The following is a 72,089-nucleotide window of genomic DNA, read 5'->3' as shown; positions in this document are numbered from 1 at the left end:
GCCACCAGAGCCGCACTGCCCGCTTCAGTGGGATGCTGATTATGCCAAAATTCCAAATGCCGGAGACGAGCCAATAAGTCCAGTCGTCTAGCGACCCGACATTTGTTACGATACACTCCCTATGAAATGCAACACCCCCTCAGAGTCGCTTTAAAACTCTCCCATAGTACACCCGAGCTGACCTCACCTGTATTGTTCAAAGCGAAAAAATCTTTAACATCACCCTTCAACAAAGACAAGGTAGTGGGATAACAAAGCAAAAAATCATTCAGTTGCCACAGACAACACCCCTCCCTATCGCGACCAACATGCAATTCCAAAGAAAGGGGAGCATGGTCAGACCACACTCGTGGCTCAATAGTGGAGCCACCAATGCCTGGCAGAGTACGGCGAGGAGTCAACCACAAATCGATTCTAGTATATGAGTGGTGTAAAGAGGAATAATAAGTATAATCTCACACTCCCGGATGATGATAATGCCAGACATCAACCAGATCATACCGGCGTAAGAAACGAAGAAACGCTCGACTGTCACCCCTTGCATAACGAATTGCCGAATTAGAATTATCCTCCTGGGGATTGCAGGTTAGGTTGAAATCCCCCTAATTAGAACTGTGCCATCCACATGATCCAATAATAAGCACTCCAATAATGTACAGAAGGCCCCCTGACCTGTATTGGGTACATAAACATTCAGAAAGCTATACAAATGGCCTTCCAGCTCTCCCTTGACCAAGATATACCGCCCTTCTGCATCCCGAATTGCCTCTTTCAGAGTAAACTGTACATTCTTGTGGATAAGAATACCTATTCCCTGGGTCTTTTTGTGGATTCCATTGCAGGAAAGAAAAACATGAGGATAACACTTATGCAAGAGCAACTTCTCAAATTTAGATTGAAAGTACGTTTCCTGAATAAACCGCATTGCCACCTTCAAGGGACACAACTCCTTAAAGAGCAATCTCAACTTTTGTGGGGTATTCAATCCACGTACATTATAAGATAAATAAGTATACTTAATACCCCAAAAGGAAGTTGCCTATCCAGGCTATCCATCCCCTCCAAAGAACCCTGATATACCCACAACATGCACACAGGCAGCCACTCAAACCAGACAAACCCCATCCAATCACACAGTCTCCAAGCCCCAACAATACTCGGTTCCCCTACCCGATCTCCCCCAACACCCCCATCCAACCCTCCCCTGCCCCTCATGGTCCATCCACCGAAGCACATGGAATCCATGCTACCAGGAATTGTAAAGAAACAGCCCACAGATCCCCCATAAAGCAGAATAAAGAAAACCTTCTGTCCCCAAAGCTACACCCAAAGAAAATACAGGTACAGTGTAGCAAGAAAATGAACCATGTCACTCCAAATCCTATAGCAGGTTACTTAGGAGCTGCCTCTGTGGTCATAGGATGATGAGCCACTCAAGACCGGATCACCTTCTGCCAACCCAGGCCCCGCACAGAGGTCGAAGCAGGAGACCGCTAAGGCAAAGGAGGCAGCACTGAGGCCGGTAGCAACCCAGACTCCACCAAACGAGTTTACACATCCGTCACTGCTGTGGCAGAATAGGTCTTGCCGGCATGTGTAAATGCCAATGGGGTACAGCCAGTGATAAAGGATGCTGCAGCTCCATAGAAGTTGAGTGCAGTCATGATAGGAATACCAGTGATGCAGAGTTGCAGGAGCCACATCTGGGTAAATCTCAATATCCACCTTCTCCCATTTAGTCGACCCGACTCCACGCCGAACTGCACACAGCACATGTTCCTTGTCCACATATCTGTGGAAGCAGGTCACATCATGCGATCGGTTGACATCTCGGAGTCCCGCAATCCGGTGAGCGCGATCAAGCAAGGGTTTGCCCACCTCCACTGGGGACCCAAAGCTTTGATGCAAATAAAATCAATAACTTCCATACAGCGGGCATCAGAAACTGTAACAGGTACTCCCTGAAAGCGGAGGTTACATCACCTGGAGCGGTTCTCCAGATCCTCCATTTTTAAGGTGGAGGCTTCCGCTTGCTCCTCCAGTGCAGCTATCTGCCCCCTCAGCTGTGTTAAGTCCATGCTGTGGGTCTCCAGCAAGGTTTCCGCCTCACCCAGTCTCCCTACGATGTCACTGACATCACATTTCAGGTCTGCAATGGTGCCATTAATATCCACTCAGACCGCTGAAAGTTCCTTTTTCAGTTCCTGGAACCAGCTGCGTATCTCATGCCACAAGCCTGGTAGTGTCGCCTGAAGCGGCTGCTCCATCTGCGCAATCCCAGCGCTCTCTGCCACAATCTTTGCAACAGGCTTTAATGGTCCATTTGACAGCGGCAAGAAAAAAGCTTTTTTTAATATTTATCTGTTTATTCATTTAAAAAAGGAAAAAAGCTTTTATATCGGTTTGTTTTTTTGTGTGTCACCATCGCTCCACTTGCCATAGCCTCACCAGCACACTGCAGCACTCAAAAACACCAGGGTGAGCCCAAAGGGGCCTAAAACAGCTTCAGGGATGGTGGAGCTATTTCCCTAGGCTGCCATCAGCCATGATGATGTCACTTCCTCCCTCCCTTCTTTTTAAGTTTTCAGCTACTTCTCAATTCTGCATCTCCTCTCCATCCCTAGCTCTCCCATTTCTCATCTCACTCTTTTCCCAGCCTTCTATTTCCTTCTATTTACTCCCCATTACCACATCTCTCTTCCTCTCTCCCCTTGATCCAACATTTTGCTCCCTCTCTTTTCTGTTGTTCTACTTCTCTCCCCCTTGATGCTGAACAATGAGATGGAAGGTAAAAACAGATGCTGCATCTCTCTCTCCCTTCTACCTCATGCCTAACATTTCTCCTTCCAATCCAACTCCAGATCCAACTTCTCTCCCTTTCTCTTCCCAAATACCCCATCAATCTGCCTCCCTATCCCTCCAAGTCCACTATTTCTCCCTTTCTCTTCCAAACAGTTCTCCTTTCAAGTATCTCTTTACTTCTTCCTCCACACCACCCCAGGTCCAATCTCTTTCCCTTCATACCTGTCTCTCTCTCTTCACATCCCAGCATGTATTCCCTGCCGCACCGGTCCCTCTCTCCTCACAGTCCAGCATGCATTCCCTCCCATGCCAGTCCCTTTCTCCTCACAGCCCAGCATGTGTTCTCTCCTGCTCTGCAATGTTGCCGTCATGCTGAAAAATCTGCCAGCCTCTACAGTGATTCAGCAATGTTGTCTGCAGCTCCCCTTCCTGCTTTCCATGTGCTGTGGTCTGTCTCTAATGATGCACAACTTCCTGTTTCTGCCCAGGTGGACCACTGCAGATGGAAAGCAGGAAGGGGAGCCAAGGACAACATTGTTGAATTGCTGCCGAGGCTGATAGATTTTTCAGCTTGACGGTGAAATCGGACCGGCATGGGAGAGAAGACATGCTGGACTGTGAGTAGGGGAAGTTCAGGAGCACTGCCACGGGCCATATAAAACGGCTAGGTGTGCCAGATTTGGCCTGTGGGCCTTGAGTTTGACACATGTGCCTTAGGTAATACTAACAATAGATCTCCTTTCTTAATTGCTTGGATCTTAAACTTGGATCTGACCCACCCTGTTTTTCCCTTAATAATAAAAAGTGCTATCTTTATAGAAAAGCAACCCTACCCTCTCAGTGAGCAATGAATTAAACTGGAATGTTAGTTTTTTTTAATTGTAGGAGTACCATTCTATCAGAACTGAGCAAATATTGACCTCCTAAAGCATTCCTGAACAGTCTGAAATATCCAGTCATGACATGCTTATTCACACACAAAACTCACACATACCTACAAAAAAAACCAAACTCTTTTCCACACTCATATCCTCACCCCCACAGCTCCTTGCCAGAATAAACCCTCATATGAATGCCAGATCTGAATGTGAGAAAACCCATGGGGAGTCAGATCAGGCTTCCCATAAATCAGCAAATATAGACAAGCAAACTGAGATACAATAACATTAACCAGCAACTCCATTGTATGGATGTAGAACTGTAATGCAAAATGAAACAGTACTTATACTCCAAGTTATCAAAGAAGACCTTCAGTACAGCTGTAAACATCCAAATGGGGACACATTCCAAATCAGGTAGGATATCATGTGAACTTTCTTGTTCTTCCACAAATTTCAGAATAAAGTCTGGACACCCTCTCTATTTCTGATGATTCCCCTATTAGCCACCGCCTGAGAACTGATCCCCTTTCTCAAATTCCCTTGAGAAGATGCCCAAAGCAGGAGGCCTATGATACCAGCCACTTTGCCATGCCCCTCCACCAAGAGGAATCCATCTCCATTGGTTCATGCCATAACATTCTAACAGAAGTTGGAGATGCATTGTATTGCAGCAAACTTTGTTTCATGGTTGATGACCGATGACTAGAAGAACAAACACAAATTGTGCACAAGAAATCACAATAACAGCTCTTCCCAATCTACCTTAATTTCCTGACTTGGCCTCAGGTGACTCCATGTTTCCTAAACTTAAATTTATACTGTAAGAAAAGTGATTTTGAAGGACCTTGACATGACCTTGGGGTTTTCCTTAACCTAAAGGCTACTTTGTGTTTAATCTTACTTATCAGACTACTCTCTTTTTATTCTGCATGAGCTACAAGCTATGTGCTGTAACCGCATCCTGTGTAAGCTGGAAAACATGATCATATATGTACTTTGCCCTCCTGGACAAGTAATGATGAAACTGCAAGGCTTAGAAAAGTAGAGTTGCTCCCTATAGGAGATAAGGTTAATCCCTGAACCAATAGTAAATGCTGGCTTAGGACCAATGTATATCAATAATTTGTAGTAAAAGTAGCAAATGAAAAGTTTGTAGTTAGCATCCACCTGGCTTAGTCAGGAAATGGATAAATGTCACTGCACTTCCTGACTCTCGGCACTTCTGAAGCTGCTAGCTTAGTGCTCGGAAGTCTTTTCTGCATATGCTGAATAAAGTCTGTTTCTTTCTTCACATCTCTGAGTTTTTGTGGCTGACCAAAGTGACATTTAAATTGGTGCCCGAACAGGTACTTGAAGGTCTTTTGACCGCCGGTTACTCGATTGGTCACTTGTGTCTGGTCTGAGAACTGACCTGTCTGCCAAGCTGGCTATCTCCTCTTGAGATTGGTTAGCATTCGGGGCTTGGACTGGCTCAACTGATTACTCTAGTCCTGGTTTGAAGTACAGGACCTGGTATTTGTCTGTTATCTGTCTGGTTCTGGGTTGTCACCGAATTGGTAAGTTCAGAATTGATAATTTCTGCCTTGTTTCCTTCTTCCTGTCTTAGTAAACAATTTGATCAATTGTTGAAGTAGCAGGGAGGGATTCTAGGACCTGTAATTCTCTGATTGAAAAACTGAGTTGAAGTTATTGTGTGTTTGTCTGTGAGAGAGTGTTTGAGACGTCCATGTGGACGGTACGAGTTCAGACCTGTTAGTACTGCGTTTCCTTTGCCCGGAGATGGACAGGGCCAGGAATACAGGGAAGCATTTTTGTCCTCCATTGCACGATGGGGGAAGTCAGTCTACTTATGGGGATCCTTTGGATAGAATGTTAGTTAATTTTAAGAAGAGATTTGGCTCAGACTATGGGGCCACACTTAAGAAATCAACCCTCATTCATCTATGCCAGTTAGAATGGCCGACGTTCAGTGTGGGATGGCCCCCTTCAGGGTCTCTAGACGAAGCCATAACCCATCAGATTTTTATTGTAATAACCCACCCTAAGACTGGCCACCCTGACCAATTCCCTTCTATAGATAGTTGGTTAGACCTAGTCCGTACTAAGCCTTCTTGGCTTTTCTCCCCTGTACCCAAGAAAATACAGTCCCAAGTCCTTGCTCTTAGGAAGACTGTCACTGACCATTGTCATCCGGGTCAAGTTCTCGCTTCCGATCCCTCAACTGACATACTCAAAATACCTACCGCTCCACCTTCTTACTCGGAGATGCCTCTGCCAGTACCCAATCCTAATCCTGGTCCCCCATTCAACAATCTGCCGCCCTCACCCGGTACCTAATCTTAGCCCCTTATCCCCTGTCTGACCCACAGCCCCCTGTGCTCAATCCCAAGCCAGCACCTCAGCGCATGAGAACATTTATCTGCATCTGGACACCCTCTCTATTTCTGATGATTCCCCTATTAGCCACCGCCTGAGAACTAATCCCCTTTCTCGAATTCCCTTGAGAAGATGCCCAAAGCAGGAGGCCTCTGATACCAGCCACTTTGCCATGCCCCTCCATCACGTCCCTGTTTCCATCTCACCAGACGCCGCTAGGCATCCTAGACCACCCACCTAAACCACCTTGTCTACCATCCCTTCAGTACCACTGATTTATATAATTGGAAATCCCACTGCCCCCTTTATTCTGAATGCCCCCAGGCCATTATTGACCTCATTCGGACTCATCGCCCCACTTGGTCAGACTGTCAGGAATTGCTTCTGTGCCTCCTAAACAACGAAGAATGTAAATGTGTCCTCCAGGAAGCCCTTACGAGAGCCCAGTCGGATGCCGATGCAGCTGACCCCAGCTGGATTAACAATCACTTTCCTTCTCAGGACCCTAATTGGGATCCCAATGACGCCACTCATAATAATTTCCTTGGCCGGTACTGCCAGTATATCCTTAGAAACATAGAAGATGGCGGCAGAAAAGGGCGACGGCCCAACAAGTCTACACACTCTAATGACGCACCCCTTAAATTCTTCCCTGAAGTGATCCCACATGCTTATCCCATTTTCTCTTGAAGTCCAGTCTTGCAGGGTCCTGTCCTATCAGGTCGTGATTCCGTAGGTTTTGAGGGGGCCAGAGGAATAGGAGGGGGTACTTGGAGGAGCGGGGCTCAGAGTTTCGGGCTGGGGGCCGGCTATTTGGGAACGTATTCTGTAGGGCTACTGCAAGAAGGTCAGCTTTACATCGGAGGAGTTTATCAGCCTCCTGCCATTTGGCACTGTCCTGATTTATGAAAACACGCTGGGTTATTTCAAGAAGCTGGACGGTATTCATGCCAGTGAAACCGTCCTGTTTCTGAAGTTTTCTTTGTGAGCCAGGTTGCGTCTGGTTCACAAATGAGGTGTTAGCCATACGAAGATTTTCAGATTTCTCTGGATCAAAGGGGGTGAAGGTACGGTAGGCATTGCAGAGGTGCTCATAGAATGTGGCTGGAGATTTATCAGCCTTTTGGAAGACTTCAGATATTTTGGAAATATTAGTGGGCTTCCGAGAAGCCAAACGGAGACCCTCAAGGCGGAGGAACAATAAGCCTCAGTGGTTCTCTGCAGAGATCTTGGACCTCGTAAAAAAGAAGAAAAAAGCATTTATCTCCTGCAAACAATCAGGAGAACGAGAGACCAAAGAGGACTATATGGCTAAGTCTAGAGCTGTCAAAACAGCAGTCAGAGAGGCCAAACTCCGGATGGAAGAGAATCTAGCAGAGAACATTAAAAAAGGTGATAAATCATTCTTCAGGTATATCAGTAACAGAAAAAAGAATACGGATGGGATTGTGCGCCTTAAGAAACCAACACAAAGGTGGAATCCATGAACAAAATTTTGAATTTACGCCCAGCAGCGTGTACTACAAACTCTCAAGGCTCAAAGTGTACAAAGCCATGGGACCTGACAAACTACATCCCAGGGTGCTTAGAGAATTGAGTGATGTACTAGCGGATCCGTTATCCGAGCTCTTCAATCTTTCCCTGAGTACAGGAAGAATCCCATTGGACTGGAAAACAGCTAACGTCATTCCACTCCACAAAAGGGTTGGACGGAAGCTGAAAATTACAGACCGGTGAGTCTCACATCGATAGTGTGTAAAATTATGGAAACACTAATCAAACATAAATTAGATACGATCATGAATGACGAGAATCTAAGAGATTTACATGGATTTACAAAGGGAAGGTCCTGCCAATCAAATCTGATCAGCTTCTTCGACTGGGTAACGAAAAAACTGGATATGGGGGAGTCCCTGGACGTCATGTACTTGGACTTCATTAAGGCTTTTGATAGTGTCCCACACTGCAGGTTATTAAGAACATAAGAAGTTGCCCCCGCTGAGTCAGATCAGAGGTCCATCTTGCTCAGCGGTCCGCTCCCACGGCGGCCCATCAAGCCTAATGCCTGAACAGTGGTCTCTGATTAATTTTGTAACTTACCTCTAATCCCATCCCTATAATCTACCTCTACTCTTATCTGTACCCCTCAATCCCTTTGTCTTCCAAGTACCTATCCAAAGCTTCTTTGAACCCCTGTAGCATGCTCCTGTTTATCACATCCTCTGGTAGCGCGTTCCATGTATCCACCACCCTCTGTGTGAAAAATTGAGCAAATTGAGTTCGTTGATATTGGGAAAACATTAACTGCATGGGTAAAAGACTGGCTCGGTGGTAGACTTCAGAGGGTGGTGGTAAACGGCATTTTCTCCAAAATGTCAGAAGTGATCAGTGGTGTGCCGCAGGGTTCGGTCTTGGGTCCAATCCTATTTAATATCTTCGTAAGGGACCTGGCTCAAGGACTTTCGAGGGAAAATTGCATTATTCGCCGATGACGCCAAACTATGCAACATAGTAGGCAACAGCTCAGTGCCTGATGGCATGACGCATTTACTGGAACAGTGGTCCTCAACTTGGCAGCTAAGTTTTAATGCCAAAAAGTGTAAGGTCATGCACCTTGGCAACAGAAATCCATGCGGAACTTACACCCTAAATGGTGAGACCTTTGTAAGAACCACTGCAGAACAGGACTTGGGAGTAATCATTAGCGATGACATGAAATCTGCCAACCGTGGAGAAAGCTTCATCTAAGGCTAGACAAATGATGGGTTGTATCCGAAGAAGTTTCGTCAGCCGGAAGACCGAAGTTATAATGCCGTTGTACAGATCCTTGGTGAGACCTCATCTGGAATATTGTGTACAATTCTGGAGACCGCATTATCAAAAAGATGTGCAGAGAATGGAGTCGGTTCAGTGAATGGCCACCAGGATGGTCTCAGGACTCAAGGATATCCCGTATGAGGAAAAGCTGGGTAGGTTGCAGCTATACTCACTCGAGGAGCGGAGAGAGAGGGGAAATATGATTGAGACGTTCAAATATGTCACGGGCTGTATTGAAGTAGAAGATGATCTTTTTTCTTAAAGGACTTATGGCGACAAGAGGACATCCGTTGAAACTCAGGGGTGGGAGATTTCATGGTGACACCAGGAAGTACTTCTTCACCGAGAGGGTGGTTGATCATTGGAATAGTGTGCCTATTGCAAGGAGATTGGTCACTGGAAGAACGAATGTCCAAGCAGACCCTGTACCCACCAGACCAAACCTAAGGACCAACCTCAGTGTTCTCCCCAGAAATTTTTTCCAGCCGGGTGGCACAAAAAAGTAGCCGGGTGGGGCGGGACTGGGAAATTTGGTGGTGCAAATTACCCCTTCCTGCTCATGGTGAAGGAGTAGGGCAGGGTTGTCCAACCTTTTGGTTTCCCTGGGCCGCATTAGACAAAAAAAAATTTCTGGGGCCACACTAACACTAGCTGATGAGCAAAAAAAAAAGGCTGAGCAGGTACCAAATTTACAATCTCTAATATAGAAGATGTATGTATCTACTATAAAACCCTAAGCGCGCATGCGCACTTCTAACTTTGTGATCCCTACTTCCGTGATCCGTAGATCAAGCCTGCACAAGGAAGCGGAGAACATGCCTGCGACTCCCCCCTCCCGCCCTCACTCATTCTAAGACAGTAGAAAATCTATTCATTCGCGTCTGCCCTCTTCTTCAAAGCAGCCTGCTGAGGATTGCCGGCCGGCTGTAGCGTGCCTCACAAGCCGTTCTCCACCTCGGTAGTACGTTCTCTCTGACGCGATCCCGCCCCTCCTCTGACGTAAGGGATCGCGTCAGATGGAACATGCTACTGAGGTGGAGAGCAGCCTGCGAGGTTCGCTACAGCTGCCAGCGATCCGTGCCGGTGGGCCAGAAGAGACCAGGAAGCCGGGATGGAGAGAGGATAGGAATGGCGGTTTGGGAGCAGGTATTAGGGAGCAGAGAAGAGGTGCTGCTGGATAGGGGGAAGATAAAATGAAGGGAGAAGGGCTGCTGCTGGACAGTGGGGAGGTAAAAGGAAGGGAGAATGGCTATTGCTGGACAGGGGGAGCAGTGAAGGGGTGCTGATGGACAGATATTGATGGACAGGGGAAGCAGGGAAGAGGTGCTACTGGACGGGGGGAGGTAAAAGGAAGGGAGAAGGGCTGATATTGGACAGGGGGAGAAGGGAATAGGTGCTGCTGGACAGGGGGGAGGTAAAAGAAAGGTAGAAGGACTACTGCTGGACAGTGGGAGCAGGGAAGGGGTGGTGGTGGACAGCCGAGGAAAGAGAGAGATAGAAAGAAAGACAGAAAACGGCCAAGGAGAGAGAAAGAAAGACAAGACACACACATCTATTATAGCACCCATTAATGTAATGGGTTTAAAGACTAGTCTAATAATAAACCTTCATTAAAGGGACACTGTGGAGAGGAATGAAAAAAGCAGTAATGCTTACCGTGACTGAGTAATCCTCCATGTGCACCACTGACAGTGGATGCGCACTCCTGGTTTTCCCATTCACATCTATTACAGCTACGGTGAACCTCTTCAGAGGTGAACCTCATCAGAGCGGGGATGCTGCGTCAGCTGTCAGCAGCGCACGTGGAGGATCGTTTAGTCAGGGTAAATATTACTGCTTTTTTAGGCCTCACACTTTGAGCTTAGGCTCCCTCAAAATGAACATCTCCCCTGCTGTAGCTAGTAGGGATCCCCAAGCCTTACCAACTGACGGCCACCTCCTCCCCTCCAACTTCCCAAGTTCTGCAGCAATATTGCAGAGCTGCTGCCTTCCCTCCTCCCCCTCCCCCCCTCCACCTTGGCTTTCATGCATGCATGAAAACAGTGGCAGCTTGAGGATATTGCCATTGGCTGCAAAGCTTGGAGATTTTGGGTTGTAAGACTGGAAGAAGATGTCTTCAAGTGGCAGGGCTTAGGGATCCCCAACAGCTCTAGTATTTGTAAATTGCACTCAGGCAGGGAGAAACTTTGGTGCCTATCCACTAATTTGGGGCTCCAGTCCCTCCCCTAAATCAGCTGTATATAACTACACCACTGAATACAAAAATAATTCTGATGCACATATCCAAAAGCTAACTTATTCCAGTTAATAAATTCAGAATAAAACAATTTTTTTTAACTTGTTGTCTGGATATTTTGTTTTTCCATCATCTTTGTCCCAGTTTCTCTTTCTGTTTTTTGTCTCTTCAACTAATTCTCTTTCCAGTGTGTGCTGTTCATTTTTTTCTCCTCTCTTGTTCCATTTTCTCCTTATGCTTGTCTCCAGCATATTGATTTTTCCCTTTCAGCTTTCTTAACTTTTTCTTTTCTTTTTTTGCCTCTGTCCACTCAAATCTTGCCTTCTTTCTTACCCTTCTTCTTTTTAAATTTTCAGCTACCTCTCAATTCTCCATCTTTTCTCAGTCCCTAGCTCTCCCATTTCCCATCTCACTCCTTTCCCAGCCTCCTATTTCTTTCTATCTACTCCTCATTACCACATTTCTACCACTATACTCACTGCTCTCTCACTCATCTTGTCATCTCCGTTTTGACCTCATCCACATGGCTCACCACTTTTAGAATTCCCTCCCTCTCTCCACTGGTCAGGCTATAACTCCCTGTCCCTTTCTTTCCATCTCCTTTCTTATCCCAGATCTCATCCCTCCTGCCCTCCCATTGGTCCATCTCTCCTCCTTTATCCCCATGGTCCAACATTTTGATCCCTCTCTTTTCTGTTTTTCTTCTTCCCTCCCCTTGTGATGCTGAACAATGAAATGGAGGGGAAAAAAAAGAGAATGCTGCATCTCTCTGCCTTCCATCCACAGGCCTAAAATTTCTCCCTACCTCCCTTCCTTCTCCCCATTTCTCCCCATGCCTGCCTGCCTCCATCCCCCTGGTCCACCATTTCTCCCTCTCTTCCCAACAGGCCTAAAATTTCTCCCTACCTCCCTTCCATCTCCAGAATCCTTCTCTCCCTTTCTCTTCCCAACTACCCCCACCCCATTTCTCCCCATGCCTCCATCCCCCTGGTCCACCATTTATCCCTCTCTTCCCAACAGTTCTGTCTTTGTGACTCTGTACAGCGCTGCGTATGTCTGGAAGCGCTATAGACATAGTTAATCATAGTAGCAGTTTTTCAACATAATTACATTTAGATTAGATCCTTTTTTTAAACTGGAGCTGAAGTTCAGATTCGCAGCGCGGCTTTGTACATGGGTCGCTGCTCCTGCGCTCTTTTCGATCCCCTGACTCGCCCCTCTCGGACTCTCTTACGCTGCTACATGGCTCATGGTCTCCGACCCCTGCCGCTCCCTCTCTGTGTTTGTAGCTGCACTCTGCCGCAGTGGCTCCGGCGGCTCACTGGCCCAGTGCGGCTCACAGCCACCATGGCCACCAAGAGGTCGGGCTCCCGGCTGGAGACGGAGATCGAGCGCTGCGCTCCAAGTGCCAGTAGAAGCGGATCCCTGAGCTCGTCAAGCAGCTTTCGGCCAAGCTCATCGGTAACGGTATAGAGCGGGCCTGGGCCTAGTCAAGCCATGAAGCCTCGGACTTTCTTGCCAGGCAGACCCGGGGAGGGAGTGTTAATGGAAGCGCCCATTCACTTCTGAATATTTATGAGAGGGGGGAGGGGGGACTGGGCTTCAGCAATGGGAACTTTACAAGTAAATCTGCAGGGGAATTTGGGTAAGGGCAGAGACGTCAGCAGAACATAACATAAAGAATAGCCTTCCTGTAGGGTTATGGCCACTACATGTCCGGATTTCCCCTTTGGCGCACACGTCGCAAACTCACTCAGCCCGCACATGTTCTGCACCAGTTGCTCAAGCAAAAGTGGCTCACATACACCTATCTGTCCACTGGGGTCTCCGATGCGTGCGGTGGCCTGCGCGCTGAAAGCACAGGAACGCCAGTATAGCTGGCAAGTGACCCACGTGTAAGGAGTCAGCTGTGGGATCAAAGCTACAGTACACCGTCTGTGAGCCGCTATGCAGTAGAAAAAAAAGTCAGGCTGAGGCGGGAGTCAACTGTTGAACTTCCGGCGGCTCTTCAAGCTGTGCCTGGGGATTCCCCAAGCCGGTGAGAGGGTGTTAAAAAAAAATTTGAGCAGCAGGATTTGCGACTGAGATGACAGCTGGGTGGTCATCTAAATTAGCTGGGCGGAGTGCCCGGCTAAAAGGCTCTGGGGAGAACACTGAACCTACTATTGGTTTGGCATCCTTCCACTCTGACTCTGAAACTGAATACTGAGACAGGTCGGCTCGCAGTGAGTATCAGGGGCTTTCCGGATTATTCCCAACTACTCACTTGGTTCCCATGAGCCCTTGGTCAATGTCCGTATAGAGGACCACTCCATTTCCATGCTGGTCGATACTGGTGCCCAGCATTCCATTCTGACCCATCCGCTCAGCAGGCGTTCTTCCAAATCTATCTCCATTATTGGTGCAACTAGCTCCTCTGATTCTGTTCCTATCCTTGAACCCGTCTTGGTCTGCATTGGCGGCCAGTTTGTGTACATGCCCTCCTGCCCTGTCCCCTTGCTCGGTCAGGACCTGCTCCAGCGCTTGGGAGCTACTATTCATCTCTCTTCCGGTGGTCTGACCATGGACCTTCCTTCTGCAAACCTCACCTCCTCATCTGACCATTCATCTGTCCTCTCCCCAAGCCTTCTCTGTTCCTTATTATCAGAACCTAAAGCTGATAAATCCCCTCCTGAACCTAATTTTCTTGAGGACCTTGATCCGACTGTTTGGGCTGAGTTTGGGTCCCCTGGACTAGCACACAACATCCCACCCTTTGTCATTACCCTCAAGACTTCTGCTAACCTGGTCTCTATCAAGCAGTACCGTATACCTCAGTCTGCCCTCCAGGGAATACATACCCACCTGTCTCAGTTACTAGACTGTGGATTTTTGGTTCCTGAAACCTGGTGACCCACCTGATTACCGTCCTGTCTAGGATTTACGCGCTGTCAACCGTCTCGTAGAGGATATTCATCCTACTGTCCCCACTTGTGCTCTGTGCCATTCTTCCTCTCAGTCCTGCAACATATACACTGACTCCAAATATGCTTTCCTTACCCTGCATGCTCATGGGGCTATTTGGAAACACAGAGGTTTCATCACCGCTTCTGGTCACCTGATTCATCATGCTCCCCTCATCCTTGACCTCCTCGAGGCCATTCAATTGCCCTCTCATGTCGTGGTTATGCACTGTCGAGCTCACCGTCATGTCACTGATCTTGTCTCCTGCGACAATGCCCTTGCCGATCGCGCAGCCCGAGCTACCAGCCTCTGTCCTCTGCCTTCGGCCCCTCTGTATACCATCATTCCTTTCTTGGACTCCCTCACACCCCAATACACTTCTCAGGAACAGACTTGGGCCCACTCTATCCCAGGCCACTCTGTCTTGAAAGGGGGATGGATACAAATACGCGCTAATCCAAGCACCAATCCAGACCCACAGACTAATACTTCAAACGCAAACACAACGGGTAACCTCATATTTATTCCTCAACACCTGGCCCTCACGATTGTCCGGAGGTGCTATGATCTAGCGCACTCTGGAGAACCTGCAATGAAAATGACCCTAAAAAGACATTTCATTATCAATCACCTTGACCAGCTAGTCTGGAATACGGTCCGACAGTGTATTATCTGTTCCAAAACAAATCCCCCGACCAGATGACAATCACCTCCTGGACAGCAACCCATTGGGACACATCCGATGCAGGTCCTGTCTGTAGATTTCACTCACATGTCCACTTCCTGCTCTCTCAGTCATCTCCTAGTCTTCAAAGACACCCTATCCAGATGGATCAAAGCCTTCCCTACCCGCACTGAACGTGCCAGGGAAGTAAGCAAACATCTCCTCAATGACATAATTAAACGGTTTGGTCTCCCTGTTTCCATAGGCAGCGACAACGGCCCTGCCTTCATTGCCGAGATCGTCCAACAAACTGCCCAAGCCCTCCAAATTGAATGGAAATTACATGCTGCCTACCATCCCCAGAGCTCAGGCCAAGTTGCGCGAATGAACAGAACCCTTAAGACCCTCCTCATCAAACGAATTGAAGAAACTAATCTGCCCTGGCCTCTCCTATTGCCTTCTGTTCTTTTCCAGATCAGATGTACTCCATAAAAATCCACTAGGCTGTCCCCGTTTGAGCTCATGTTTGGCCAGCCATCGCCCATTGTGAATCCTGATCCTGGTTCCTTTGCTACTCTTGGATCGGACCTCCTCCAGAGCCAGGTCCAGTCTTTAGCTACAGCCCTTCAGGAGCTCCACAAATGGGTCCTGGAAAGGGTCCCATTACCGCTAGCCACTCAGGTCCAAGGGCATGTCCCTGGAGATACAGTATGGTTGAAAACTTGGAAGTCAGACCCTATAAAACCTAGGTGGATAGGTCCTTTCACTGTCCTAATTTCTTCCCCTACAGCTGTCAAGGTGTCCGGACACGAAACTTGGTTTCACTACTGCAGGATCAAGCGAGCAGCTGTTTGGCAAATTGCCCCAGGCAACATTGACCTCCAGCTGAAGATTTCTAAAACCTCAAAATTGTTCTGAATATTTACCATTGTGCTTAGCAGGTATTCTGCATATAACTCTTTACAAGTGTTTGAGTGTAACTGACAGCCTGTGTTTTATCACAACCCCCAGCTAGTGCCTTTAGCAGGTGCCTTGGGTATAACTGTTTGAGGTTTTCTAGTTGTGTCTGAAAGAAAAAAGAGCTTCATGTGTCAGCATTGCAGGCGCCTCTTGTCCTATATATCTGACTTCTGTTTTGCCCTCACAGTATTATGTTTTTTTTGTTCTGTATTTCTTTCCTTTTGTATTAAGGGAACAGTCACTGTCTTTTACCCCTTGTAAACTGTGTCTTTCCCAGGTCCGTAATGGGGATAAGGAAGAACTGGCCCTCCTATACTGTATCCAATTTAAGTGCCCTTTTGCCCAATGTTTGCTTAGATGATGGAGTTAGATACAGAAAGTGTAAAATGTCAGAAGGTATTATCTGTTTCCAACCTACCGGGGATGAAGTTGAAAAGTGGGCAGAAATCCACATTGATACTGCTGATGGCCCACTCATTAACCAAACTCTCATTGTAGACCCTACTCACCCGGTGTCTCTGTATTCTGTTACATGTGTGTTATTCAATGTAGCTCAAGGTCATGGTACTCTCCCTAATACAGTCCTATGTGGTTCCCTAGATTGGCAGTGTTATTATACTAAATGCGCTAAACATGTGTGCCTCATCCGCCAGTTGCCCTTTAAGAAATGTCCGGATGAGGAAAAGTTCAAGAACGGTGGAGCCTGTCCAACATGGGAATGTGTCTCGTGGGCCACCTACGAGAACCTGCATAAATACCCAGCCAATACTCCATCTGCCAAACTCCTATTGGAGAACTGGTCTAGGACCTGGCAACTGAGTTTCAATGCCAAAAAATGCAAAGTCATGCACTTTGGCAGCCAAAATCCTTGCAAGACTTACACCCTTAATGGCGAGATCCTGGCAAGGACTGTAGCAGAACGGGACTTAGGGGTAATCATCAGTGAAGACATGAAGTCTGCAGGCTTCATCTAAGGCTAGACAGATCATAGGGTGTATACGTAGGAGTTTTGTCAGCCATAAGCCTGAAGTCATTATGCCATTGTATAGATCCATGGTGAGACCCCATCTGGAATACTGTGTACAATTCTGGAGGCCTCATTACCGCAAGGATGTGCTGAGACTTGAGTCAGTCCAGCGAATGGCCACCTGGATGGTCTCGGGACTCAAGGATCTCCCGTACGAGGAACGGCGGGATAAATTGCGGCTATATTCATTCGAGGAACGCAGAGAGAGGGGAGACATGATCGAGACGTTCAAATATCTCACGGGCCGTATCGAGGTAGAAGAAGATATCTTCCTTCTCAAAGGTCCAACGACAACAAGAGGACATCCATGGAAAATCAGGGGCGGGAAATTGCACGGTGACACCAGGAAATACTTTTTCACCGAAAGAGTGGTTGATCGCTGGAATAATCTTCCACTTCAGGTGATCGAAGCAAGCAGCGTGCCTGATTTTAAGAAGAAATGGGATCGTCACGTGGGATCTCTTCACAGAGATAAGTAGGGGAGGGTCATTAGGGTGAGCAGACTAAATGGGCCGTGGCCCTTATCTGCCGTGTATTTCTATGTTTCTATGTTTAGGCCCTGACCCTGGCTCTCTATGTATTTATTGCAACCCTATGGTCTTTACTATTCATGACCCTCAGATCTGGAATAATGAGATCCGATCTGTGCCCTATCCCAGCACAATGGGTTACGCTCCAGGTTGAATAGGATTCTATATTGATGGTAAAGGGCTAGACCCTGGCACTGCTATATATGTCTACATTGTAACCCGTCCTCATGCTCCTTTTCATCATTCTGTTGTGTTTTCCCAGTTTTATGAAAATATGAAAGCAGATTTTGATTTCCTGTAACAACTAGGAATCTGTTTATCCAGTTGCTGAATCTATAGGCCAGACTCTTAATGTAAGCAGTTGTTTTGTCTGTGGTGGAACCGGTATGGGAGAACAGGGCCATGGGAGGCAAAACAGCTGGATATGCTAGACCTGCCTTCGCAGAACCTCACTTTAACATCAGCCCGACTTCCACGGTGGTCCTTGCGGACTTCTATCATTGCATCCCACTGCCTTCAGCAGATAGGGGGTCCCTTCAATGTTGAGGTCGGGCACCTCAAGTGTTTATCTCTCTGGTCCTTTAACACCTCCACCGTTGCCTGGGACACCTGGCCTGCCAACAGTACCCTCAAATTACCAGGACCTCCTCTTCAGCACCTGCTCAATGGAACTTTCTACGCCCAATGGCCAGCTCCTGATGGTCGATATTGGCTCTGTGGAATGTTTGCTTATACTTGGCTACCTGCTAACTCGACTGGTACATGTGTACTTGGCATGATCTGTCCCAGTTTCTTCCTGCTATCGCTGGCCGATGGCGAACATCAGGGAGGTCCTGTATTGGACACTAGGGGCCGCCAGAAGCGGTTAGCACTCTCCAACTCCATTCAGATTGGAAAATGGGGTGATGACTGGCCTGCTGAATGGATCATTGCTGCTTATGGACCTGCTACATGGGGCAAAGATGGCTCTTGAGAATATCGGACCCCAATCTACATGCTCAACCACATAATTCACTTGCAGGCTGTTCTTGAACTTATTACCAATGAGACTGCTCGTGCCCTGTCTACCATTGGCAAGGCCAGTGCTAAAATGCGCACTGCCATCTACCAGAATTGCCTGGCCGTAGATTATTTGCTGGCTGCTGAAGGTGGTGTCTATGGCAAGTTAAACCTCTCCAATTGCTGCTGCCTTGAACTCAATGACGATGGAAAAGTTATCGAGGAAGTTGTGGACTGCATCACTAAACTGGCTCATGTTCCTGTCCAGATCTGGCGTGGGCTCACTGCCAACTGGCTCTCTAGCACCTTCGGCTCCTGGTTACCTTCTGGCTCTGCCCTGAAAACCATCTTACTGATTGCCTCCGTGTCTTCTTTACTACTCTAATGCCTGCCCTGCCTGGTCCCTGTGATTATAAAGTTACTAAATAGTAGTCAACTCTGCTGTCAATCACTCTACTGTAGCCCTGGCACTTGCTCTCTCTCCTCAGTATCAACCAGTCCCTAACACAGACCCCGACCTTCCTCCTCCTCCTTCTTGAATTTTGTCAGGGTTGCCTGTTCCTTCGGTTGGCTAGCCTAAAAGGGGGAAATGAAGGACCTTGACATGACCTTGGGTTTTTCCTTAAACTAAAGGCTGCTTTGTGTTTAATCTTACTTATCAGACTTCTCTCTTTTTATTCTGCCTGACCTACAAGCTATGTGCTGTAACCGCATCCTGTGTAAGTTGAAAAACATGACCATATATGTACTTTGCCCTCCTGGACATGTAATGATGAAACTGCAAGGCTTAGAAAAGTAGAGTTGCTCCCTATAGGACTATAAGGTTATCCCCTGAACCAATAGTAAATGCTGGTTTAGGACCAATGTAGATCAAGAATTTGTAGTAAAAGTAGCAAATGAAAAGTTTGTAGATAGCATCCACCTGGCTTAGTCAGGAAATGGATAAATGTCACTGCACTTCCTGACTCTTGGCACTTCTGAAGCTGCTAGCTTAGTGCTCAAAAGTCTTTTCTGCATATGTAATGTTACCATTTATTTTTTTCATCAAAAGGGGATATCTATTAATTGTCAGTCCCAACCCCAATCCCACCCTAGCCCCACCCCAACCCCGCCCTAGCACCACCCCCAATCTCGCCCCCAATTTCTTCCATTAATTTTTCATGTAACATATCTTATTAATTCATAATGGTAACCGTAAAATTTTAAAAAACTACAAAGCACACTATACGCAGAGAAAAAGTTAATTATCATTTATATTTGGGGGTGTTTTCAAAGATATCAAGGCAAATGACTTTCAAATATGCAATGTCACCTCAGTAACTAAAGAAAAAGACAAATATAGTGGTACCTCGGTTACGAGTGTACTGGTTTGCGAGTGTTTTGCAAGACGAGCAAAACACTCAGCAAATTATTGTCTCGTAAACCGAGCACTGCCCTGATAAACGAGCACTCAGCAATGGTGGCCCAGGGGTAAGAACTTGCCTGCGGGTGCTGCACAGCAATTCCAAAGTGTTGCCTTCCTTCCTCGGGGTCCCCATGCGGCTGCCCTCCTGCTTCTGCGATGCCTCTGCCATCCGTCAGCGCTCTCCCGGCTCCCATCTAAACTGTCCATCCTGAATGAGCATGCGCGCGACTTCTCTCTCCTCTCCTAAGGCAGCCGCTCCCTCGACAACACGCTCACCACGTACAAGCATGCAGGACGTCCTTGTACATGGTGAGCGTGTTGTCGAGGGAGCGGCTGCCTTAGGAGAGGAGAAAGAAGTCGCGTGGCATGCTCATTCAGGATGGACAGTTTAGATGGGAGCCGGGAGAGCGCTGACGGACGGCAGAGGCATCGCAGAAGCAGGAGGGCAGCCGCATGGGGACCCCGAGGAAGGAAGGTAACACTTTGGAATCGCTGTGCAGCACCCGCAGGCAAGTTCTCACTCCTGGGCCACCATTTCAAACTTCAGTTGTGGAACGAATCTTCTGAGTTTGCATTATAGCCTATGGGGAACTTTGCTTTGAAAAAAGGGGATTTTGGATTACGAGCATGATCCTGGAACGGATTATGCTCGTAAACCAAGGTACCACTGTATAGTGCAAAATATAGACATCAGATATAAATTCTCAAAACTGACATGTTTTGATCACTAAATTAAAAATAAAATCATTTTTCCTACCTTTGTTGTCTTGTGATTTCATGAGTCTCTGGTTGCGTTTCCTTCTGTCTGTGTATCCTTTCTTTTGTTTCTTTCTCTCTGCACTTAGGCACAACAATTGTCCCTTTCTATTTCCTCCCTCCTTCTTTCCCATGTCCTTAGTGCCCCCAGAGCCTCCTTCCCATGTCCTTAGTGCCCCCAGTGTCTCCATTCTGTGTCCTTAATACCCCCAGTGCCTCCATCCAGTGTCTTTAGTGGCCCCAGTGCCTCCGTCCTGTATCCTTAGTGCCCCTTTCTATGTCTTTAGTGCCCCCAGTGCCTCCTTCCCATGTCTTTAGTGCCCCCAGTGCCTCCTTCCCATGTCTTTAGTGCCCCCAGTGCCTCCTTCCCAAGTCCATAGTGCCCCTTCCCATGTCTTTAGTGCCCCCAGTGCCTCCTTCCCATGTCTTTAGTGCCTCCTTCCTATGTCACTCTCACTGTCTTCCACACTTTGTCCCACCCCCACCCCCCAAGCCAGCCTGCCTGTCTACCTCTCTCCCTCCCTCTCTCCCTGGCCAAAGCCAGCCTGCTTGCCTGCCTACTTATCTCCTTCCCTCCCTGCCGCAAACCAGAACGTCCTCTCCAACGTCAGAATTGACGTCGGAAAGAAGACTTCCTGTCGGGTTTAGCAGCTGTAGCTGCAGGGCAGTAAGAACAGCAGACAGGGGGAAAGATGGAGAGGCTTTTTTTTTGTGGCAAGGAGGGACAGGAAGTGATCGCCTGTCCCGTTGTCCCCGAGCCAGGGCCGCCATCAGGGCAGTATTACCAGTCCTGCATTCAGGGGCCCAGAGCTGACAGGGGGCCCGGGCTCCCCCAGGGTCCTAGGGTTCCCTCTAAGGTGAGCGCATGAGCGATCGCTCACTATTTTCAGTGGCGTCGCTCATACGCTTTCCCCTGTCGCTCACTCGAGGGGAGAGGAAGCGGTGGCGGCGGCGGCCTGTATTTTAAAAAGTTTAAAGATGCAGCGGCGGCTCCTCTCAAGATCCCCGACTGCATTGGACTTCCGACGCAGATGGGGATTCGTGAGAGGAGCCGCTGCCACGTCTTCAATGTCCTACCAAGGAGGGGGCGGTCCGCCCCGGCTGTGCACCCGCCCTAAGGCTACAGTCGGAGAGGAAGTTCGGGCCAGCCAATCGCTGCCTGGCTGGGCGGAACTTCCTCTCAGACGGCAGAATTGACGTCGGGGGAATGCTGGTTGGCCCGGTGGGACGCAGAGAGAGCTTGGGGCAGCCGCGGCGGTGGCTTTGGGGCCTGTTTCCCCCGATGGTTGCGGCGGTGGCTTTGGGGCCTGTTTCCCCCGATGGTGGCAGCAGTGGCTTTGTGGAGGGTAGGGAGAAAGAAAGGAGGCAGGCAGGGAGACAGAAGGGAAACAGAAAAAAAGAAAGGGGGCATCAAGAGGAAAAAAAAGAAAAAAAGGGCAGGGAGAGAGGAAGAAAAAGTTAGGGAAGGGAATGAGGTCTGGAGGAGAGGAAGCATACAGGCTGAAAGAAGGGAAGAAAGATTGGATGCACAGTAGAGAATGACACGGGGAAAAATCTGTCCCCGTCACCGCCCCGTCCCCGGCCCACCATCCTCTGCACCGCCCCGTCACCACCATTCCATTCACCGCCCCGTCACCGTCACTGCCATCCCATTCACCGCCCCGTCACCGTCCCCGCAGCATCCATATAAGCCTTAGTACTCTAATATTTAGCGTATTCCATTCTTATAAATCAAAGTTCCTGCTGCTGAACTAGAGAAAGAGATGTTCAGCTGGCAGGGCTTTGTTTATAAATTTTTATTAACACAACTAATATACCACCATAATGTTTCCGACAGAGGACAAGTATGCAATAAATGCATTTTGCTGTTTCAATGCCAGTGCTCAGCAGAACAACAGACAGCAATATGGACATTCACCTTATGTAGTACTTTTTTAATATATAAAAATAGGCAAAATTAGTTGCTGTTTTATCATTATATTTTCTTGCCATTATAGTATTCTTCATTAATCATTTTTCTTTTTAAATTCAAAACAAATTCAACCTATCTTGTGTCCCAGCATGAATTCATGTTTCACTCAATTGGCTGTTTCAAGGGAATTAACCCTCCAACTTCCATTTGCAAAAATACCCAATGTTGTTCCTTCTATGAGCAATATTTAAATTATGAGGAACAACATTGGGTATTTTTGCTGAATTGTGTGACACCATTTGGGCTGAACATGAAGATTGAAAATGCCTGGTTAGCCCTGGACAGATGATTTGAACAGCCAGGAGCCTGTCCTGGCCATTTAAATCATTTTGAATATCTAGTCCAATGATAACAGAATTAGGGTGATTATAGAAACATAGAACTTTGTTGATCACTAAAAACAGTGGAGACTAAGGGTCTATCAAGCTCAGCATCCTGTCTTTGACACTGGCCAGTCTTGGTCTTTGGAACTGCCCATTGTGTCAGAAGCAATAGGGATTAAGTGACTTGCCCAGGGTCACAAGGAGTGTAGTGTAGCTCTAACCACTGGATTTAGAAGTTGGCTTCTTTTGGGATCTTTAACTCATCATCGCTAGGACTCGAATCTGAGTCCGTGGCACCTAACATAGAATGGAATTAGTATGGCAAAGTAATGAAGAATGGTCCAGCAGCCCCCACCCTCCCTCCACCTCACCTTATATTCGTTCCGAGTTTGCCGGCTTCCTTTTTCCCTAGCCGCACGCGTTCAAAAAGCCGTGTATTTAGCCAGCTCCCTCCTTCCACCTCACCTTAAATTTCGAGTTTTCCGGCTTCCTTTTTTCCGAGCCGCACGTGTTCAAAAATCCGTGCACGTGCGGCTGCGCGAGTCAATCAAACTTCTCCTCTCCTGCAACTTCCTGTTTCCGGTTGCGTCAGAGGAGAAGATTGATTGACTTGCGCAGCCGCGCGTGCACGGATTTTTGAACACGTGCGGCTCGGAAAAAAGGAAGCCGGAAAACTCGAAATTTAAGGTGAGGTGGAGGGAGGGAGCTGGCTAAATGCTACGGGCGGGCGGGCGGTGGCTGCGGGGACCGCGCGATCCTTGATACCTCACTGCGGAGACAAGACCATTCACCGCCCGCGGGCGGTGAATGGCCTTGTCCCCGTCGCCGCAGCGACTGCTAGTTTTCTTCCCCGTTTTCGGCGGGTGACCCGCGGCTAAAATGCGGTGGCCGCGGGTAAACCGCCACCGTGTCATTCTCTAATGCACAGTCAGAAGATGAAAGTGCAACCAGAGACTCATGAAATCACCAGACAAGGTAGGAAAAATGATTTTATTTTAAATTTAGTGATTAAAATGTGTCTGAATTTATATATGCTGTCTATATTTTGCACTATGGCCCCCTTTTACTAAACCGCAATAGTATTTTTTAGCGCAGGGAGCCTATGAGCATCGAGAGCAGCGCTGGGCATTTAGCTAAAAACTGCTATTGTGGTTTAATAAAGAGGATGGGGGGTATATTTGTCTATTTATGTATGGTTGTTACTGAGGTGACAATGCATAGAGTCATCTGCCTTGACCTCTTTGAAAAAACCCCAGAATAGGAATGATAATTAACATTTTCTCAGCGTATAGTGTGCTTTGTGTTTTTTTAATTTTATTGTTGGTAGATCATTTTGACTTGGTCATTTTAAAGTAACTCGCAAGCCCAAAAAGTTTGGGCACCTCTGAGCTAGAGTGTTGAAGCTGTGTATTTCTATTTTATCCCCCCTTTTACAAAACTGTGGAGCGTTTTTTAGCGCCAGCCGTGGTGGTAGCAGCTCTGATGCTCAGAATTCTATGAGTGTCAGGGCTGTTCCCACCGTGGCTAAAATCCACACTACAGTTTTGTAAAAGGGTGAGGGGTTAGTTTGTGATGACATATTCCATACTAGGCGAAGGTGTTTTCTGTGTTCTGGGTGTTCGAAAAACATGGTTTTCTGTTAGGATTGACGGTGTAGGATTGATCTGTGCTGGTCTGGCTTGTTTAGTTTTACAATGGGTGTATTGATGTACTGCTCACTGCAATATGTAAGATGCTGCCTTTTCCTAGGTACTCATGTGTGACGTGTGGTTTGTTACTAAAAATCATGTTTTTCTTACAGATGGGGGGGGGGGGGGGGGGGTGTGTGCCAAAAAATGATGGGCCCCGGGTGTTACATATGCTAGGTATGCCACTGTATGTAAAGATACCAGAAAGCTGGCGTAGCAAAAACTTTAAGTGAATTGTTATTCTTCTAAGCTTTGAGTATTTAACCCTCCCACAATCTCACTGGCACTCGTTTCAAGTTTACTGAGATTTTGATTTAAACGCAATATCAAATATTTTCAATGCATATAACAAAAATAAATTTGGGGAAATAAATAAAACCATTTGAACAATAGACATACAAACATATCCATAGATGTTTAAAATTGCATAAGGAGTACAAGGATAAACTACATTTGTTTAAAAATGCGTCCTCCGCGCCTGCTCATAAATTTGTGGAGTATGTAACTTGTCGCTCATGCATATTTTTTTTTGCACACACCTCATCAATTGAAGGAACATTGGTCCTAGGCCACCATAGCACAAATTCCTATATTATGCTTCTGCTGTGCACAACAATAAACACTGCTGTCATACTTTTTTTTGTCTCCTGCCGATTTCCTGATAGCACCCCCCGGACAAAAGTTGGGGGGAAGGGGTGCGTGGGGGGGCCCAATAGAATTGCTCAGTAAGGGGCCCAGAAATTTCTGATGACGGCCCTGCCCCGAGCACAGCTTCGGGACGCTGTCCCTGAAAACGGGACATTTCGGCGTCCCGAAGCTGTCTGTCGGGACAACGGGACAGGAGGTCTGAAAACGGGACCGTCTCGTTCAAAACGGGACTATGGTCACCTAATGCATATGCTGAATAAAGCCTGTTTCTTTCTTCACGTCTCTGAGTTTTTGTGGCTGATCAAAGAGGCCTTTCAATTTGGAGAGGTGTGCTGACCCCTGGTCATCTGCGAAGGGAGGAAAGAACTGCCTGCAGACTCTTCTCTGCTTATTGATTTCCTGCAGCATTTTCAGTCCTGCTTTCAGTGCTGAAAATCGGGCAGGCACTGCTGAGGACAGGTGTGACATCATCTGGGGTCCTCTCCAACTGGCTGAAAACGAGGAAGAACTGGTGGTAATTTTGAGAGGTGTGCTGACCCCTGGGCATTGGCTAAGGGAGACAAGAACTGCCTGCAGACTCATCTCTGCTTATTGATTTCCTGCAGCATTTTCAGTCCTGCTTTCAGTGCTGAAAATCGGGCAGGCACTGCTGAGGACAGGTGTGACATCATCTGGGGTCCTCTCCAACTGGCTGAAAACGAGGAAGAACTGGTGGTAATTTTGAGAGGTGTGCTGACCCCTAGGCATTGGCTAAGGGAGTAAAGAACTGCCTGCAGACTCTTCTCTGCTTATTGATTTCCTGCAGCATTTTCAGTCCTGCTTTCAGTGCTGAAAATCGGGCAGGCACTGCTGAGGACAGGTGCGACATCATCTGGGGTCCTCTCCAACTGGCTGAAAACGAGGAAGAACTGGTGGTAATTTTAAGAGATGTGCTGATCCCTGGGCATCTGCTAAGGGAGGAAAGAACTGCCTGCAGACTCTTCTCTGCTTATTGATTTCCTACTTCATTTTCAGTCCTGCTTTCAGTGCTGAAAATCGGGCAGGCACTGCTGAGGACAGGTGTGACATCATCTGGGGTCCTCTCCAACTGGCTGAAAACGAGGAAGAACTGGTGGTAATTTTAAGAGATGTGCTGATCCCTGGACATCTGCTAAGGGAGGAAAGAACTACCTGCTGACTCTTCTCTGCTTATTGATTTCCTACTTCATTTTCAGTCCTGCTTTCAGTGCTGTAAATCAGGCAAGCACTGCTGAAGACAGGTGTGACATCATCCCAGCTCCACTCCAACAGGCTGAAAATGATGAAGAGCTGTTTGGAGTCTGGTGGGCTTGGTAGTAACTATCTTTAAGTGTCCTTTTTTTCCCCTTAGCTATTTTGGACAAATTTCTGGAAATTTGTGGCTGTGCATTACCTGTTTGTGATTGTGCATATGGGGAAAAGTAAAGGTTCTACAACTATTAAACTGCCTAGAACTTCTGGATATGGCGGTATAAAAGAATAAAGTTATTATTATTATTATGATAGGTCCAATGGACCATCATGTGATTACTTCAGTATCAGACCCCTCTCAAGCAGAGAGATTAGACCAGGTCTCGGGAGTAGTGCTGCCCGATTCACGATTTAAATCGATTCATTGATTCAAATCAGGTGAATTGATTCGAATTGATTCAATTTTTTTTAAAAAAAATCGGCCTCCTGATTCAATGGCCAACCTTTCCCCCGTGCCTTCCTAAAGCAGGAGCTGCAGCATTGCCTCTTGCTGGCCGTCCACTGCTGCTCCTGCTTGAGGGGGACGGTCAGTCAGAAAGACCTCCCCCAGCTTCCCCGTTCTTACCTCCTTAACGCTAATAGGGCAGCTTGCAGCAATCCCTGCAGCTGGTCCTTAGCGGCACATTCTTTCTGCTACGTCCTGCCCCTGCTCTGACGTCAGGGGCAGGATCGCGGCAGAGAGAACGTGCCGCTGAGGATCATGGTTAGTTGCAGGGATCGCTATAACACCAGCGAGCCTGCAGGCTGCCCTATTAGCGTTAAGGAGGTAAGAGCGGGGAAGGTGCAGGCTTGCGGGGGGAGCAGGCGTTTGTTCGCGGCGGTGGGGGGGAAGCAGTCCTTTGCAGCGGGAGCAGGTCTTCACAGTGGGGAGGAGGTGAAAATGTGCCTTCGCAACAGGAGGAGCAGGCCTTCGTGGAGGGAGCAGGCCTTCGGTGGGAAGGAAGAGAGAAAGTGCCTTCCTGGGGGAGCAGGCTTTCAGGGCAGGGAGAAAGGCCTGTGCAGAGAGGAGGAGGAGGAGGAAGAGTTCTTTTGGCGATGGAGAGGCAGGCCTGTGCAGAGGAGGGAGGAGGTGGAAGAATTCCTTTGGCGATGGGGAGACAGGCCTGTGCAGAGGGAGGAGTAAGAGAGGGGAGGGGAGATGCCAGACCTGGGGTGAAGTGAAGGGTAGAGCGAGACCAAACCAAAAAGAGGGGGAGGAAAGCAGAGGAGAGGTGCTGGACTAATGGAGAGAGGGAGAGAGAAATGCAAGACCACAAGGGGAAGGGTACAAGAGGGACAGATGGCAGAGAAATAGATGGCAGAAGAAATAGTAGGAGAAAGCCTGTACCTGGGGAAGGGGATACAGGAGGTAAGGAAGACTGAAAGAAGAAGCTGGATATGGGGAGAGATAAGATGCTGGGCATGGAGGGAGCATAGGAACAGGGACAGAAGTGGGACAGTACTGGAGAGGAGAATAGGGACACAGAAGAGAGATGCTGGATGAAAGGGTAGATGAGAAAAGGAGAGATGGTGGGGGTCCATCGCTGCAGCTGCGGGGAGATGGAAATGAAAAAAAGGAAAGATGTCAGACCTCTGGGGGGGGGGAAAGAGAAACAGAAGAGGAGGACAAAGATGGAAGATGGATGGTTGGCACGGAGAAAGAAGGAGAGCCTGATCAGAAGACAACCAGACCAACATGGGACCAACAAGATTTGATAAATGACCAGACAACAAAAGGTAGGAAAAATAATTTTATTTTCTGTTTTGTGATTACAATATGTCAGATTTGAAATGTGTATCCTTCCAGAGCTAGTGTTGGACCACAAACGTGAGCTAGGATTTAATAGAGAGAGGAAAAGTATTTTTTGTTTGTTTATTTTGTTTACACCACAGGACCAGTGTGGGTAGAAGAGGTCAAAGGGGGTGAAGAGGCTATAAAATAAACCCACCAGGATGTTTGGAAAAAACCACCCAATTGGGCAGGAAAATCGAATTGAATCGAATCGAAAAATCAATTTAATAGGCTGAATCAAATCGAAATTTTTTTTCCTGAATCGGGCAGCACTACTCTTAACTCTCCCAAGCGAACTCCTCCTCTTCCTCTAATATCCTCTGAGATTACAGGATCGAGAGTTGGTCCTGCTGCTTCAATTGAAGCCACTGATCCTCCATCCAAAACAGATCTATAATTTTTGAAAATGCCTCAAATTTTTACTACCTCTATAGAGGGGCTGGTAGGCTCGGATGAAATTCCAGAAGAGGTTTCCTTGAAGGATATTTGGTTACTTAATGTGAGGATGGAGAAATTACTGAAAACAGTTGTATCTAAATCACAAGAATTTTCTAAAGAAGTTGTAGAAAAACTGGAAAATGTTGATTCCCATATTAAAATGTTAGACTCATCTATGACAACTATGGAAAAAAAGATTTCTAACTTACAGTCGTTCTCCATGTCTGCGATGAAAGATTTCCACACTGTTCATTTAAAACTTTAATCTATGGAGAATGCTGCTAGGTCGAGAAACCTAAGAATGATACATTTTCTGAAAACTCATTTAATCTCCCCAGAGATCCTTTTTCAAAAGTATCTTGGGGAAATTTTGGGTATGCAGAATTTTGATACAGTATCTTTCTTTACTCTTTATTATACCGTATACCAGTAAAACAAAAAGTATTAAGGCAGCTAGGAATTGGATCAGTTGGAGTCTATAGATATAGACCTAACTGATTTTCTTGAAGACTCTCAAGATATTATACAGTCTAGGGCAGGAGTGGCCACACTTTTTTGGCTTGCGAGCTACTTTTAAAATGACCAAGTTAAAATGATCTACCAACAATAAAAATACTAAACATATACCCCCTCTTATACTGTGGCAGTGTTCTCCCCAGAAATTTTTTCCAGCCGGGTGGCATGAAAAAGTAGCCGGGTGGGGCGGGATGGGGAAATTTGGTGGGGAAAATTAACCCCCTCTTTTACTAAGGTGCGCTAGCATTTTTAGCGCACACAAACCCCTGCGCTACATGGGAAAACTAGCGCCAACTCAATGCTGGCGTTAGCATCTAGCACGCATGGCAATTCCTCCGTGCGCTAAGCGCACACTAAAACCACTATCAGAACTTAGTAAAAGGAGCCCTAAATGTATACTATTTTTATTAGTTAATTATTATTATTATTTTCCAATGCTCAATATGACTTCCTTTTTTAAGATTTGACACTTGTGCCAGAATATTTTTACTAAATTTAAGAAGTATTTGCCCTCTTTCAAATGGTATAGAGGTCTAAAAAAGGGAAAGGCATTAATGAAGTCATTAGGTTCAATCAAGCCATTTATTTCTGCATGAATTTAAACAACTAAAAAAAAAGATAAATATAGCTCATCCAGTCATACAAGAAATGACTGTACAGCAGGGGTGCCCACACTTTTTGGGCATGCGAGCTACTTTTAAAATGACCAAGTCAAATGATCTACCAACAATAAAATTAAAAAAAAAACCCACAAAGCACACTGTACGCAGAGAAAATGTTAATTATCATTTATATTCCGCGGGTTTTCAAAGAGGTCAAGGCAGACGATTCTATGCAATGTCAACTCAGGAACAACTATACAAAAATAGACAAATATACCCCCTCCCTTTTTACTAAATTGTAATACTGGTTTTTAGAGCAGGGAGATGCACTGAATGCCCTGCGCTGCTCTCGATGCTCATAGGCTCCCTGCGCTAAAAACCGCTATTGCGGTTTAGTAAAAGGGGGCCATAGTGCAAAATATAGACAGCAGATATAAATTCTTAAAACAGACATATTTTGATCACTAAACTGAAAATAAAATCATTTTTCCTACCTTTTTGTCTGGTGATTTCATGAGTCTCTGTTTGCACTTCCTTCTTCTGACTATAAATCCAATATTTTTTTCTTTCTGCCCCTCCCCTTTTCTTTCTGTCTCTCTTTCTTTCTCTCACCCCCTGCCCCCCCCAAGCCATCACGCCAATTTCTCCACTTTCCCGATTCTTTCCCTACCCCCTAAGCCACCATGCCGATTTCTCCCTGCTTCCACGAGCCAGACCAGGAATGTACAAGCGCTGGACTCACAAGACTTCACCTTTGATGTCAATTCTTACGTCGGAGAGGAAGAGCCAGGCAGCGATTGGCTGGCCCAGAACTTCTTCTCTGACGTCAGAATTGATGTCAGAGGTGAAGTCTTATGAGTCTGGCGCTTGTACGTGCCTGGCCTGGCTCAGGGAGGCAGGAAGAAAAAGATTGCCAAGGCAACGCGATCGACTCACATTGCCTTTGTGATCTACTGGTCGATCACGCTCGACCATTTGGGCACCCCTGCTGTTATGGTATGGTATCCTGTCCTGACCTGAGGAAAGGCGTTTAGTCCCCAAAAAACTGCCTTATTTCCATTTCCTATTTATAAACTTTAATCAATAGATACAATACTACTTGATTCTACGTAAAGCAACAAAAAAAATTTTTTCTACCTTTTGTCGTTTCTGCTTTAATCATCTTGTCTTCACTCTTCTTTCTAGCCAGCATCTGTCCGCTCTGTCTTCCATGCAGCATCAGCCCCTTCCATCCACTGTCCGCCCTCTCCCCGTTCCATATGGCATCTTCCCTCTTTTTATGCTCCTTCAATAAACTGTCTATCCTGTGCCCCTTCTCTTCTCCTTTGTACATGATTGATTTCAGCTCTGCCACCTCTCCATTTTTCTCTCTCTGTCAACACCCTGTCCCCTATGCTCTGGGAACTCTCTCTTCTCCTTTCTTTCCTTCTCACCCCACAGTCAGGTATCTTCCCTTCCCTGATTCTCTGGCATCTCACTTCTTTCCTTTTCTTCCATCTCTCCCTCTCCCTCTGACATCTCCCTCTGACATCTTCTTCTTCCTTTCCCCCTTCCTTTTCCCTTGGTTTGGCATACTTTCCTCCTTCCCTCCAATCCCTGGCATCTCGTTTCATTCCCTCCCTCATCTTCTTTCTCCCTCCAGTTGGGTGCAGCAAGTCTCTCCCCCTCCACTCCCTTTCCTCCTTCTGTCACCCAAGGCCTGGCATCATGAACTTCTTCAGGCAGCAGCATTCACAATTCGCTGCTGTTGCCAGCTTCGGGCCTTCTTCTCTGTCGGGTCCTGCCTTCATAGAAACAGAAGTAGGCAGGACCCAGCAGAGAGGAAGGCCTGAAGCTGGCAACAGCGGTGAATTGTAAATGCTGTTGCTAGCCGAAGAAGTTCATGATGCCAGGCTGAGTACCCGTGGCAGACTGCTACTCTCCCCCCCACGACCTTCCTATCTCTTCCTCCCTCCCATCACGAGACTCTAAACAGCACTGCTCTACTCTAAGCAGGTTGCTTCAGGGCTTTCTCCTGCCATGATTCCCTCTGGCACGTCACTGATGAGGGAAGGAGGGAGAGATAGGAGGGTCAGATCGGGTTGGGGGGGTGCCCGGGATGATGATGAGGCTGCTGCTGCTGCTGCCAGCGAATCCAGCAAGGGTGAGGCCCCAAAGCACAGCACTGGCGGGACCCCCCTGACCTTTTCAGGCCCTAGGCCTGTGCCTACTGGGCCTATCCTTTAATCCGGCCCTGCTTCCCCTCCCCCCCATATGCCCTGACATCTCTCTCTTCCATTCCATGGTATAGTATCTCCTTTCCCTCCCTCCCATGGTCTTTGCATCTCTTTCCTCCTTTTCCTGATCTTCCTTCTCCCTCCTTCCCTCTCTCTCCCCAATTGGGTGCAGCAGCATTTCTCTTCCCCTCCCCCCATTAGATACAGCAGTATCATCAGCATTTCTCTTTCCTCCCCCCAATTTGGTACAGCAGAAGCAGCATTTCTCTTCACCCTCCCCCCTAATTGTGTGCAGCAGCATGACTCTTCCCCTCCCCCTATTGGGTACAGAAGCAGCATCATCAGCATTTTTCTTAACCCCCCCCCCAATTGGATACAGCAGAAGCACCAGCATTTCTCTTCCCCTCCCCCTCTAATTGGGTACAACAGCATTTCTCCTCCCATTCACCCCCCCCCCCCCCCGTCTCACACACCCGGCAGATTCGCTACAGACAAAGGCAAGTTGCAAGTTTCCCTTCGTCGCTGACCTATCTCCCAAAGGTCAGCGACAGAGGGAAGCTTACAACTTGCTGCTCTTGCTTACTTCGGGCCTTTCTCGTTGCCGGGTCCTGCCTTCGCGAAAACAGAAAGTAGGCAGGACCCGGCAGCGAGAAAGACCTGAAGTAAGCAAGAGCAAGTAAGCTTCCCTCCGTGGCAGGCCTATCTCCCGCATGCTCCGGTGCTCTAATGGTCCGTGCCGGCTTCTCTTCTCTACCCCCCCCCCCCCCACGTAACTTCCAGTTTCGGAGGGAAGCCGGGTTCGAGTCGCTTGCTGGGTTTTGTTTATTTTAAAGTCCGGCGGGAGTCTTTAGGCGGCTCTTCAGGCTGCGCGTTAAACAGTGGTGGCAGCAGGATTCGGCAGATGACAGCCGGGCGGTAATCTAAGTTTGCTGGGCGGAGCGCCCGGCTGAAAAGCGCTGGGGAGAACACTGCTGTGGTGCACTAGCCGATTTAGTGTGCGCTGTGACAAACCTGTGGCCAGCTTTGTCCCTGTAGGGGATAAAAGCAAAACACGGTCCCTGGTCAGAAGGGCTGACCAGGTTAAAAATAAAAATGTGGTTTTGGCTGACTACCCCTCAGACAGTGAGGTAGAGCAGGAGAGGCAGGAACATAGATACATCCAGCAGAGAGCTCTATCTCAGGACAGGTCCCCTAGAAAGCCTGAGAGGACTCTTGTTGAGAAGTGGAGTCCTAGGGCTGGAAGGTATGCTCATTACCAGCCTAGGAGAAACCTGAGTTATGTCCCTAGGGACTTCCTGCCTAACACAGCTGCTCTGAGGAGAGAGGGGTGGGGCTTTAACCAACATAAAAACAGAGTATGGGATCTCAGTAAGGAGGGCAGGGAAAGCCAGGACGGAGCTGGGGCTAACGAGCTCAGGCAGCGGCAGGAGAGACAGCAGAGCTTGGAGCCAGATGAGGAGAGAAGTCTCTCTCCTTCAGCCCGCAGCAGTGAGGACGTGGAGATGACAGAGGACTATCTCAACTCCACCCCAGAGGCTGCTGCACAGACAGAGGCTATGGACGTAGCTGAGCCATTGCTGGAAGCTAGCCATTTCCCCACTGACATGGAGGTTAGTTATTAAGGGGAAGGAAGCAAGGCTGTGATTGTGCTGTCTCCCGTAACCCAAGCTCAGCTGACAGAGATTAGGAGAAGAGCAGAGAAATCTCTCCGCTACTCTGTATGACTGCCCGGAGAGCTTTGTTTGCTCAAGGAACTTTTATCTGCAGGGGTGTGAAAGCTCCGTGGGAAAAACCCAAGTAAAGTTCACAGCTTATATAATGCCTTATTGTGTTCCGTCGGCCAGGAAGCTCAGCTGATTATAACGAACTGTGAAGCCTGCTCTGCAAGCCTGTCCGTGTCTGAGCTAGGTAAGCTGAAACGTTTAAGAAATTCAGTGCTAGGTTTTGAAACTGTGATTACTCTGGCTGTAGTCACCAGCTATGCAAAGTTTGAAAGTTTTGTTTTCCTGATAATTTTCATTTGCCTTTTTCCCTGGTGAAGAGGACTGTATGTAAACTGGAAAGTCCAGGGTATTGAACTGTATGTGGCATTGATAACAAGCCATTCTGACAACTGCAAGTTATTTTGTATTTTATAATTTTTGCCATGACATACGGGTGGCTGATGGTATTCAGACCCCCGGGTTCAATAAAGCTCAAGAACCTTCTTTTGAACAAGACTTACCTGTGTGGTCTTCTCTTTATAAGTTACTCTCAGTGTGGCCTGGCAGACTAGGCAGGCGCCTAGGGCTGTTCTACCCTGAAAAGCCTTCCTCCAACCTGAGGAGGTCACGCCGACAGGCCAGACCTCGCTCCATTCCCCAACCAACATCTCTCTCTGTCCTTCCAGCTTTTCTTTCTCTCTCCTCCACCCCTATTGGCAACATGTCTCCCTTCTCTGTTCTGATCTTGCAACTCTTTGTTCTTCCTCAGGGTCTCTCCCCTTCTGTTCCATAGTCCAACATCTGCCCCCTCTCTTCTGCCTCCCCTATGTTTCAGGTTTCTCCCTCTCTATCTTCCTTCTGCTATCATTTTGAGTCCTCCCACCTTTGGTCCAGGTCTTTGTGTCTCTCACTCTCTTTGTCTTCCCCGTCCCCAGGGCCTGGCATCTCTCTCTCCTCGGTTCAGAGTGTTTCAACCTCTCTAAGCCCTCTAGTAGTCCAGGATCTGCCTTATCTGCCTTGTCTTCCCATTCCCTTTTTGTTCAAGGCTGCTTTCCTGCCCCTCCTCAAGGTCCTTTTGTCTCTTCTCTCTCCCCTCCTCCCTGATCCAGCATCTCTAAGGCAATCTCCCTCCTGCCCGGGCCCTCGCAACGGGCCCAATTTTACCCCGATGTGTGGGACCTTATCTCCGCTGCTTCCCTTAGACTGGATCCCTCACCTCCGTTTTTCCCTCTGGGTCTACCACAGTTGAAAGTTCATTACGGCAGCCTGCAGAGCGAACGTAGCATGTTTTTGCCGCCACCGCACATTGTGTGGACAGCTTCATCGACTTGTCGATCAGAACTCCCAAGTCCCTTTCCTGGGAGGTCTCTCCAAGTACCGCCCGGATATCCTGTATTCATGCATGAGATTTTTGTTACCGACATGCATCACTTTACACTTATCCACGTTGCCTCTGTCGGCAAGAACTGTTCACGATCGTACCATCATGATGGCAAATCAAATTGAGGCAACACAAGTGGAGGACACCATTCTTTTCTCTCGTTTTGACTGAATCGACAGACATAAGCCATTTATCCCAGTTCAGTGTGATTGCAAGGTATGCTGTCGCTAACACACTACGTGAGGAAAGTCTTGCTGTTTGCCTATGAAAGAGACAACAAGAGGGGAAGATTTATTCAAGTCTTTCATTGAATTCGTTAAAGAAAAAGCTCTACCGATGGATAAACTTGTTTTGGTGTTGTAGCGTGGCCGGCCCTTATGCCTAGCAGTGACCGTCACACGCTTACAATATCGCCCTGGCATGCCTCTTTAAGAAGGAGGAAGCCCTGTTGGGAGTATCTAACTCTGTCTATCAAAAATCAGAATGGCATGGTTCACGTAAGTATCCAAAAGAAAGAAATCATGTTTATTGAAAATCCAGATGGGGCAAAGCAAAAAAAATGCAAGGAAACAAAAATCCAAAAGTTACTATAATGTGCCCCAAGATAATACGAATCTTACCAGCCTGGTCTGGTTCATGCTCCAGTGTTTTACTAATGTCCCAGGTAAGTTCTACTGCCAAGTAGTGAGAACTGCCCAAAGTATAAATGAGTCTCTTTAGCTCCAACATAAACTCTGAACTGTACCAGGTTGCAGTGCTTCTCTCTTCCTTTCAAGCATTAAGGAGCGGAAGGTCATGAGCTTTATCAGTTTAACTCCTTAGCACAGCAAAGCACAAACAAAAATATAACCCCAAACACACTACCTGGATGTCAGGCAAACTGACACCCAAGCTTCAGGGTTTTCACAGCATTCCAAACAATGCCTTGCAGTGTTCTCCCCAGAAATTTTTTCCATCCAGGTGGCATGAAAAAGTAGCCGGGTGGGGCGGGATGGAGAAATTTGGTGGTGGGGAAAATTAACCCCCTCTTTTACTAAGGTGCACTAACATTTTTAGCACGCGCAAACTCCCACACTACATGGGAAAACTAACGCCAGCTCAATGCTGGCATTAGCATCTAGCGCGTGTGGTAATTCTGCGCGCGCTAAGCACACGCTAAAACCATTTTCGCAGCTTAGGAAAAGGAGCCATAAATGTGTACTATTTTTATTAGTTAATTATTATTATTTTCCAATGCTCAATATAGCTCATCCAGTCATACAAGAATGGCTCTACAGCAGAAGTGCCCACACTTTTTGGGCTTGCGAGCTACTTTTAAAATGACCAAGTCAAAATGATCTACCAATAATAAAATTCTAAAAAAACACAAAGCACACTGTACGCAGAGAAAATGTTAATTATCATTTATATTCCGCGGGTTTTCAAAGAGGTCAAGGCAATGTCACCTCAGGAACAACTATACAAAATACACAAATATACTTCCCTCCGAGGCTCTATCGTTTGCGTACCAACTTCACTTCTCTTCTTTTCGAAACCGGAAGTTGCGTTCCTTGGGGGGTAGGGAAGAGAAGGGAAGCTAGCACGCACGCGTTAGAGCCCCGGAGGGAAGCTTACAACTTACTGCTTTTACTTGCTTCGGGCCTTCCTCGCTGCCGGGTTCTGCCTTTGTGGTAACAGAAAGTAGGCAGGACCCGGCAATGAGGAAGGCCTGAAGCAAGTAAAAGCATGCTGGCAAAAAAAAAAAAAGGCAGGCGTCAAAACAATTTTTGGTGGAGAGTCAGCCCGGGAAGGAGCATCGGCGGCAGCAGAAGGATTCACCGGGCGGTCATCTAAATTAGCCGGGTGGTGCGCCCGGCTAAAAGGCCCTGGGGAGAACACTGTCTTGTCCATGGGGCTTAATTGTCCTTAAGCATATTTCCCACAGCAAGCCAATCAGCACATCAAAAATTCCATTAAAAAAATCCAACTCTGAAAGGCAAACACCGAGCCAGCTCAGCTCACTTCCATGGCCTCTGGACACCAAGCTCTGGAAGAGAACTACAATCCATGTCCTCCAATACCTGGGTCTCCTGTGTTTGCTGCTCTGCCTCTGTGTCAAACATTTCCACATCTGTGGATTCTTGGGCTGGTGGAGGTTCCTTCCACCTGGGAACTTCCCTGGCCTCCTTCCCTCTCTGGGACAGCCAGCTTTCCAATTGTTCCAAGGCTCCTGTGTCCCGCCCAGTCCTACCCAAGGGCCAAGCTTTCTTCAGCTGAGGCTACCTCCTGCCATGTTTAGCCAGCTCTTTACAAAATGGAGGATTTAAAGGGGCCCTGTCTGTTTTCACCAGGCTATGGTCTAAGTCCTGTTCAAACACAGCCTGCACTTCCTGTCTTACAGGCACAAAGTGATTAGCCCTAACTAGTTTCACAGGGTGCCTTTTGAGGTTCTTCACTGGCACAAGGCCGGTACTGGTCTTGGGTTTGTGACAAACCCTCCCCCTTAAACTATGACCACCCGGGCATGGTCTACCTTTCTCTGGGTTCTCCTGTAAACAGACAACCTATCCAAGTTAGTGCTGAGATGTCCTGGCCCGTGCACTACCTTAAATCTAAATGTTTGGAGGGCAAGATAAGAACATAAGCAGTTGCCTCCACTGCGTCAGACCAGAGGTCCATCGTGCCCAGCAGTCTGCACCCGCGGCGGCCCATCAGGTCCATGACCTGTCAAGTGGTCCCTGCCTCATCCTATAACCTATCACTACTTCTGTCCGTACCCCTCAATCCCCTTGTCCTTCAGGAATTTATCCAAACCTTCTTTGAATCCCTGTAGTGTCTTCTGCCCTATCACAACCTCCGGGAGTGCGTTCCACGTGTCCACCACTCTCTGGGTGAAGAAGAACTTTCTGGCATTGGTTCTAAACCTGTCCCCTTTCAGTTTCTCCGAGTGCCCCCTTGTACTTGTTGTTCCCCACAGTCTGAAGAATCTCTCCCTGTCTACCTTATCTATGCCCTTCAGGATCTTGAAAGTTTCTATCATGTCTCCTCTAAGTCTCCGCTTTTCCAGGGAGAACAGCCCCAGCTTTTTAAGCCTGTCGGCATATGTAAAGTTTTCCACACCTCTTATCATTTTCGTCGCTCTTCTCTGGACCCCCTCGTGTATTGCCATGTCCTTCTTGAGGTACGGCGACCAATACTGGACACAGTACTCCAGATGTGGGTGTACCATTGCACGATACAGTGGCATGATGACTTCCTTTGTCCTTGCCGTGATACCCTTCTTGATGATACCCAGCATTCTGTTTGCTTTCTTTGAGGCTGTCACACATTGTGCCGATGCTTTCATTGTTGTATCCACCAGCACACCTAGGTCTCTTTCAAGGGTACTTATCCCTAGCAATGATCCCCCCATTGTATAGCTAAACATCGGGGGTTTTCTGCTGCACAAGCACACAGGAGAGGAGAGGAGCGTGGGAGCCCTTGCTCCGCCCCTCCCCCGGATCGCCAGAGTCTTCGGGAGACTTAAAAAGAACTCCCCACCGATTTTGCAGCCTTTCTGCTGCACAAGCACACAGGAGAGGAGAGGAGCGTGGGAGCCCTTGCTCCGCCCCTCCCCCGGATCGCCAGAGTCTTCGGGAGACTTAAAAAGAACTCCCCACCGATTTTGCAGCCTTTCTGCTGCACAAGCACACAGGAGAGGAGAGGAGCGTGGGAGCCCTTGCTCCGCCCCTCCCCCGGATCGCCAGAGTCTTCGGGAGACTTAAAAAGAACTCCCCACCGATTTTGCAGCCTTTCTGCTGCACAAGCACACAGGAGAGGAGAGGAGCGTGGGAGCCCTTGCTCCGCCCCTCCCCCGGATCGCCAGAGTCTTCGGGAGACTTAAAAAGAACTCCCCACCGATTTTGCAGCCTTTCTGCTGCACAAGCACACAGGAGAGGAGAGGAGCGTGGGAGCCCTTGCTCCGCCCCTCCCCCGGATCGCCAGAGTCTTCGGGAGACTTAAAAAGAACTCCCCACCGATTTTGCAGCCTTTCTGCTGCACAAGCACACAGGAGAGGAGAGGAGGGTGGGAGCCCTTGCTCCGCCCCTCCCCCGGATCGCCAGAGTCTTCGGGAGACTTAAAAAGAACTCCCCACCGATTTTGCAGCCTTTCTGCTGCACAAGCACACAGGAGAGGAGAGGAGCGTGGGAGCCCTTGCTCCGCCCCTCCCCCGGATCGCCAGAGTCTTCGGGAGACTTAAAAAGAATCTCCCCAACGGCGTGCGGCCGTTCGGCGTGCCGACAAAGGCGCACGACAAAGGCGCATGCGCCTTTGTGAGCGCCTTCGTGAAGCGCCAAAAAAAAGAAAGTAACCCGTCCCAACCCGGAGAGCCTATTGAACTCCACCACAGTAACCAGCCACCACTGTAACCAGCCTCAACAGGACTCCACCAGCCCCCAAAAGACTCCTAGCGATAAGTATAATTAATTAACTATAATCACTATAACTTATTTTTGACTTGCACGACCACGCATACCCACGCAAGACTAGGCTAATTGCATGACTACACAAATCTGCAGGAACTTTGCATGTCTATTGTGTACTTTCTTACTTGCTAGAAACACTGTGAAGCTAATTGTCTTAGCAAGTGCATGCATGACATTGCTTATTCAGGTTAAATGCATGATCACACGTACCTGCATGCACATATGAGCCTGCATGACTAGGCCTGTAAACAGAGAAATTTATAATTAGCCCGAATACTGTAAGGTTATCATTGCACTGCCAGGCAAGGCGCACCCGTAAGATCACAGGAACACGCACGAAAAGGTGCACCCGCATGTCATTGCATGAATATCGTGAAGTCTTATTACTGTGAAGTTTTCATACCTGTTACAAACTCATATCTGTTACTGCACCTGAACCAAAATGAGGGCACCTATTACCACACAGATAATTCTATGCATCATCTACCTATCCTACTACAGTTGCCGGGGCAACGACGAAAGACCCCCTGAACCAATCACAGTCCACATCTCCTGGCACAGACCACCCAAACAGATAAAACCAACCCCCTCCCCCCAAACACTACTTAACTGCTCCGAACTTGGCCCTTTTCAAATCCCCGCAATCAACACCATACACAAAGCGTCCAAACAACACAGAAACAAGACCAAAATTAACAAAAACTTAAAACAATTGAAACACATAGAAACCCCCACCTACAAACAATACAGGAACTTTAAGGGATATTATCTGAACGCTCGGTCAGTGAGAAACAAGGCACAGATCATACACGACTGGATCGAACATAACAACCCGGATATTATATTCCTAACGGAAACGTGGATGACCTCAGACACAGATGTCATAATGAAGGAAATGATACCCCAGGGCTATAAAATCATCCCAATAACTAGAAGCTGGAAAAGAGGAGGGGGACTAGCAATAATACTTAAATGCCACTTTAACTTCACCACAATGGACTCAAAAATCACAGAAGAAATGGAAATCATCACCTGTAAGATCACATACCCCGAACTGGAAGAATATCTAATAGCTACACTATTCTACATCCCCCCCAAAAAATGGTCAAATGCAAAGGAAGAATTTTTCGAATTCCTCTCGTCCAATACCATAAAAGGCCAATATAATATACTCCTGGGAGACATAAATGTTCACCTAGAGCAAAGGGAAAAACCGGAAGTGACAGAAATCAACTTATTCCTAAATACTCTGGGTTTTGAAATTCCAGACAAAGAGAAAACACATGAAAAGGGACACCAACTGGACATCGTCACTTTCTCACACAAAGACCCCGACATACAAAAAATACAATATCATATAGGAAGCTGGACTAAATGCATATGGTCAGATCATTATATCTATAATTTTGAATTACGCTGGCAAAAGAAACACTCAACTGAAAAACATAAAACCAAAACCAGTTCGAATAAAACAATCACCCGCAGAAGCATCATCAACCCCACAGAATTCTGGACCCATTACGAACTTTACCCCAAATTAGAGGAAGAGCAAGAATTCCCCACTAGCTGGGATAAATTCACAAAAGACACACTCGACCAAATAGCTCCCCTTCAATCATACAAAAAGAACACAAGGGCATCAAAAGAATGGTACGACTCCGAATTATTAGCACTCAAACAAGATCTCAGAAAATTGGAAAGAATATGGCAAAAAACCGACAAAGCGGAAGACAAAATTAAATGGAAACAAAAAATGAAAAATTATAAAAACCTGATCAAAGAAAAACGTTATAACTGTTATGCACAGAAAATAGGATCAGCCAGCACAAACAGTAAAGAACTATTCAAACTAGTAAATAAAATAACAGACACCACACAGATACTACAGAACCATCACGAGCGAATCCCAGCGGTCACCACCCTAGCAAATTACTTTAGGCAAAAAATCACTGACTTAAGAGCCTCAATACCCCCTCCCCCACCCAATCTCGAACTCAACCTTACATCGCAGCATAGTGAATCCATTGGCGATATGAGCTGGAAGCATTTCGAGCCCCCAGATTGGAACAACTTCCTTGCACTCTTCAACAAATACTCCAAATCAAATTGTCTACTCGATGAATGTCCGTCTCAGATCATGCAAGAGGCAATACCAGAATTCAAAAGGGATCTATTTAACTGGGCAACATACTCTCTCAAAAACGGAACTTATCTGGAAAATATGGGACACATCCTCATTACACCCATACCCAAAGACCAGAAGATCTCGCTCACTATGGCGTCCAACTATAGACCCATAGCGAGCACCCCCTTCTTCACCAAAATGCTGGAAGGGTTGGTCAACTTGGAATTAGTAAATCATCTAGATAAATTCTCTCTCCTAAATGACCACCAATCAGGCTTTAGAAAAGGATTCAGTACTGAAACAGTCCTAGGCTCTCTCATTAACCACCTATATAACCTTTTCACTCAAGGTTCCAGCGCTCTGATCCTACAGCTAGACTTCAGCAGCGCCTTCGATCTCGTGGACCACGAGACAATGCTCAGGTGCTTAGATGAAATGGGAATATCAGGAAGAGTATGGACCTGGTTCAAAGGATTTTTAACCAAACGGTCTTACCAAGTAGTCCATGAAGGAACCTACTCTAAACCCTGGCAAAGCCCTTCGGGAGTCCCACAGGGCTCCCCCCTATCTCCCACCCTGTTCAATATATACATCTCCTCCCTAGGCAACCTATTGCAAAAGCTTAACCTAACCTACTACATATACGCAGACGACATCTCCATATTAATACCTATAACAAACGCGACCTCAGCAAATTTAAAACAAATCTCCTCCATCATGACCGCTATAGAAAAATGGACTCTAAACTTCAAACTGAAACTAAACTCAGAAAAAACAAAGTTTTTCCTTGCCAGCCCAAACGAAAAAATATCCGCAACTACAATACATATAAATGGCCATGATTACCCAATACAAAAAACCATAAAAATACTGGGAGTCACCCTGGACACCCACTTGACTCTAACAGATCACATAAACTCAGTGACCAAAAAATGCTTCTTCATCCTTTGGAAACTGAAAACCATAAAAAAATACTTCGACCCGCTATCTTTCAGATTACTGGTTCAGTCATTGATTCTATCCACCCTGGACTATTGCAACATCGTCTATTTGGGGATACTTAAAAAAAATGTGAGAAAATTGAGAATAGTACAAAATACGGCCATCCGCTTAATATTCGGTCTAAAGAAAAGCGATCACGTTAGTCCATACTACAAACTCCTTCACTGGTTACCAATTGAAGCACGAATTCAGTTCAAATTCTCCTGCCTCTGTTATAAACTAATCTGGGGATTGGCCCCCAGCTACCTCCTACCTCACTTTGAATTCCACTCCTCTAACAGGCCTACCAGAAACCATAACCTCTTCACATACCCAAACATTACAGGCTGTAGATATCAAACCTTCTTTGACAGAACATTCAAATTCCAAGCAGCCAGACTGTACACTTGGCTAGGTTACTTCACCGATGGCGCCAGAGAATCATATAGTGCCTTTAGAAAAGAACTAAAAACCACCCTGTTTAAAAAATTCTTAACCTAACCAGACTCCCCTCTCATCCAAACAATCCCGTCCCCCCTCATCAGCCAAAACTCCATCTTTAATTTACCTACCAGCATGCTCACTGGTGCCCGTCCTCCGCTAACGTACCAAGTAATTAAAATAGTTCCTCACCAATACTCCTAAGCCATCACTTTCATCTTTAAAGTCTTTCTCCTTGTAACTTATTGACCGCGCATTCTACTTTCTCCTCTCCTACTTATGTTCTCAATTATTGCTGATTGTATAAAGTTACTCATTAAAAAAACCATGTAATAAATTATTGCTGATTGTATAAAGTTTCACATTATAAAACCATGTAATATTCCGACCCTGAAATTTTCCTTGTATCATCATACGATGTTCATTTCAATACTTTGTAATTCGCTGTCTGTACAGTTTTTCTTCATTGTGAACCGCCTAGAAGTCGAAAGATTGTGGCGGTATATAAGAATAAAGTTATTATTATTATTATTATTAACATGCATGACCTTGCATTTCTCTATATTAAAATGCATCTGCCACTTTTTTTGCCCACTCTTCCAGTTTTGTTAGGACCCTTTGTAGTTCCTCACAGTCTTCCTTGGTTCTGACCATGCTGCAGAGTTTGTTGTCATCTGCAAATTTGATAACCTCACATTTCGTCCCAGCCTCCAGATCGTTTATAAATATATTGAACAGGAGCGGTCCCAACACCGACCCCTGCAGAACTCCTCTCATGACCCATTGCCAGTCTGAGTATTGGCCCTTCACTCCAACCCTCTGTTTTCTGCCCGCCAACCAGTGTTTAATCCATTGGTATACATCCCCCTCCACCCCGTGGTTCCACAGCTCTTTAAGTAGCCGTTCGTGGGGTACCTTGTCGAATGCTTTTTGGAAGTCGAGGTAAATGATGTCTATGGGGTTCCCCTTTGTCCATCTGGCTGTTTATTCCCTCAAAGAAGTGTAGTAAGTTCGTGAGGCATGACCTTCCCTTGCAGAAGCCATGCTGGCTCGCCCTCAGCTGCCCATTTTTTTCTATGTGCTCACAGATGCTGTCTTTAATCAGTGCTTCCATCATCTTACCTGGAACCGAAGTCAAGCTCACCGACCTTTAGTTTCCCGGGTCACCTCTCGATCCCATCTTAAAGATAGGCATGACATTTGCTATTTTCCAGTCCTCCAGGATCTCCCCAGTTTTCAATGATAGGTTACATATTTGTCGGAGTGTTTCCGCTATTTCCTTTCTCAGTTCTTTCAGTACCCCTGGATGGATTCCGTCCGGGCCTGGTGATTTGTCACTTTTCAATCTATCTGTCAGAGGACGTCCTCATGGCTTACCTCTATTTGCCTAAATATATTAGGAAATCCAATCGTATATAATCAAAATGTATATGAAACGTATTGTGAATGATATTTAGTAGCAGGGAATCATTCATACCACATTTATAAGAACTCTTGACATCACACCATCAATATGAAAAAGAATAAAACAACGGAGAAAAATAAACCTCAATTGTGAGAGGCCGGGACTACACAAGTGCCCGAACCTACTCACATCATCACTGATTTATGAAAAAACTCCGTGTACATTTAAATAAATAGTTTCCATTCATGCACGGTAATATTTTTCAAAAGATTTTTTTTCAAAGATTTTTTAGTGCGAACAGTGTAAGCAGAGTTCAATATATTAGAACATATCAACAGCATGAACAGGATCCCCAACTGACTAAAATATTAGCGAGGGCTACAGTTCAACTTTACAGATATAGGCAGTTGTTTAGGCGTGGAATCTGGAGCAATACTAAGAGAAAAAAACATTCACTCATCTGAAAGTGTGAAATGACTCGAAAGATTCTCAATTTCTTGTCCCGACAGAAAAGTCCTTCTGTTTCGCCTGAAAGGCTACTTCAGGGGATAAGTCCAGTGTCCAAAAATCAACCCGCTTCTTCCAACGCAACAGTTGTAAAGCTGGCTCCTTAGATTTGATGTTATTATTGATTAAAATCTTACAAACTAAGATTCAAGAAACTAAAATAAAACATGAAGAACTTTTAATAGAAGCACGTAAAAATGTGGATTTTGAAAATAAACTAGCTGATTCTAATTCCAAAATGGATAAACTTCGTAGAGAAGTGAGAACGAATAAACTTAAGAAGTTCCAAAGGGATGAGAAAGATTATCAAACTGGATATGTGTACAGATGGTTGAATACTAATTATAAACCTAAGACTGTTAGATTTACCACATCGGGTGAATCCTCTGAGAACTTAAATAGTGAAGGCACTTCTACATCTGAAGATCCAGATGGGGATCAAGGCCAAAACAGACTAACTATAGGTCAAACAAGAGGGGAAAGAAACACTCGAGGCAGGGGAACATATCGAGGACGGTCACGAGCTCGATCACAGAAGAAACGGAACTAATTGTGATTAATATATCCAATAGAACATTGACTTTAGAAGAGACAGCTCTATTATCTAAAGGTTTAACTTTTGTCCCCATGGTAGCCCATAACTCTTTTCAAGCTCAAATTGATTTAGAAAAATTTTTGCGTAGACTAAATCTCTGCTCTTTTTTTCATGAGCATCCTGGTTCTGAACCGGATACATCTTGTGTTCAATCGAAATCTAAATGGAACCCTCCGGGTCCTCCAAACCCTATAATACAGGCCTTTAAAAATTTGATGACTCGGGAACTTCAACATATAGAAGAAATTGCTAAGATTCGGAAAAAATCCTATAAATTATCTTCTACAGAATGGATTGCCTTATAGCATTTAAGTAAAGATCCTACAATTGTCATCAGACGTGCGGATAAAGGTGGTGCTGTAGTTGTTTGGGGCTTAGATCTTTATATTGCAGAAGCTAATGCTCAATTGTTGAATGAGGAAATATATTTGAAATTACAACATGATCCTCTCCAGAAATTTTTGCATTAATTGCGGAGATTAGTGCAGAAGCAGTGAAACAAGGTTTTCTAACAAAAAAAGAGTTCAGTTTTCTTACCCCTCAACATTTTAAGGTACCTATATTTTACCTTCTGCCGAAGGTTCATAAGAATGCTCAGCGTCCTCCGGGTCGCCCCATTGTATCGGCTCGTGATTCACTATTAGAAAGAACAAGCAAGTATATTGATAAAAAACTTCAAGGTTTTTTGAAAAACATCAAATCATATATACAGGATACTACCCAATTTTTAAAAATGTTAAACGATCTGAAATTAGAAACTTCTATGGATTGTATATTGGCTACATTTGATGTCTGTTCGTTATATACAAACATCCCCCAGGAAGAAGCTCTTCTAGTACTTGAGATTTTGTGGAATTCTCAACCTAATGGGGATAGCAATTATACGCGCTTTCTAAAAGAACTATGTGCCATTGCCTTGAAAAATAATTATTTTATTTATAATGGAGAATTTTATAAACAACTCTCGGGGATTGCGATGGGGGCTTCATTTGCACCCACAATAGCCAATCTTTACATGTCTTGGTTTGAGGAGTCGTTTATCTATACACTTCCTGAGTTTCAACACATATTTAAATGGTGGCGTTTTATTGACGATATCTTTGTGATATGGTCGGGCACTTTGCAACAACTTCTGGACTTTGAGATATTAATAAATCAGTGCCACCGTTCCATCAAATTTACTATGTCATACAGTATGGATAAGATCAGTTTTCTAGATGTTTTAGTTCAGAAGAAAGATCACCACTTTGAAACCTCCATCTACCGTAAAGATACTGATAGAAACACCCTGTTGAAATTTGACAGTATGCATCCTGTTCACTTACAAACGAGTATTCCGTTTGCTCAGTTTCTGAGATACCGACGGATATGTAACACTAAAGATAAATTTATTCAAGAAGCTAAAATCCTTGAACAAAGGTTATTATCTAGGGATTACCTGCATGCAGTGGTTAAAAAAGCAAAAAAACGAGCTTTACATAATCCGAGAGAAGTGTTATTGGAATATAGAAGACCTCAAGTAGAAGAATTGATTCCATGTGTAATAAAACAAACTCGAATGTCTCAGCAAATTGTTAAAAAAATATAATAAACATCTTCCATTACTCAAAACTCTTCCATGTTTTGAAAATAAGAAATTTATTTTTTCTCAGTCAAGGAATAGGAATTTAAGTGACTGGTTATGTCATACTTCTAAAGAACGTTTTGACCAAGAAATTTTGGATACTGTATTGGGACATAGCCCTTGTGGTCATTGTTCCAATTGTAACATAATGGTTACTGCTTCTAATTTCATTAACCCGAGTAACGGCAAGAATTATAGTTTACGTCATACTTCTACTTGCCAATCTACTAACATCATATACATACTTCAATGTCCATGTGACCTGATTTATGTAGGTCAAACCTCACGTACTTTAACTGTGAGATTAACGGAGCACAAAAGCTGTCTAAACACCCGGAAGTTGACAGCTCCTATAGTTACCCACTGTATCCAATATGAACACAGGTTTGAGAATCTGAAATGTTGGGTGATCGAGAAGATGGTTGTATCTCAGAGGAGAGGAGACATCAGGAGAGTGCTATGGCAGAAAGAGCAACAGTGGATTAACCGCTTGCAAACTTTAGAGCCTCATGGTCTAAATACTGTTTATGAGTGGCAACCTTTCTATTGAACTTTGAAACTTCTTATGAAATATAAGATCGCTAACTTCTTATGAAATATAAGATCGCTAATTTTGAACGTTGTAATGTTCCATGAAACATAGGACTAATAATTTATGTTGGTTGTATATCAGCTGAGGTTTAGCCTATCATGCATCACGTTTTTGTGATGATGTCATGTTGCCCGGTTCGTTCGTTTTTTTGTTCGAGCCGGGCGCGTCTCGCAGTCCCAGAACCATTTTGAGAGGAGCTAGCTTTACAACTGTTGCGTTGGAAGAAGCGGGTTGATTTTTGGACACTGGACTTAACCCCTGAAGTAGCCTTTCAGACGAAACAGAAGGACTTTTCTGTCGGGACAAGAAATTGAGAATCTTTTGAGTCATTTCACACTTTCAGATGAGTGAATGTTTTTTTCTCTTAGTATTGCTCCAGATTCCACACCTCAACAACTGCCTATATCTGTAAAGTTGAGCTGTAGCCCTCGCTAATATTTTAGTCAGTTGGGGATCCTGTTCATGATGTTGATATGTTCTAATATATTGAACTCTGCCTACACTGTTCGCACTAAAAAATCTTTGAAAAAATTTTTTTTGAAAAATATTACTGTGCATGAATGGAAACTACAGTGGTGCCTCACACAACGAACTTAATTCGTTCCAGGAGCAAGTTTGTTATGCGAAAAGTTCGTTATGTGAAACGCGTTTTCCCATAACAATACATGTTAAAAAAAATAATTCGTTCTGTAGCATAAAATATGCTAAGATGACATAAAAAAAGATAAATTTTTGGTTATTATTTTTATTTAGATACATCTAAAAACATAATTGTTTTTTAAAACAACACACATTTTTTAAATTTAAAGACAGACTAAGTAGAGTCTAATTTTTCAGTGAGAGGGCAGAGTCTCAGCGGCAAAAACTGGGACTTAACTGTTCATTTTTTTTTTTTTTTCTACCGTGTTTCCCCGATGATAAGGCAGGGCCATCAAATAAGACAGCCCCCCCTTTTTAGAAAAAAATGTAAAATAAGGCACCACCCCGCAAATAAGCCACCCACCGATACCTGCGCTTACCCGAATCGGGTGGTACGGTGGGTGACTCCGTGTGGTCCCTGGCACCCCCGACACGATCGGGGCAAGAGGGAGCTCAAGCCCTCTTGCCCCCCCGACTCCCCGACACGATCGGGGCAAGAGGGAGCTCAAGCCCTCTTGCCCCCCCCGACTCCCCGACACGATCGGGGCAAGAGGGAGCTCAAGCCCTCTTGCCCCCCCCCCGACTCCCCGACACGATCGGGGCAAGAGGGAGCTCAAGCCCTCTTGCCCCCCCGACTCCCCGACACGATCGGGGCAAGAGGGAGCTCAAGCCCTCTTGCCCCCCCCGACTCCCCGACACGATCGGGGCAAGAGGGAGCTCAAGCCCTCTTGCCCCGCCGATTCCCCAACTCCCCGACAATATCGGGCCAGGAGGGAGCCCAAGTCCTCCTGGCCACGGCGACCCCCTAACCCCACCCTGCACTACATTACGGGCAGGAGGGATCCCAGGCCCTCCTGCCCTCGACGCAAACCCCCCCTCCCCCCAACGACCGCCCCCCCCCCAAGAACCTCCGACCGCCCCCCCAGCCGACCCGCGACCCCCCTGGCCGACCCCCACGACACCCCCAACCCCCTTCCCCGTACCTTTCTGTAGTTGGCCGGACAGACGGGAGCCAAACCCGCCTGTCCGGCAGGCAGCCATCGACGGAATGAGGCCGGATTGGCCCATCCGTCCCAAAGCTCCGCCTACTGGTGGGGCCTAAGGCGCCTGGGCCAATCAGAATAGGCCCGGGAGCCTTAGGTCCCTCCTGGGGGCAGGGCCTGAGGCACATGGTCGGGTTGGGCCCATGTGCCTCAGGCCCCGCCCCCAGGAGGGACCTAAGGCACCCGGGCCTATTCTGATTGGCCCAGGCGCCTTAGGCCCCACCAGTAGGCGGAGCTTTGGGACGGATGGGCCAATCCGGCCTCATTCCGTCGTTGGCTGCCTGCCGGACAGGCGGGTTTGGCTCCCGTCTGTCCGGCCAACTACAGAAAGGTACGGGGAAGGGGGTTGGGGGTGTCGTGGGGGTCGGCCAGGGGGGTCGCGGGTCGGCTGGGGGGGCGGTCGGAGGTTCTTGGGGGGGGCGGTCGTTGGGGGGAGGGGGGGTTTGCGTCGAGGGCAGGAGGGCCTGGGATCCCTCCTGCCCGTAATGTAGTGCAGGGTGGGGTTAGGGGGTCGCCGTGGCCAGGAGGACTTGGGCTCCCTCCTGGCCCGATATTGTGTGGGGAGTTGGGGAATCGGCGGGGCAAGAGGGCTTGGGCTCCTTTTTGCCCCGATCGTGTCGGGGAGTCGGGGGGGCAAGAGGGAACCAGGCGGAGAGAGGGCAGTTAAGCGCAGTGCCTGCGCGGAAGGATGCAGCTCGGGCGACTTCGTTGTGTGAAACGAAGTTCGTTGTACGGATCAAGACATAAAGTTCGTTGTGCGCAGCGTTCGCTGTGCGAGGCGTCCGTTATGCGAGGCACCACTGTATTTATTTAAATGTACACGGAGTTTTTCATAAATCAGTGATGATGTGAGTAGGTTCAGGCACTTGTGTAGTCCCGGCCTCTCACAATTGAGGTTTATTTTTCTCCGTTGTTTTATTCTTTTTCATATTGATGGTGTGATGTCAAGAGTTCTTATAAATGTGGTATGAATGATTCCCTGCTACTAAATATCATTCACAATACGTTTCATATACATTTTGATTACCTCTATTTGCTCCAGCTTTTCATCTTGATCCCCACTTATGATCTCCTCGGGTTCTGGTACATTAGATATGCCCTTGCTCGTGAAGACCGACGAGAAGAACTTGTTTAACCTGTCCACTACCTCTTTTTCCTCCTTTACCACTCCCTTTCTGTCTCCATCATCCAACGGTCCCACTTCATCCCTCGCCGGTTGCTTCCCTTTCACGTACCTGAAGAACGGTTTGAAGTTTCTCGCTTCCCCAGCCAGCTTCTCTTCGTATTCTCTTTTTGCTTTCCTAACTACTCAATGACATTCTTTCTGGTGTTTTTTGTGTTCCTTCTGGGTAAGCCTAGCATTGTTATTTCTCATGGTGTTCAACCATTTGAGGGCTGCATGATCAATTACCAATGTGAATTATCCGCCCTCCAAATAGTGAAACAAGGTCTGCAACACCCACTTAGCAGCTAGGCACTCCAGTTCTACTGTGGCGTACCCTCTCTCATTGTCATGGAGTTTGTGACTGAGGTACAGTACTGGGTGATCTATTCCTTGCACCTCCTGACTAAGGATAGCCCCTAATCCACTTGTGGAAGTGTCTGTCTGTAGGATCATAGTTTTAGAGAAATCCACAGCCCTTAAAACTGGTTCTGAAGAAAGACAGTCTTTCAGATCCTTTAAGGCTTCCTGCCCTAGCATTCCCCAGTTTAAGGTGTCTGGTTGATCCTTCTTTAACGTATTCGTAAGCGGAGCCGGTCTGGTAGCAAACTGGGGAATAAACCTCCTATAATATCCTATAAGCCCTAAGAACCCTCTTAGCTGCTTCTTTGTGACAAGTAAGGGGTAGGACTTAATACACTGGATTTTGTCCACTAGAGGTTTTACCTGGCCCCGGCCTACAACATAGCCCAAGTACCTCACCTCCCTCTCTCCCAGGACACATTTCTTGGGATTTACCATTAAGCCAGTCTCCCTCAATGACCTCAGGAATGCCACAACATGTTACAAGTGCTGAGTCCAACTGCTCGAGTGGATGACAATATCGTCCAGGTATGCCTCCACATAGGGATGGTGGTCCCATAGCATCTCATTGACTAGCCTTTGACACGTTGCAGCAGCGCCATGAAGGCGAAAAGGCATGCGCCTAAATTGGAACAGGCCAGCAGGGGTACTGAAGGCTGTTTTGGGTCTAACAGCTGGCATTAAGGATATCTGCCAGTACCCTTTCGTTAAATCCAATGTGGATAAGTACTGGGTCTGTCCTAGACAGTCTAATAGTTCATCTACCCATGGCATAGGGAAAGCGTCGAATTCAGAGACCATTAAGTTGATGGAAGTCTATACAGAATCTAGGGGACCCATCTGCCTTGGGTACAATTACTATAGGACTGCACCATGAGCTAAGTGAGGGCTCAATTACTCCCAGGGCCAACATTTCATCCACTAGGTCTTATACTAGCTTCTTTATTTCTTCTGATAACCTTTATGGTTTAACGCACACTATCCTACCCGGTGTGGTAATGATATCGTGGGCTACCACCTCAGTGCGCCCTGGGGTCACAGAGAACACATCCTCAATGTTCTTAACCAATGCACCTGGTTGCACCTGGGCATCAGAGTTCCGTACCTATATTGACCCCTTCTTCCTGAGTGAGATCTTCCACCTGGGGCTCAAAATCTTCCTCTTGGATTTGTTGTGCTATCGGTGCTAAAGTTTCCCTGTCCTTCCAGGGCTTGAGCAGGTTGATGTGATATGTTTACTCCCGTCCCTTCTCATCTCTAACCTGATAGTCCACCTCATTCAATCTTTTCACCACAGTGGCCGGGCCCTTCCACTGTGCCAGGAACTTATGGGGGTCAGTGGGCACCAAAATTAGCATCCTATCTCCCACTTGCAGATGTCTTTCCCGAGATTTCTGATCATAATAAATCTTTGTCTTCTCTGGCTCCATTCTAAATTATTTTTGCCAATTTGAGCCACCTGCGTTAGTCGGTGCTTCAACTGCGTCAGGTATGATATTAGGTTGGTGTCAGCTTCCTCTGAGGGACTACACCCTTCCTTTAACACATCCAAAATACCCCTAGGGTTCCTCCCAAATAACATTTCGAATGGGCTTACCCCTAGTGAGTCCTGGACTTTCTCTACAGGCTAGGAGTACAAGGGCACCCAGAGGTTCCAATCTTTCAGTTCCCCATCTAACCCTTTCTTCAACATTTGTTTTAAGGTCTGGTTAAAGCTTTCGACCAGTCCGTTAGCCTGAGGATGATATGCTGAGGTCCGAATGGGCCTAATTCCAAACCCTCACCAATAGTCATGACATGAAATTACTGCCTTGGTCCGTGAGCACTTCCCGAGGTAACCCTATCATACTGAATAAACCTGTAAGCTCTTTCATAATGGCAGCAGATGACGTCTTCCTTAAAGGAAAGGCCCATGGAAATCTAGTGGCCACATCCATCACCACTAGAATAAAACTGTATCCCTGTGGGGGTTTTTCCAAGGGTCCCACGATGTCCATAGCCAGTCTACTACAGGGGTCAGCTACCCTCGGGATAGGAATCAGAGGCGCTTGAAAGGGTTTCACCAAGGACAATTTTTGACATGTGGGGCAAGCTGTATAATAGTCTAGTACATCCTACCGAACCCCTGGCTAAAATATAAGAAGGTGCCTCCACTGAGACAGACCAGAGGTCCATCCTGCCCAGTGGTCCACTCCCGTGGCGGCCCATCAGGCCTATTGCCTGAACAGTGGTCCCAAACTAATTTTGTAACTTAACTCTAATCCTCTAATCCTGTCCCTATAACCTACTTCTACTCCTAACAATCTACGCCTAACTTGCTTCAATGAGGCCTCCGCCCCCCTTATGCCCCGATAAGGGATGGTCATGAGCAGTCTGAAGAACGACCTTCCTAAACCCTCTTGGGACCACCAACTGTTCTTCCGAGGTTCCTGTATCCTCTACCTCCTGGTGGATGAGTAGCCCCCCCTTTATCTTGAAGGCCTGTCTACCCCGTCTAGGCTCAGCAACCTGTTGCCAGGCCTCTAACAGAAAGTGATCTGCTTTCTGTTCAGCAGCAAAGGTGGGGAACATCGTCATAATTTCCTTCAGGAGGGTGGAGATTTCCTGGCTCGATAATACACGACCCAGAGTCTGCCTTCACTGGTGTTTCTGCTTCTTTTTCCCTACTTTATAAGAGACCTCGTGTCTCTGGGAGTACCTATGAAGCATGCCCTCTTGGAAGGGAAATACTTCTCCTAATTGTTCCCCTTCCACCGAGGTTGAGGCCTTTTGTGAACGAGTGTTTACACATCCTTGCTTATTCCCCAGTTATTCTCCTAAACCCCCCCCCCCCCAGTCCCTGCCTAATATAAGATCAAATGGGGCTTCCGGCACTACTGCCAATTTTAATTGATAAACCCTATCTTTATGTAAGATAGTGGCACTCTTGAGAGGATACTGGACACTATCTCCATGAATACATCGGATGGCAATCGACCCGGCTCCCGTTTGATCATCAGGAAAGATCTTTTTCCAGTGTCGAGCTGCCACCATGGATTGGTCAGTGCCAGTATCCACCAGAGCCACGGACAGCTGCCCCCCTACTGACACCTGAGTAAGGTAGGATCCCGTCCTCTCCGGTATGTCTGTCACCCTCAAAGCCACTAGATCCTTTTTAACCTGACAGTTCCGTTGTATATGACCCATTTTACCACAGCGGAAACACTTGGGTCCTTCTCTACATGTGGAACCCCTGGGTTCATTAGTTTTCATTTTGGCTTTTGGGACATAGTGTGCCTGTTGCCTGATGCAAATTCCTTTCCTGTCTCACTACGGGAAGGAGGAACTACCCTCACTTCCTTGGCAGAACCCCTGGCATCTAAATAGGCCTTTGCTACCTCCAAGACCTGTATTAGGCTTTTACACCCCTGCTTTTGCACCCAGCTTCTGAGCTCCTTGTGCATTGATTCAAGGCACTGTTCTTTAATAATCTCTGCAAAGAGTGCCCTAGGGTCAGCTAGGCAAGGTTGTAACCAACGCTCAGCCATCTTAGTTAGGCGTTGGACAAGGGCCTTGGGTCTCTCATGCTCCCTCATTATAGCAGATCTAAACTTTTGCCTATAATGTTCGTGGGTGAAGCCTAAATAATCTAAAATGTGCACCTTGACATTTTGATAATTGCTGGCCAAATCAGGGTTCAAGGTTTGGAAGGCAGCTAAAGTCTCACCCACTAAATAGGTAGCAATCGTGCTGCCCACTGTTCCTGCGGCCAACCAGCGGCATTACAGTCCTTTCAAAGGCTGACAAAAAATCATCGGGTGCGTCATCTGGCGTAATTTTGTTTAAGTGCATCCAAGCCAAAGGATTGGCTCCTACCAGTTGTTGGGGCACCGAGTTTGGTAGTGGGGCACCCAGGATCGGTTGTTGAGGGGCTTGAAGAAATTGCAAAACAGTCTTGATTGCTCCCCCATAGCCGCCATGAGTTCCTGGTGCTGCATCATCGTACGGTCCTGCACCTGGTTCCAGCGGTCCTGGCTTGTCCTGAAGACCTCCTGCATCTCCTGGATCTGCTTCTGGCATTCTACAGCGATCAGGGGCAACACCTGCTGCTGCTCCATCTCCGACACCTGAAATGGAATCAAATTTTAAAAACCAAGTGTGGCTCCTCTTAACTTTCTCCTGACCCTCCTCCAACAGCGTAGCCAACCAGCCTCCCCGAGTGATACTTTCTATCCTCAACAGCCCATTGAATTAGGTACTCTTACCCACGGTACTGATGAGTCTGCGCCTTGTATCACTCAGGTACTCGGGAACACTCAGACTCTGGTCCGGATACCGCTGGGGATGGGTCCTGCGTCCAACTCCGAGCCTCTCCAAACTGGAACTGCTCTCCAAAGACTGGAACACTGACTTTTCAATGTCCCAGCTTGCTGATTTCCAGTCCTCCTGTGACTTGTCTTCCGGTGTCTGTAAGTCACTGGTCCACCAGTGCAAGCTCCACAGTACCAAAAAGGGACAGCTCCAACAAAAATCCAATGATTACATTACATTACATTACATTAGTGACTTCTATTCTGCCTGTACCTTGCAGTTCTAAGCAGATTACATTTGAAGATAACTGGACATTACCAGGAAGTTACAAATTAGAGGTTGGATACAAAGGAGAGGCTTTAGAGTAAAAGAGGATAGGTAGAAAAATGAGGAATACCTTTAGGGAAATTGCAGTTGAGGGGGCAGGTTACAGGATTGAGTCATTGAGGAGTTACAAGAGGGGAGGGAGGTCGACGGGAGAATTGCAAGAAGGGGGGGAGAAGAGAGGGAGGGATAAGAGGACTAGATATATTTTTTGAATAGCAGAGTTTTGATTTTTTTTCGAAATGATTTAAAGTCAATTGTTGCTGTCAACAGGTTGGAGATAGAGGGGTCCAGTTTCGCTGCCTGTGTCGCTAGGAGGCTGTCATACAAACAACAAAAAAACCAACCAACCAACAGCAAAACAAACCAACAAAAAACACCAGATAGCTTTTTATTTTTTTCTCCCCAAAACAAATTTTCCACCAACAGGGGGTGCTATATCCCACTTCTGACACCACAAGTAGCGTGGCCGGCCCTTGTGCTTAGCACATGCTTACAATATCGCCCTGGCATGCCTCCTCAAGAAGGAGGAAGCCCTGTTGTGAGTATCTCACTCTGTATATCAAAAATCAGAATGGCACGGTTCACGTAAGTATCCAAAAGAAATAAATCATGTTTATTGAAAACCCAGATGGGGAAAAGCAAAAAAAAATGCAAGGAAACAAAAATCCAAAAGTTACTATAATGTGCCCTAAGATAATACGACACTTACCAGCCTGGTCTGGTTCATGCTCCAGTGTTTTACTAATGTCCCAGGTAGTGAGAACAGCCCAAAGTATAAATGTCTTTAGCTCCAACATAAACTCTGAACTGTACCAGGTTGCAGTGCTTCTCTCTTCCCTTCAAGCATTAAGGAGCGGAAGGTCATGAGCTTTATCAGTTTAACTCCTTGACACAGCAAAGCACAAACAAAAATATAACCCCAAACACACTACCTGGATGTCAGGCAAACCGACACCCAACCTTCAGGGTTTTCACAGCATTCCAAACAATGCCTTGTCCACGGGGCCTCCTGCCCTGTTTAGCCAGCCCTTTACAAAATGGAGGATTTAAAGGGGCCCTGTCTGTTTTCACCAGGCTATGGTCTAAGTCCTGTTCAAACACAGCCTGCACTTCCTGCTCCAATTCCTGTCTTACAGACACAAAGTGATTAGCCCTGACTAGTTTCACAGGGTACCTTTTGAGGTTCTTCACTGGCACAAGGCCGGTACTGGGCTCGGGTTTGTGACAGTGTGTACTGATGGTGCTCCGTGCATGGTGGGGAAAACCAGAGGATTTGTAGCGTTTCTTTGTGAACATGTAAAGAGACCATCCTAAGGTTTTCATTGCATTCTACATCAGGAGGCGCTTTGTGCTCAGATGTGTGGTGAGCAGCTTGGTGAGGTGATGTCGCTGGTCATTCAGGTGGTCAACTTTATTGTTGCCCGAGCTTTAAATGATCACCAGTTTAATACACTGCTGGAAGAAGTGGGGAATAATTATCCTGGTCTGCTTCTGCACAGCAATGTGCATTGGTTGTCAAGAGGGAAGATGCTCAGCCATTTCGCGGCTTCTCTGAGCGAAATCCGGACTTTTCTTGAAATGAAAACGTCGAGCATCCTGAGTGGCTCTTGAAGTTCTACTATCTCGTGGACATCACTGAACATCTGAACCAGCTCAATGTGAAAATGCAAGGCGTTGAAAATACAGTCTTATTCCTTCAACAAGCAGTGTTTGAATTTGAAAACAAGGTAGAACTCTTCATCGCCGACATTGAAACAGGTCGTTTACTACACTTTTAAAAACTGGGGGAGTTTAAAGATGCAAGCACAGCAAGTAACCCTGTTGAACATCTTGATCTTCAGCAGCTAGCGGGCTTCACATCTAATCTCCTGCAGTCATGGGCTTCACATCTAATCTCCTGCAGTCATTCAAAGCACGCTTTGGAGAATTTTGTGAGCACACTCGTCTTTTTAAGTTCATCACCCATCCACACGAGTGTGCAGTGGACAGCGCCGACCTGAGTTACATCCCCGGTGTCTCCATCAGAGATTTTGAGCTACAAGCTGCTGACCTGAAGGCCTCAGACATGTGGGTGAATAAGTTCAAATCACTGAATGAAGATTTGGAAAGACTTGCACGACAGCAAGCAGAGTTGGTGAGCAAACACAAGTGGGGAGAAATGAAAAAACTTCAACCGGCGGACCAGCTGATTGTCAAAACTTGGAACGCGCATCCCGTCACATACCACACACTGCAGCGTGTGAGTATTGCTGTAATGACAATGTTTGGCTCTACGTATGCATGTGAGCAGTCTTTCTCATATCTAAGGAACTTTAAGACCAACGTACGATCACGTTTAACAGATGGAAGTCTCAACGTCTGCATGAAACTTAACCTCACCACGTATCAACCAGACTACAAAGCCATTAGCAAAACCATACAACACTAGAAGTCGCATTAATAGTAAGAAGTACTTTATTCATCATTGGTTAGGAACAGCATAACAACGTTATTAAAAAGAATTCAGAGATTTATTGTACTTTAAAAGTGTTGGTCTTACCTAAAATGAACACATTTAATTGTATTGAGGTTTAAAATGTAATTCCGTGAGAGCCATACAATATGTTTAAACTTTAAACATATTGTATGGCTCTCACGGAATTACATTTCAAAATATGTGGCGTTTATGGCTCTCTCAGCCAAAAAGGTTCCCTACTCCTGCCCTAAGGTATGGCCATGCCACAAAGGTTGGACTAAATAGGGTAATGGGTAGAATGTAAAGTAAGATTAAGAATCTCTCTGACCTGTGGGTAATGATATATCTGGAACATGTTGTAGAATCCATATGTTTCCTCCTCTGTAAAGCCTTCAATTATGGCAGCCACTGTGCGAGATGAATTACACTTGAAATTTGCTATTGTGCTCTGTCCTGCCAAAATTTTCAAGGTTAATTCAACTAGTCTCCTTGTATATCTGAAAGCATCTTTAATATGGAGCCCCAGTGTGATGTTGGGTAAGAGCTCTGAGCTGTTGTTAATTTCCTCCACCGCAAAAACAAAGGCCAAGAAGTTATAGGCATTTTGTGGATAATATCTGTAATGACATTAAGATCATATTTCATAACAGTATACCTGAAATAGTTGCAAAAATGCAGATATTTATGCACATTTATTTCTTAAATAAAATATCGGAATACAAAAAACACAAACAAAACTATGGTCTATTTTTCCATGCAGTGTGAGAAAGAAACCTCCAATAGCCCTGATACAGGTCTTCCTGGTGTGCTGAAGCCACTTTTAATGCTGCCAGGAACATGTAGCTTTTTTTTGTTTTTGATAATGGCCATGAACTAATTTCCCCACTAAAGCAAGGCATTTAGATTTTGAGCTAATCAGTTAGCAATGAACAAGTGTTTGATGGTCTCAAACTCAAACCCTTTGTAGGGTTACATTTTGGATTTGTAGGTACTTAAATGGGCCTCATAAAAATATAGTTAATGTCTTATTAAAGAAATGACAATATTGCATGAGGTAAAACTCTTTATAGTTTATAAAACTTTCTTTTTGGCTAAGTCTTAATAATAATATTGTAATTTATAGCTAAAGAAACATACAATCAAGAAACTGTTTTATTTTGCTTTTGTGATTATGAAAAACACTAGTATTTAAGCCCGTTACATTAACGGGTGCTAGAATAGATGTGTAGACTTTTAGCACAATGGGTCGCTGAGGCGTTAATTTCTTTCTTTCTTACTTTATGTTTTTTATCTCTCTCCCTGCCCCCCTTTCTTTGTGTCTCTGTCCCCCTGTGTGTCTCTGTCTCTTCCCTGGCCCCCTGTCTTACTGTCTCTCTCCCTGGCTGTCTGTCAGTCTTTCTTTGTTTATGTATCTTCTCCCTTCGCGAGTGTGGGGCAGTTGTAGGCACGCATGCGCACTCCTTCCGGCCATGGACATACGGAACACGCAGGTAGGAGTGCGCATGCGCCGCTTAGGGTTTTTTTATCTAGTCATTAAGCCCGTTACATTAACGGGAGCTAGAATATATGTCTGTCTCCCTCCCGCTGACTCTCTCTCTCTCCCTGGCCCCCTTTCTCTGTCTGTCTTTCTGTCCCTCTCCCTGCCCCTGTCTTTCTTTCTTTCTGTCTCCCTCCCTCCCTCCCGCTGTCTGTCTGTCATTTTTCCCCATTTCCCTGTGCAGCAGCATTTCCATCCCACTTCTCTATGCAGCAGCAACAGCATTTCCCTCCTATTCCCCCCCTCTTTCCTGTGCAGAAGCAGTATTTCCCTTCCCCTCCAAGTCCCTGTATAACAGTAGCAGCATTTCCCCCCACCCCCCTTTCCCTTCTCTTACCGCGATCTGGCCTGCTCCGTTCAGCCCCTCCCCCTTCTTTTACTGCCGTTGTTCTGCTGATCTAGCCTGCTCCTGACAAACCTCCGGGCTCCAGCCGCATAGGCAGCACTTTAAACACGCTGCTTCGCGGCCTACTGCCGATTTCCTCTCCCGCGTCTGTCTCCCGATGATGTCATCAGAGACGCGGCAGAGGAAATCGGCAGTAGAAGGGCGCGAAGCAGCGTGTTTATAGTGCTGCCTATGCCGCTGGAGCCGGGAGGTTTGTGGAAGGTCAACGGGCGGAGCGGGACTGCTCTCCACACTCAGTTGCTGCCACTGCCCCACAGGGCCGCGAGTGTGGGGCAGTTGTAGTTGCGCATGCGCACTTCTTCAGGCCACAGACATACGGAACACGCAAGTGGAAGTGCGCATGCGCGGCTTAGGGTTTTATTATAGAGATACCATGAGCCTTAAAATAGTACCTGGCAGGCCGCATATGGTCCCCAGGCCGCCAGTTTGAGAGCACTGTTATACAACATAAGAACAACCATACTGGGTGACCAATCCAGGTCAGAAGTATGTTATGGTATGTTAAACAGGTTCTTTGTTCCCTCTCTACCTATTAAGTTCAAGGTCTGATTACATTACAAGAGGTTGGTTCAGTTACCCAGGAAGTTACATTGAACCGTTTCTAATAAAGTTGGAAGTTCAGGTAGATCAGTATGACTATTCATACAATAAGTTACAGCTTAGGGAATATTTTGGAAACAAAGAGAAGTGCATGCCATTCCTAGTGTTAGGTAAGTTGAGTGTTGTAAGGGTGTTTATAGTTCTTTTTTTAGGAGATTCAGAGTATATGAAGGGGGTTTTGTGATCATGCATGTTTCTGATGGTGTGTTGTTTTTTTTTTTTTGGGGGGGGGGGTTGGGAGCAGCTTTAAAGTGGTTTTCTAGATATTCAATATTATATACAGTATATGATCAAATTCTCTAACATATTCTTCCATTAAACCCTGGTTACTTAACATGTTATCTGATTAGAAGCATAGAAACATAGAAGATGACGGCAGATAAGGGCCATAGCCCATCAGGTCTGCCCACTCTACTGACCCACCCCCAAGTCTACTATCCTAGAGGGTGGGTCAGTAGAGTATGCAGACATGATGGGCTATGGCCCTTATCTGCCGTCATCTTCTATGTTTCTAATCAGACACAAGTGGGTGCTGTTAATTAGCACAGGTTGTAGACTCTCCTTGAGTAAGGAACCTTCTTGATCCTTGAATTGTTTTGAGCTAGGTATAATAGAGTGAGTTTTGATTGCGTTAACTTTATTCTTGTTAGATGTTGCTGTAGGTGGTTAGATATTTAATCATGTTATGTTTTTTTCTAGGGTATCAGCAGCAAGAATCCCCTGACACAAGTTGCCTTAAATCATGTACCAATGTTTGGTGTTGAAAAGGGCATATATTGTTTAGACTATTTTTGAATTTTCTGGGTTCTCTGAATTTACAAGTTGGTGGTGACTTCTAACAACGGAAAGTAAATAGGAAAAGAGTCACTTGATTAAAGGCTTACATCATAAGATCAGGACCTGGAATAACTGTGTATTATAGAAGTCCAGGTTTCCTAAGCAACTCTGATAAGCAGGGAGGGGTGGGGTTTCCAACAATTTGTTTTGAAGTTCATTGCAACTCTAGGGAGTGATAGTAATTTATCTACTCACCTGTCCCCCTTTTTCTTTTGACTTGTTAAAGCAGTTTGGGATAGTGTGTGAGAAACCCAAATAGAAGCAACATTCCATTCTACTGATCCCATGGCAAGCAGTGGGTTTCCTCAAACATCCATCTCAACTATGAACTTTTCCTCCAGGAACTTGTCCAAACCCTTTTAAAACCCAGCTATGCTAACCACTGTTACCATATCCTCTGTCAATGAGATCCTGAGCATAACTATTCTTTGAATAAAAAATCTATTTCCTCTTACTGGTTTTAAAAGTATCTCCCTATAACTTCATCGACTGTCCCCCTAGTCTTTCGGCCTCTTTTACAAAGCCATGCGGCAACAGCCCCAAAGCCATTTAAATCTCTATGGGCTTTGGAGCCGTTAGCGCAGTGCAGCCGCTAGTGCGGCTTTGTAAAAGAGGCCATTTGTTTTCAAAATATTCCCATTTAATTTAATTTCCCCTGGTTTCTGTACTTTTTGAAAAATTGATTCTATCTTACTCTTTTAGGGTATATATTTATCCTTCACTGATAAGTCTCTTACACTAAAATTTGGTGAGTTCACAAAAGCAAAATATAGTTTCACAAACTGTTCACTCTTTATCCCAAAAAACATTTTATGTAGGAATCAGTGTTTCCCATTCAATCCAAGAATATAACATCTTTGAAATTAAAATGATTAAATATTTTGATTCCTACCAGAAAGGACTTAACAAAGATCTGGGCTTTATTTCATACTGCAAAGAAATTTAAAACTTCCTTGCCACCTCTCCTATCCACAAACCCACCCACCAACCTCTCCCTCTTCCTGTGAACTATCACTGAAATGCCTTCATATAGACTGATATTTGTCACCATTTGCATCATAAAATGCATTGTTACCTTTTTGCCTTTGTTTTTTTGTTTTATTTCTATATGTTACCTTGAAAAGTGGGCCACATCATTTCAGCACATGCACAGCCTTACCAACTGAGTGGCATAGTGAGGGAGCTTACAGTTTAGCTGTAAGCTGATAACAGTGGCTGAGCGAACTCTTATACAATAGTTACAGTAGGCTGGGGGTGGAGGGGGGGTTAGAATGTGAGGATTGATAGTGGGAGCTGGAGGTTGGCAGGGATTGGTGGTTGGGGTGCTAGGATGGGAGGATTGGTTGTTAGGAAGGGTGAAGGGTGATTGGTGGAGGAATTGTGGGGATTAAAGGTGATTTTGGCGGTTAAATCATTTTGGGAAGGGTAGGAGTGTGATAAGAGGTGGGTAGGCAGGATTATGTTCAAATGTTTTTATTTCAACAAATAACAAATAAAACAAATAGCATAGTCAGGAAATAATATTGAATACACTCCCCCTCCCTCCCTTCCCCTCCCTCCCCACCCCAAGAGTCCAATGCCACAGAAAAATTGAGAGTGAAAAGTAAATCTATTGATTCAAGAGTCTACTTCGAGCATATGGTGTGAGATCCTGCCAGAAATATTCCCAGGTCTGACGAAATCCACGACCCGGCCCATATTCAAAGTCTCCCACCGATCTTCACTCCAGCGTAGCATGAGTTATCATCAAGGCTCTCCATTGAGCATTAGAAGGAGGATCTCGGGATAACCAGTTAGTAAGAATTGCTTTCTTTCCCATCAAAAGCACTCTAGTGATAAAAGCTGTCATTCCTTTACATAAGAACATAAGAAGTTGCCTCCGCTGAGGCAGACCATAGGTCCATCCTGCTCAGCGGTCCGCTCCCGCGGCGGCCCATCAGGCCCATTGTCTGAGCAATGGTCTATACCTATCTATACCCCCCAATCCCTTTTTCTTCTAGGAATCTATCCAAACCTTCTTTGAAACCATTTAATGTTTTCTTGTCTACAACAGCCTCTGGAAGCGCGTTCCATGTGTCCACTACCCTCTGAGTGAAAAAGAACTTCCTAGCGTTTGTTCTAAACCTGTCCCCTTTCAATTTCTCCAAGTGCCCCCTTGTACTTGTGGTGCCCCTTAATTTAAAAAATCTGTCCCTGTCTACTTTTTCTATGCCCTTCAGGATCTTGAAGGTTTCTATCATGTCTCCTCTAAGTCTTCGCTTTTCCAGGGAGAAAAGTCCCAACTGCTTCAATCTGTCAGAATATGGGAGATTTTCCATTCCCTTTATCAGTTTGGTTGCTCTTCTTTGTACTCCCTCAAGTACCGCCATGTCTTTCTTGAGGTACGGCGACCAGTATAGGTTTAGGAGTGGCTATATTATAATATCCGAATAGTGCTCTCGGTTGCGGAAGCCATCGCCTTCTCCAAAGCATCGTAGTATAATGACCAAAATATCTCCAAAACTGTTGAATTTTGGGGCAGGTCCAAAACATATGTCCCAATGAAGCATGAGCCAGTGCACATTTCGGACAAGAATGAGATGTAGTTATCCCCATCCGGGCTGCTCGTTCTGGTGAAATATAAAGTCTCAAAACAATTTTCAACTGCATTTCCCAGTGGGTGATATTAGGAGACACCTTCTGGATATTCTTCAGTAGGTAGGCAGGGTTAAATTTGTTCCCTTGCCGCCCTCCCAGTTTTTTGGGTTGTTTGGTTTTGGTGGGTGGTGGTTGGGTTGGTCGCAGCTTTTGCGGAAATGTGTTATGGGGGTGAATTGTGGACAGTGTGGCTTATGAAGTTATGTATTTTATGTGCTTATTCTGCTCATGTGCGGAACCACCATGGGTGGCCAGCATGATTCTGCACTACTGTGAGTCTTGCAGGGGGAAGTGGGGTTTGCTGGAATGTGATGAATTTGGTGAGATGAGCTAATTCGACTCCGATTAGCATCAAGGGGTTTGAGTTTTGTGAATTGAGCTAGTTCGACACCGAATAGCTCCAAGGTTTATGGTTGTTAAGCTACACTGAATTATTTATGTATGAAAATGTTATGTTTATATGAATTCATTGATGGATAAGTTTAATAAAGCTGCGGCACATGCTTTGCCATTACTAAGTGTTATGTGTCTTTATTCAGTGATGTGTATATGAGGAGTGATGCAAATGCCAGTGTTATGGTAGGAAATACCCACTTCTGAGTGAATTCTGTACATTTGGGGGCAGCATGTATATGTAGGATATTCAAATTAAAAAGAAATCTCTTCATCCTTCACTCTTGTTGTCACCTCATCCTTGATGTGATACAAAAATCTTACTGTCACTAATATGATAAATAAACTTCTATAAAAGATTGTCACAGTAAGTTTTGTCACTTATCTTTATTGTGCAGTGTTACTAACAAGCCCGAAGGGACCTGTTTTGCAATGTATTGGCTTTATCAATGGTTCTATAGGAGCTCGGCATACAATAAGAAAGACATATTTAAAACCAATTTATAACACATCATCAACACACTCAAACTATGTTAAAGCCCCAAGTGAATCTATCTAATCTGTTATTATTATGATTTAATAATTACATATAATTCATAATCATTTTAAAATATAGGAAATTTTTAAATTCATATTATACTAATCTATTGTTTAATGCTTCAAATTCTATGGCCAATTAAACATTTAATTAAAAACTTTTAAAATTACCTAAAATCTAAATACAAGAATTCGATCTTCACCATCACTTCCTCAACACCGATCGTGTTTCACGTAGGCTGCTTCATCAGGAGGAAGATTAGCAAATTAACTAAAAATTATTGTATTGGAATATATTATTTTATAACACTACACGTTAAGGATTTGATTTTTGATATAACACGTTGAGATTTTCTTTTGGGACAGAATTTGAATGGAACACCTGAATGGATTGATTTTGATTTCAAGCCAGCAATATTGATCTGAATAGAGCATTTCAGACTCTTTGCACTCGTGACCAAACTCTTATCTGGAACATAATGTTTGAAGCTAAGTACCATCTTTTTTTAACATCTCATATTACAACAATTGGGAACATATATATATATATTGAGTACTATTTTTCATTCAATAGATTGAGATTAATCTTACTAATTATATGCTAGGTAAGTAGGTTGGAGAGTGCAATGATGTCTTGATACAGTATCATTGTTTCACTACACTGCTGTGTTTGATGCTATTAACTGAGCACTCATAAATATTGAACACATAATTTATATTTAAGAACTATTAATACAGTTTTAAGTAATTAAATTCTTGTTTAATTTCATAGTTTTAAGTGAATTCTTATTATATTAAGTTTTTATTTTGTTTTTTATACTAAATCTAATGCCACATGTATAGCCAATAATCTTGTTAACATACCTAACAATCCATTACACTATAAAGCACACATAAAATAATTCTCCATTATTAACATATTTTCTTAACTGTGCTCATAAAATTTTCCGTTTATCCCATCCATTAAAACTCAAATCCACATGTCAACATTTTACCCAAGTTTTAGCACATTTTTTATATCATGCTGCCTTTATAGGGGCTCAATTTAAATATAGAGCTCAATCTATAGAAGCATGTTTCAAATCGGCCTCTTTTACTCATGTATGGTGTAATCCATCCTACACTTGCGCAATACTATCATCACATGTTGAATCAATACTCCTACTTTACACCACATTCTTTCAAAGCTATGTCTTCTAAAAAAAATGTATTTCAATCGATACAAAAACCTTTGATGTGAGCTAAAATAACGTGCTTTTTTGTACAAAGTTTAATTTTGGATGGATACCACGCAAGATTTAAATCACGCACAAACCTTTGCAAATATAATTAAATTCCTAGAACACAAAAGAGCTATTCAAATCTAACCCAATTCTGCTTACATTTTCAAACATTAATCACTGGCTTATTGCTGAAATGTATTCTAAAATGCTCTCTCTTTTAACATATATTAAATTGTCATTACTTTGTACAATCTAGTTTAAACGCACAAAGTTAATATTATTACTTTAAATTTTTAAATATGTTCACCATAATGAACATTAATTTCTTACTTGTAGACAAAGATATTATATATACTTTTTAAAATCATCTCTTCAATGATTGGCCTACTAAATTAAAATTATGCTCATGATTATAAAAAAGTCTACATCCTTCTTATATTACTTAGTGCGTGAGAGAGTTATATAAATCAGCAGAGGTATAACTTACATTTTTCAGCATCCTTTTTATCTTTAGAGCTAGATTCAACTGCAAAGGCACCTTCGCTTCTAGTGAGTTTTAAAGCCACCTAACTTTGCAAATGCATGATGCATTTAATCACACACATGCACATTATATTCTGATCTCGTAAATTTTAAAAATTTTTATTATTAATCTATGCTTTTTTAATGAAAGCCAAACTTTCATGAATACATCTAAATGTATAATCACTAATTTCATATCAATTGTGAGCATTAATTCATGAATAATAGCATTTCGTAATCGTAACTTCTTTCAACTCTAAGCATGCACAGTTCCATCATGTTACCATATAAACACTCATAAATGGTATGTGTAGCATGGTTCATAGTCAGTGGCACGCAAGATGCCAGCGTGCTGACAATCCAGCGCCGACAATTCGGCGCAAGACAGAAGCGCGCGGGGGGGAAAAAAGTAATTTTTAAAGAGCTCCGACGGGGAGTTTGGGGTGACAACCCCCCCACTTTATTGGTTAGTGTTCGCGCTGCTGTTGGAGGGGAGTTCAGGGGGTTGGAACCCTCCATTATAAAGAAAATGGAACTTTTTCTGATTTTTTTCGGGAAAAGTTCTATTTTCTCTATAATGGGGGTTTTACCCCTCACACCCCTCCCCCCGCAACAGCAGCGCGAACACTAACCAATAAAGTGGGGGGTTGCCACCCCAAACCCCCAGTTGGAGCTCTTTAAAATTATTTTTTCCCCTGCGTGCTTCTGTCTTGTGCCGAATTGTCGGCGTGTTGGCGTCTGGCGCGCGGTTATCCCACCACCGTGTAGCATATATGTTCATCTAGTTTCCTGGTGGAACATTGCTGTACATACCAGCATAAATTTGAAGACTTGAAATGTTTAGCCATTGACCAGGTTGCACCGGATAAAGGGGGTGGCAAAAGGAAGAACAGACTTCTTCAGAAGGAAACTAGATGGACACCTGGAATGGTGGACACCTGAAATGCGCTTCTGGAGGTTATGATAGGACAGAGTACCCTACCGGGATTCAAGGAAGGATTGGATAAATTCCTGAAGGACCCGGAGATTGAGGGATACAGATAGAGGTAGAGATAGGTTATGAAAGGGCTTAGATAGAAGGATAAGGGGGATTAATAGGGTTTAGACAACGATCACCTTACAGGTCATGGACCTGATGGGCCGCCGCGGGAGCGGACTGCTGGGCGCGATGGACCTCCAGTCTGACCCAGCGGAGGCAACTTCTTATGTTCTTATGTATGTTACAGTCAGTGGAACCAAATGGTCTCAATATATATATTGACTGGAAAGCTTTTCTATGAAATATTTTCTGTGAATTGTTTATGAACTATATATTTAGATAATTTAAAAAATATATACTGTAGATAGGCTTTCCCATTAGAGTAGCATTAAGAAGACAGAGAACATAACATCATCTTTTCATAGATGTTTTTAACCAAAATAGAGTTAAGCACTTTAAATTAAAGTAAATATAACTTAAATTAAATATATTTAAGCACTTTAAATTGGTTCATTTTAAATGGAATACATTATGTTTAAAGATGAAAGAAGTTAGGATCACTAAACATTTTTATTATTCATGAGTAATAGTTCACTATGGACATTTAATATTAGTACATATATTTAGATCAGAGGTGTCCAATGTCGGTCCTCGAGGGCCGCAAACCAGTCGGGTTTTCAGGATTTCCCCAATGAATATGCATGAGATCTATTTGCATGCACTGCTTTCATTGTATGCTAATAGATCTCATACATATTCATTGGGGAAATCCTGAAAACCCGACTGGATTGCGGCCCTCGAGGACCGACATTGGACACCCCTGATTTAGATGAATTCACGACAATGGAGTTCTTTTTAGATCTATAAGGTTATAGCAGATTGTGCATGCTCATTATTAAAAACACTGCACATGTGCAAAATAGCTTTAAAATTAAAAATAGTTAAGCACTTTTATTTAAATTAATTTAAATTTGAGTTGAACATAGTTAATATAATACACATATCATTTGAGTGTTTTTATGGTAACATGATGGAATTGTGCATGAAATTAGTGATTATACATTTAGATAGATTCAAGAAAGTGTAGCTTTCATAAAAAAAAAGCATAGATTAATAACAAAAAAATTTAAATTCACGAGATGAGAACATAGGGCTCCTTTTACTAAGGTGCGCTAGTGGTTTTAGCACACGCACAAAATTACTGCACGCTAGCAAAATTATTATTGCCTGCTTAAAAGGAGACGGTAGTGGCTAGTGCGTGCGGCAATTTAGCAAACGCTATTCTGCATGTTAAGGCCCTAGCGCACCTTTGTAAAAGGAGCCCATAGTGCACATGCACGTGATTAAATGCATCACGCATGTGCAAAATTAGCTGGCTTTAAAACTCACTAGAAGTGAAGGCGCCTTTGCAGTTGAATCTAGAAAGAAAGGATGCTGAAAAATGTGTTATACCTCTGTTGATTTATATAGCTCTCTCATGCACTAACCCCCTCTTTTACAAAGCTGCCGAGCTGCAACAGCCCTGAAGCCCTTTAAATCTCTATGGGCTTCGGGACCGTTACTGCAGTGGCCCGCACTAAAGGGCTTCGTAAAAGAGGCCCTAAGAAGGAAGTAGACTTTTCTATAATCATGAGCATAGTTTTAATTTAGTAGGCCGATCATTGAAGAGATAATTTTAACAAGTATATATAACATCTTAGTCTACAAGTAAGAAATTAATGTTATTATGGCGAACATATTAAAAAATTTAAATTTTAAATTAATGGTATTAACTTTAGGCCCACGAACCCTTCCGTAAACATCTGAAAACCTGGCTTTTCTCAAAAACCTAACACTCCCTCCTCTTCTGATATCCCAGCCCGCTAACATTCTCCCCCTCCGATCTTCTCCCTTTCCCTCCCTTGGAGTTCCTTTCTCATTACAATTCTTGTTAACCGTGCTGAGCTCCATAAATGTGGAGATGGTGCGGTATATAAACCCAAGATTTAGTTTAGTTTAGTTTACTAAGTTGCGCTAGCGGTTTTAGCATGCGCACCAGATGCTAATGCCAGCATTGAGCTGGCGTTAGTTCTTGTCATGTAGCGTGGGGTTAGCATACGTGGCAATTTAGCACGTGCTAAAAATGCTAGAGCACCTTAGTAAAAGGAGCATTTTCTGCATTAAAACTAGATTGTGCATGTGCAAAATGAAATGCACTGCACATGTGCAAAGTAATGAAACTTTAATATATGTTAAAAGAGAGAGCATTTTAGAATATATTTCAGCAATAAGCCGGTGATTAACGTTTGAAAATGTAAACAGAATTGGATTAGATATAATTATATTTGCGAAGGTTTGTGCATGATTTAAATCTTGTGTGCTATCCATCCAAAATTAAACTTTTACAAAAAGGTGAAATATTTTAGGTCACATCAAAGATTTTTGTATTGATTGAGCTAAAAAAAATTTGGAAGACATAGCTTTGAAAGAATGTGGTGTAAAGTAGGAGTATTGATTGAACATGTAATGATTGTATTGCATAAATGTGGGATGGATTACACTGCGTATGAGTAAGAGAGGCCGATTCTGAAACCTGCTTCTATAGATTGACCTCTATATTTAAACTGAGCTCCATATCAAGGCATCATGATGTAAAAAATGTTTGGGTAAAATGTTGAATTGTGGATCTGAGTTTTAATGGATGGGATAAACTGAAAATTTTATGAGTACAGTTAAGAAAATATGTTAATAATAATAACTTTATTTTTCTATACCGCCATAGTCAAGCGACTTCTAGGGGGTTCACATTGAAAGAAGGCTGGACAGTCAGCGAATAACAATAAGCCTAAATAGAAAAATTACATACTAATTGGAGTTCCATGAGTAAAGAATACATGAAAATGGAGCTTCCTGAGAGAAAGAAATAGCGTTTACAGAGGGGGATAGAGAGGGAGGACTGTTTTAATCAATGAATTTGTCGAATAGGGCGGTTTTAATTGATTTTCAGAATGCATTATAAGTCAGATTGGGTTCATTTATGCAGTTTTTCAGCCAGACTTGCTGTCTATTTGATTGGAAGATGAAGGTTCTATCCAGGAAGGATTTGTATCTGCAGCCCGTGTTCTTTGGGTATGCAAAGATGTTTTTGTTTCTGGTTGTTCGTGTGGGGTTGTATACAATGAAGTGAGTTTGCAGGTAGGAAGGTGCAAGTCCCCAGACTTGTTTGAAACAGATGCAAGCAAATTTGAATAGTATTCGCGCTTCTAATGGTAGCCAGTGCAGTTTTTTTATAGTAGGGGCTAATGCGGTCTTTTTTTCTCAGTCCGAAGATTAAGCGAACAGCGGTGGAAAGTTATTTTGATTATGTATGCTTTATAGAGTAATGAATTGTTAGGTATGTTATTAAATCATAAGAATAACAGATTAGATAGATTCACTTGGGGCTTTAGCATAGTTTGAGTGTGTTGATGATGTGTGTTGTAAATTGGTTGAAATATTTCTTTCTTATTATATGCCGAGCTCCTATAGAACCCTTGATCAAGCCAATACATGGCAAAATGTGTCCCGTTGGGCTGGCTAATAACACTGCACAATAAAGATAAGTGGCAAAACTTACTGTGACAATCTGTTATTGAAGTTTATTTATCATATTAGTGATGGTAAGATTTTTGCATCACATAAAGGAGGAAGTGGCAACAAGGGTGAAGGATGAAGAGATCAACCCTTTTAATTTGAATATCCTACATATACTGTACATGCTGCCCCCTTCTGTATAGAATTCACTCAGAAGTGGGTGTATCCATATTTAACCTCACTTCATCATGTTCTTCATTTTGATGGTAGGAGGTACCCCCTCTCTCCTTCTGCACCCCCACACTCCTCCCATGTCCCTATCAAACGTTTGTCTACTTTTCTTCCTATATCTCTTTAACTCTTTGCCAGCACAAGCAGCACCTGCAACCTCCTGCCCACACTGTTCTTGGCTCTCTCTTTGATGTTACTTCCTGTTTATCAGCATTACCCCAGACCATCTTACATCTAATCAGCTAGTGATGCTTCAGTTGCACTGCATTTTCAGTGGCATTAACCAGTCAAGTAGTGCTGAAAATCCAGCAGTAGCCAGCTCATCAGGATTTAACTAGGCAAGAGTCTCTCATGAGGTATAATTTCTTATCTAGAATCCTCTCCTAAATGGTTTCATTTGCAAAGTATGTGCTTAAATGTAACTGCACCTGTTATTTTGGGTGGGTGTTTAAGAAAGGAAAATGCCCTGTCTTGTGAAAATGTCATATACATTCTCTGCTTTTCTCATCTTTTCAAAGCACCCCTCTGGAGAAATCTTTGTCACTGGCTGCCTAAAGGCGGAAGAAGAAATATATTTTTCACTAGGCAGAGGACATTTTCAAACAGGACTATCAAGGCATGTTCATCTGTTTTAAAATTGATAAAAGTGTAAATATGTTAAAACTTCAATTAAAAAATGATAACATATTAGCAGTGTAGGGAAGCTCATTGCTTGGCT

The 72,089-nt window shown here is 45.1% G+C and overlaps 1 long non-coding RNA gene across 1 annotated transcript; it reads left to right on the top strand.

Annotated features, from left to right (window-relative positions):
* The first annotated feature begins 32,882 nt into the window (after positions 1–32,882).
* On the top strand, positions 32,883–64,399 carry LOC117346044. Its single transcript, XR_004536542.1, has 3 exons — positions 32,883–33,747; positions 61,160–62,744; positions 63,995–64,399. It is a non-coding gene; the product is annotated as an uncharacterized LOC117346044 (long non-coding RNA).
* Positions 64,400–72,089: the final 7,690 nt, after the last annotated feature.

The sequence above is a fragment of the Geotrypetes seraphini genome, chromosome 12, assembly GCF_902459505.1.
Source record: "Geotrypetes seraphini chromosome 12, aGeoSer1.1, whole genome shotgun sequence".
Classification (NCBI taxonomy): Eukaryota; Metazoa; Chordata; class Amphibia; order Gymnophiona; family Dermophiidae; genus Geotrypetes; species Geotrypetes seraphini.
This window is presented reverse-complemented; position numbering and strand designations above follow the sequence as displayed.